This window comes from Ambystoma mexicanum, chromosome 5q (genome assembly GCF_040938575.1).
Source record: "Ambystoma mexicanum isolate Mex_15411 chromosome 5q, UKY_AmexF1_1, whole genome shotgun sequence".
Classification (NCBI taxonomy): Eukaryota; Metazoa; Chordata; class Amphibia; order Caudata; family Ambystomatidae; genus Ambystoma; species Ambystoma mexicanum.
Window position 1 is genome coordinate 1,207,447,071 of NC_090933.1, and position 72,089 is coordinate 1,207,519,159.

Sequence of the window (72,089 nt, forward strand, 5' to 3'; positions counted from 1 at the left end):
ACTGCAAGTCATATAAATGTTAAGGGATTAATGCATTTTCCTGTTTCCAAACATTTGCTCCATTTCATGGGGTGGTACTATGCGGACATGTTTGCAATGAATTGCCGCGACAACCTTTGGAAAGCTGGCTACTTCAAAGAACCCATACTTCACACTGGCCAACTCTGCTGCAGTATGTGGGAAAGCAATTTTTTTTTTTTTTTTTTTTTTATTTGATTTAATTGTATTACAATTTTTACAAAAAAAAGGGGAATCCGACCAATGATGGGTTATTGAATTGTTCGTTCTTAGTTCCAAATGGGGTCTTTTAACAGAAAGGCCAATTTCACAAGTTCAATTTTTCCAGAAACAGAGAGAGACCGATGGTGCATCTTCTGTTATTACCGCTAGCCAATAAGGCCCATAGGTTTTCTAAATCGAGGGTGCGATAATTCTTCAAAGGGTCGGCCAAGAAGCGGAGTCTGTTCCCTATTAGGCCCGGGCATTCGAGGATCAGATGTTTGGTAGTCTCCCCAGTGTCCGATGCTTCACAAAACCGACAGTTGTTTGAGCTGGATTGATTTCGAGTCGCTAGGACTTCGTTAGTTTTCAATTGGTTCAGTCTGAACCTTAAAAAAGTTCTGCTTAGCCGTTTGTCCGGGAATTTGCGTAGATATCCACGTACCCCGTCAAGTTTCATCGGCATGCTGGGTAAGTTGGCTGTCATCGAATAGTTGTTTGCAACTTCCAGGGTGTTTATCCAGTCAGCTTCAAGAAGTTTCTTTGATACCTGGTTGGGGTTTTGTATTAATGTTTCCAGATTGAGGTTTAGTTCTTGGAGAATAGAGAGGTTGTATTGGGCCCATTTGGTCAACGTTGTGTTGATCCCGTTGTGAGTTTCTCTCCTAATAAGGTCCAAAACTCTGTTTTTTGGGGAGTCAAAGACTTTGCGATATAGCATGATGGTCGATCTCATCTTTAAAGCCCGGAGAGAGGATAAACACAATTCTCTTCTTATCAGTGTTATCGGTGTCGAGGTGGCCAGGTTTAGGACACCCCGCCAGAAGAAACCTTCAAGTTTGGGCCAGATTGAGTCGGGGATCAGTGGCATTGCGTCCGTGCCATAAATCAGGACAGGAACGACTTTAGCTTTGTAAAATCTTATAACGGGAATGATGGAAAATCTTCCGTGCTTCCTGTCCACTGCTTTGGCCTGCACCGTAAGCTTCTTCAGTTTTGTCCAAAGGGCCTCCTGCATGACTTGTTCTTCCTTGTCATTGCTGATCATAATGCCCAGGTATTTAAAGGCCTCGACAGTTTCCAGCTTCTTTCCCTCTCCATACCAAGTGTTTTTTTTCCGTCTTGTAGCTGCTGTTCCCAGTATTAAAATTTTTGTTTTTTCTTTGTTCAGTCTTAAGTTGTTTTCCGCCATATAGTGTGTTAAATTGTCTAATTGGCGCTGCAGGCCTATGGGCGTTAAATCCATGAGGATGATGTAATCTGCATAGAGTAGTCTCTCGATTTTTGAGCCTCCTAAGGAAGGGGGGAAACTTCTAATCAGTTCCGACGATTTCTTGTAGTCCGCTATGTATGCGTTGTACAGGGCTGGTGCTAGCGGGCATCCCTGCTTTACGCCCTTTGATGTAAGTATTTCCCTTGACAATCTGCCTTCGGCGCTTAGTCGCACCCGTATTGACGTTCCGTGATGTAAGGCTTTTATGGGTTCCAAGATGCCGCTTGGGCAGTCTAAGCTTTCCAATTTGGCCCATAGTCGTTGTCTGTTGACCTGGTCAAAAGCTTGGACCAGGTCAATAAAAGCCATGTAAATGGGAGGTCCTCCCTGCAATACTCTGGCTTTCAGAGAGCTTAGTAAAAAGATATTGGTTGATGTTCCAGAGTTTTTTACGAAGCCGTTTTGAAAAGGGTCCGCTTGGTCCAAGTCTGTAATCCATTTTTGAAAAACGTCCAGGGCCAGAGATGCAAACACCTTACCCATGACGTCCAAAAGGGCAATCGGTCTATAATTACCCGGGTCGTCTATAGGACCCCTCTTGAAAATAGGTACAATAATGCCTCTTTTCCAAGACGGAGGAATGTCCTGGAGTCGGTTGCAGTTTTTAAAGATCTTACTCATTATCGTAGCCCATAGTTCTGGGTGGGACTTAAGCTCGGCGTTGCAGAGGCCGTCCGGGCCGGGGGCCCTCGAGTTGTTCAATTTAGTTATTTTTAGCAGGATTGATGCTTCGTCAGCAGGGATATTCCAAGATTCGGTGTCGTGGACTGTTGTTCTGGTGCCAAAACCCAACGAAAAGTTGTTGTCAACTATCGGTGCGAACAGGTTTGAGAAGTGGGTTATCCACTTGGCCTCTCCTACATTGTTCTGGATGTCTCCGGATGTTTTATTGAGAGTTCCCTTAATCAGGTTCCAAAATTCTTTGGGTTTGTTTCCGCAGATGGCTGACAGCATTTGTTCTGCATCATGTTGATAGAGTTTGTGACGGTAGTGTCGAAGCCAGCTCTTATACTCACGGACAGCCAGCCTCCACAGGTTGAGATTTTCTGCGGTGGGGTTATTAGAGTATACTTTCTTTAAGCGGCGATGGGACCTTCTTTTTTCCACCAAATTGATGTTATATAGGTGGTTGGGGGCAGTTGCCAGGTTGCGGGTTTTTGATATTGGTATCAAGAAATTGGTCAGCAAAGGGGTGTAATCCAGGGCGACTCTGACAGTAGTTCCCAGAGTCTCACCATTAGCTTGGAGATTGGAGTATTGAAAGTCAATTTCTCTGAGTCCTTTTTCCGATATCTTTACCCGATTACCCGTGGTCGACTTTTCCAGGGGAATTAGGTATGCAAGAGAATGAGGTCTGCAGTTCTTCCCCTCCGAAATGAGAAGGTTATGGTCGCTGAACATCGTCCGCTTGACCGCAAAGGAATGGATCGCCTGAAGTAGGTCCTTGGAGACCGATTGCCCTTTTGGACGTCATGGGTAAGGTGTTTGCATCTCTGGTCAATACGTGATCAATCGAAGCGTGTTGGTTCCCTCTTTCCCACGTCGGGATCTCCAGATTTGCGTTGGTACGCATCAGGTGAAGGTTATGCAAATCCCTTGCTTTCATGAGATGCTCAAGCAGTTTCCCTCTTTTTCTTACCGAAGTGTTTTGATGTTTACCAACTTCCCCTATCCCTTCGCATTCTGCATTGAAATCCCCATTTACTATGATGTTATGGTGTTGAATTTTTTCGTCGGCTTCGTCGAACACCTTTGAGAGGGTGGATTCGAATTCCTCAGTAGATGTTGCATCTGGATTCCAGTATATATTAAGTAAGAGGGTTTTTCCCTCGTTCGAAGTCTGGGAGGGTTCCTGGTTGAATGTTTGGTTTAAGATCATCGCCTGGATCCATTTAGGTGTAACCAGAACTTCGATTACTTTGATTCCCGATCCTGATCTGAGAGCCGTGATTAGCCCTACAGACGGTCGACCCAAGGTTCCCTTTGTTGCTGCTGAAAATGTTATTTCATACCCATCCAGTTGTGGCTTGGTGGTCAGCCATGTCTCCTGCAGACATAGGATATCAAAGATGCCTAAGTTGACATCCGTTATTTTAGTTAGGTGCTCAAATCCACGTGTGTTCCATGTTCCCAGTTTTAGGGGGTTCTTTATGTCTGTTTTAAGTCGATTTTCCTTTTTTCCTGCGTCTGATGAGTTAGTTCCATCTTCTAAAGGTAGTTGCTAATTTTTCTTGTTACATTGTACTTCTTTCTTAGACCATGTCCAAGGTCTTTTAGTTCTCTCCGCTGTTTTTTCCAGTTGTTTCGATGGTACTAGTTTCTGAAGCTGATGTAAACTTCTCTGCGATCTTACTTGGGGTTGCTCGAACGCTGGCTGTCCCCTGTGACGATTAGTTGAAGAATCGAGGTCCGCATCTGAAGCTGTGCATCTTCTTAGTTTCTCACTTATTCGGTTGTTGTCAGATGCTCGTAGGTGATCCATCCTGCTGACAAAATGGATACGAGAGGGAACAGGCTTTGTTGGTGAGATTATCGGTTCTCTCAGGCCCGTCAATGATCGAGCTGATGGTTCAGTTTGATTGTTTGACCGCTTGATTTCTGTAAGTTCGTAACCGAGCATCATCAGTGATTCTGTTTCCTTCATCAGTTGGTTCTTGATGATTTCCGAGTTTAGATGAATGTATGAATAGTCCTTTCTTCCTGATGTACTTGGTTCCACCATCCACAAGTCATAGTTTCTAATCTGTCTTAGGTTTGGAATTTGGGCCATTATTTTCAGAATATTGGTTCTGTTCAATGTAATTTCTCCCCCGTTTGGGTTGATCTTCTTCAACCTGATAATGGAGTCACTTATAATTTGCTTCGTTAGGGCCTTTGGGTCTCTTTCACTCTTCTGCCTTATCGAATTTTTGATAGTTATTGCTGCACGATGGTTCTGAGAGAGTAGTTGAGATCTATTGCTAGATTCGTATTGCATTTCGTGTGAACGAGTTCTGTGCTCGGGTGTTCTCACAGGTTTGCGGGAACGTGGACTCACAGACCGAGGTCTGATTCCTCGGTTGGAGGAATTTGGTGTTCTTATTGCGTGAATATAATTTTTTTTGTTGACTGTTTGGATCTTTGGGATTTCTAGACAGTCATTTTGTTTTTTTGGGTATTTTTTGGCTACACGCAGTTCTGTTGATGGTTGATCATGCAGACGAACTTTGATTGGTGGTTCTCGTTTGTCTGGTGGAATACCTGCTTCTGTAGCTTTCCGTTTTGAAGATTTTTTCTTACTTGATTCAGAGCCAATTTCGTCGATCGATATCAGGCTCCAGTCAGGTCGATCTTCAATGGTCGTTACTGAGTCCGATAACTCCTCTGATCCTGATAAGTTTATTGTAATCGGTTGATGGTTCATCAGGATAGAATTTTCAGCTTGAGACTTGGTTGTGAGGTCTTGGGTTCGTTCCACCCGCTTGGTTTCGTTCTTTGTTGATTGAGAACATTGTAACGTCACGATCTTTTTTGGATTTTTCTTTGCACCAAAGTGAAACGCAGTCTGTTGTTGGTTAAAAATCCCGTAGGAAAAAACCTTCGGGATTTGATCTGAACCTTTGGTGGTTGCCAATCGGTGACCCAAAGGTTTTGTGTAGGAGAAAGGATTTAGCGTTGAGGGCTTGGGTCCAGTGAAGGATTTGGTTCGATAATCCTTGTGGATGGGTTTATTATTTTCGTCTATTATCGCGATTAATGCGTCAAGGGGATCCAACAGGTTTTCTGTTTCACCGACGTTGTTATCGCGTGTTTTGGAGACTTCGGCCTCGTGGTGGTCCTTAACTTCAGGCGGGGGTGGGACCAGAATTGTTTGGGTAGATGTTGACACTCTGTTTACTTGGACTCCCAATGTGCCGGACATGGGCAGTGGGGTTTTGGAGAGAGCCGTTTTGAGCGATTGGTCTATTTTTGAAGCAAGATTGCCGTTGTTCCCGACGATGAAGCCTTCGAGATAGTTCAGCTTTGACTGCATTGATGCTATTAGGGACGTCTGGTCTTGTAAGGTGTCGTTGATGCTCTCATACAGCTTGCTAAATGGAGCAAGCGCAATCGTCACCGTTGACATAATAGACATCAGGTCTGCCTTTTTATGTTGAGGCGTTGATTGGGGTGTCGAATAGCCTCCGTTGTTCGGTCTTCTCAGTTGTGTCGGCGTACAAGGAATGTTAAACGAACTGGTGGATCCTCTAGTTTTTGTTGGAGCAGGACTCTTTCCTCTGAGGTGAGGAGACTTGATGGCTGCTGGGACTGAAACGGGAGGACTTGGAGCATCAAACATACTCCTTTGGTCAGAGCCCTGACAAACCGGGTTTGTGGAAGACTCTGTATGAACTGCAGTTAAGCGTTCTTTCTGGGGTGTTGTGGATGGCTTCTCACCTCCTTTGTTTAGTAAGATTACAGCAGTGTCGAGAGTTGGTTCAGTACTTTGTTTGATTGTTTCCTTTGTTGATATAAGTTTAGGAGTGCAGTGCCATCTTACCACGGAAGGGTCTTTTGCCGCTGGTAGCGGTGTTCTGGGCTGTACGTCTTGAAGTTTTTTGAGATGACCCCCTGGCGCTGAGTTTGAGGGAGAGGCTGGGTGCTCTTGATGGTTTAAACTATCCAAAATTTCGTTGTCAGAAATTTCAGCCTGGGGAATCCACTGGCTATCCATTTTCCTTTTAAAGAAGTTATTCATGGTCGCCTCGGTGACCGGTAGTGCGGGATGTTTCATGGGTCCCATTTTTTTGTTTTGCGGGACCGTTGGTTTCATGGTCTGCCTTTTTCTGCACTTACTGCTTGTATTACGATGTCGTTTAATGTAGATTTTGGTAGTTGAATTCTGATCTTCCTCAGCTAACAAGATTTTGTCTAGTTTTTTAGGCTGTAAGTGGGGGGCTTGTTGAGCAGACATCGCCTGGGCTACATGATGTATTTTCTTCAAAGGTGTATTAGGAAGACAGCTTGCCGATCTTCCAGGCTCAGATGATAGAGCCTCATCTTTATTAAAGGTGCCCGCATCAAGTGGGTGAAGGTCTGAGTTGGGAAAAGGTGTTGGGCTCGTCGTGCACTCAACAGTGTCTGTAACTAACTCTGAGTGGTGAGATGTCTCTTTAGGGCTCGACAAGGCATTCCAATTGGGTATTTGGTGGACCTCGACGTTAAGTAATGATCCTTTTGGAGTGATGGAATAGGTTTCCACCTGGATAGGTGCCGCAGCCGTTTCGTTTCCCTCTAGGAGAATTGCAGTGTCCGTTGTGTCGAGGTTTAGATCTCCTTTATGCCATGGAAACAGGTCCATCTGCCCGCAAGATGTACTAGGAGCCACGTTCCCCGGAGGAGAGGGGCAGATCCTCCTCCCCAACTCCGCCGAGGCTGAAAAGGGCCGCTGGGAATCCTCGTCCACGGGACGGCCCAATGACTCGCACACAGTGTGGGCCGCTCGGTCATCCGAGCCGAGGGAGGCGGGGTGGGAGGAGCCGGAGCCCGCCGCCTCTCCACACTCCGCCGAGACGGCCAACCCCATCGCCGGCTCGTCCGCCGGATCCACGGGCTGCAAGGTCTGAGCGATCGGGCCTAATGAGGCCAAGGTCCGCGCTGCCCACCTAGGGAGCACCAGCCCCTCACAACGCTTCCTCATAGGCATTCAACGCGCAGCATGCACGGCGGGCTCTCTCCTTGCACGAAGGGCCCGGCGAGCGGGCCCCTCCCCCTCCTCCTCAGATCCCACAGAGCCACGGTCCATCGGAACAGAAGGTAAGGATAGTGTGCGGGAGGCGGGTACTGGGATAGGAAGGGTAGGTATGGAGTGGGTTGGGGGAGGGGGGGCAGGTATGGGATGGCAGGGGGAGAAGGGTGAGACAAAGGTTCGGGAGGGGGCGGGGTGGAGGATGAACTTTCAATGGCGGGTGGTTGTGGGGGGCGAGCTGGTTCCAAGCCAGGAGTTGTAGTGTTGTTTGACAAGAGTACCTCGAGTCCTGAGTCGGGTCTTGGCTCGCGGATGTTGATGTCGGGCGGGCGGACCTCCATCGTGGAACGGGACCGGGGGATTGAGTTGAAATGAGTTGATCGAGGGCGTCGGCCGTCAGTGTTGGCGTGTTGGAGTGAGAAACACCGCCCCGGGGGTCCCGCGAGGTCCAGCCAAGGTCTGCCAAAGTCTGCGAGCTCACTCTGCACTCACTCCGCGGCCGCTCCGCGGATAGAATGGCCTTTTCAAGCCACACAGGAAATGTCCACTGTAGAAAGACTCTGTGGATTCTAGAGTCTGCCAAAGTCTGCGAGCTCACTCTGCACTCACTCCGCGGCCGCTCCGCGGATAGAATGGCCTTTTCAAGCCACACAGGAAATGTCCACTGTAGAAAGACTCTGTGGAATCTAGAGTTCACTCTGCACTCACTCCGCAATGAATTTAGACATGTGTTGCAATAGTGCCGGTAGAACCACATTCAAAATGTTACAAAAAGCTGGTTGCGACAGCCCTGCTGCCATGGCTACAGTACACTGGTATGACCCACTTGCACAGAAATGAAGAACTTCTAGTACTTTCACAAAAGGTGGAATGGCTGTAGTGTTATAAGTGGCAGCTTCCAAGTCCCCCTTTATTAGCTCTACCAAGTATAAAATTGCACCAGCGTCCAGCTTGTACAGCCCAATAATGTGTTCTGGTGACACGTTAAACAAATTCACCCGGGTTTGATATATACGTTCTTTATAACGCTGTATTCTTCCTTGTCTCCCCTGTAGCACTGCAGGTCATATGTCGTCCACAGACAGATGTACTGCTCGCTGCCCTTCACTGGTGGCATGCCTATGTGGAACTGAAAAATAGGCAGCCATTGCACCTGCGATCGGTCCTCACCAGCAACTACACTGTGATCACTGCAATAATGAACACTGTAGGGTTTCTTATCTCTTGCAGGCAATGTCGTCTTTGCACCTACATATACAAATTAAGACATTACAATTGTGTGAAGGTGCATTTTGAGTGGGGTCCCACATTTTAACAAACGCAACACTAATGAAACACATGCAGCATAAGTGCCGTCTGCCACCAACGCAGCTTTCCATTTGGTCTATCCCTTTGTGCGATGCCTTGGCAGGTTGCAAAGTGGTGTGACCCACCAGTTGCTACATAGAACTACAAGTCTTCACTGTCGAGCCATGAAAAAGAAACGTGGGGTGTGTTTGCAGCATGTGTAAATGAGGTCATAGAAGACCTCATCCAATTGCCACCCACTGACGAAAATTGCAAAGGCATCCTATGTCATGTCCTTGCCACGTACAACGCGAATTCATCAAGGCTACTGCCGTCCCACCCTTCCCACCCTCATGGGTTGGCAACACTGCAACAACAAAATACACACTGCTGTCACAAGGAGCAGTCTGTTGACATCCGTGCTTCTTGTGGCATTCCTCCACAAGAACAACACCCATTTGGCACAATTGTAGGCAGTTCTGAAAGTGGAGGTGTGCCACAATAATAGGCATGCAAAATGCCATATAACGGAAGTGCAGGTTGATAGGTCGTTATTCAGCCCTTCCTTGCAACTGGTACCCATACTCCGAAAGTGGTGCATTCATTCCGACTTCGGAAGTATGTGCCACTTTCATATAGGTGTTAAGTAGTGTGAAGGTTGCTAACGCTTATACAACCTTTTCGCTACTTAACACCTTGATGAGAATCGAACCCTGAGTAACTTCCATCAAGTCGCAAAGAAATGTAGCCTTGTCAGCAAAATCGACCAGCTAGATCGGATAGTCTGGATGTTGATGTGTACTTACAGCTCCTCTTAGAAACCTGAAGCTATATGGCCATAGTATGGTAAAATAAGCATAGGATCTCAACAATAAGATGGTGTGGATCGAACCATAGGAGCCTTTGTCTGTTGTAGACACCTGATGTATTCTTTACCTGATCACAGGTTCTTTTGACCGCATTTTAGGTCTGCGTGTTTTCCAGGTTGATTAAGGAGATTATACGTTGGTGCTACCTTTTGTGGAGCCAATTTCTTGAATGCCTTTCTAGAGCGGCAATCCCCAATTGCAAGCATTTTCCCATGGTTTAATCTCCTCTGGTGCTTTTCTACAGGATGGCAGTGACCAACAGTTACTGCTATCCTCACCATGCTCTATGTCCTGTCTTCATCCATTGAGCGGCTTTCATTGTGGTTCGACTTGTAATTACTGCCTGGATATGGCTCGTGCCAACTATTTCTGTTCATGTATGTGGATGGACCTCCGCCAATGTATTCTCATAATTGTTATATATTAGGACATGAGATACATTCTCATGGGTAATTATGCATGCTGTAATCCTACAAGCAGACCTGCTGAGTGAGTTTCATCTGGAACCAGACACTGCAAAGTCAGGCTAGAAGAGGTGAGTGAAGTCCTCATTGATCCAAGACAGCCAATTTTGGATTGTGTTGTCTTTGTCCTTGACACATGCATACATTGTTGTGCTGTGACTGCTCTGCCATACTTTTATTCTGTTGACAGGTAATGAATTGCATTTTCTCTCTGAGTGCATTTGGAGAATGGGTAAGTGTGTGGTAGTGTTAGACAGATGTTGTAAGTGATTTCAACCCGGCACTTCACCTAACTCAATGCCTAGCATGGGATGCACAATTGAAACCCTTAATTATTTATTTATGTTCATAAGTTATTTTATTTCTGAATGATATACGACTATATCACGCCCCTCTCTTTGAATCCCCCCGGTCACACTGAAACAGGAAGCAGGTTGTTTTGCAAAATTAAATATTTATTTTATGGATTTTCACAATATATATATATGTATATATATATATATATATATCACTATTTAATGGTTTATACAATGATCACCAATGGGGTGATGTCACAATAAATCTCTTTAATCAGAAGGACTAATGATAGGAAAAATAATGCAACATAGAATAATGCTTTGTGTGGGTTCAATCAAAATGCAATGTGGTCACTCTTTCCCCCTGCACACTACTCAATCCCCCCAATATGCAGTATAAAGGGATGGAAGGAGAGAAAACAGGTTTCAGGAATACACAATTCAACAAAATAGTATCAATCCCAATTTCCCCCCAGCAACACAGAAAAACTCTGGGGTGATTTCAAACGTGTCAAATTGTTATGAATTTGGCTTTGAATGGAATGTTAAAAACACTGAAAATGGATTTAATTCACTAAAATTGTTTTAATACTAGTGGGAACTGCTTTGTATGGGATCAGACAAACACTAGCAATCATTATTGAGTAACTAGCAGGTTGAAAACTTATAGATTTGAGCCAGACAAAATCTTTGTGGCAAACGTTTCCATGTGTGGTAAGCGTGATTGCGGAACAACTATAAGGAGTTGGAATGCTAAGGATGTTAGCTTGAATTAGACACTTAAATTCTGTTTCTAGCATAAACGGTGAAGAAGTGATGAAGGTTTTTGTGGAGGTCGTTTTTTTCAGAAAGAGTCAAAATCTGTAAAACAAGGTTGCGCTTTTTAAAATTACCAACAAGGTTTCTTATACTAGGGAGACTATGAAGCCACACACTACACGACAGCACAGCCACCAGCTCAGCAACGCCTCTGGATGGTTTTTGCCCACCGAGACGCTTGCCTTTCTTCAGCAAATATATTAGCGCCAAGATGATTTTAACACTACTATTACCAAAGGACTATAGGGATGAGAGAAAGATTCAGGTAAGACAAAAGATTTTCTACAATGCAGTTCTGGATATAATAGAATGGGTCTGGATAGGATTACTTATGGATAAGAGATTTGCTAGCAACAATCCTATGCTATGGATACTCACTACCACTGTTTGGAATTGACCCGTCAGGAATCTGGTCAGGGAGACTTTGTGGACAGGAATTCAGCTAGCACACCGGACTGGACTCAAGGCGCTCTGGTTCTGCACTCAGCACAGCACTCTGGACACTGCACGGCGGGATTGTACTGGATCTGACGGGTTGGTTCTGGTTCGCTGCTATCTGCTCACAGCTCTGCTCTACTGGGTTGGATCTCTGGATTCTGGCAAGAATTCTAAGCAAGAAAGCAGCCACAGCTCAGCCAGGCTGTTCTTTTTTTTGTTTCCCTTGGAGGTCTAGGGTAAAATCTGGTTTCAGGATTTATTAAAGGCCGAGCTGAGAAGGGTTCAGCTTTGGAAATGGGCCTTTCTACTTTCAAAGTTCTGGAGTCTGGAATATGGATTTCTCTTGCAAAGTGCTCTGCCAGCAATCGGATGGTGGATAAATGTGTCTGTGTCTAGGTCCTAAGCTATCTCTATTTATGTATTTTCTAAAAGGATGCTTATGCTGACTTCTACTAGGCACACCCACTAGATATTCGATTGGTTAGGGTATTTCCTCTCCCCTGATTTGAAAAGAAAACAGAGTGTCACGATGGCGCTGTATTTTATGATCCGGGGAGAACCTCCCCTCTGTTTCTGCATATGAAATCTATTTTTCATACTAGACATATATACAATTTTACAAACTTGCTGGCAACAGCATATTGATATCACAGATTTGGTGGAGCAAGTATTCATCCAAGCCCCGTCTCGATGAGAGCTATGGTTTAGATTTGGCAATTTTTCACACTTTTGGTCCAGTACCCAATGTCAGATTTGTCCACATTTTTACACATATGTGCGCATGACACCTGGGCATAATCTTGTGAAGTTTCATGTTTCTGGCATCACCCCAATTGCTACAAAACCACAAATTCTGTAGTCATGTCCCTGAACATAGTACAGAGTTCTGAGTTATTTTAAAATGTGGCCAGAATTTTCATATTAACAATACTGTTCTTTTACAAATGTTTACAGTTTTGCACAGTCCTCTGTCAGTCCTTTTCAAAAATATACTTTCTTGTGCTTTAAAAATACACATAACTGTCTGTCCCCGCCTCCAGAGATTTGGTGGGTCAAGAGCAATCCCCGCCTCTGTCCTTTGGCAGGTGTTTCTGTTGACAGTTGCATCTGCATATCTGCAGAGCAAAATCCCTTCCCCTCTTCATTAACACCTGAATAGCAGTTCCTGGGGCAGAGAGCAAGAGGAAGATGACTTTTGTTTGGGGCACGCTTGTGGAATTTGCTTTGCAGTTCTGTGACTGGCATCAGAGGTTGATTTTAAAAATCCACTTTGTTTAAATTTTTCTTTGATGAAAATAAACTTACATTTTCAAAACAGGACAACAAATCTCTAATTTCAGTCTTTTAAAAATAGAGATTAAATGGTTGCAACCTATATTGCTTTTGATGGCAATTCACTTTATTTCAACGATTTGGTTTTCTGAACAAGTTTAAGCTTCCAATGTACTTAATTGCCAGCTGGCACACAGGCAGCCGGCGGTACTGCACCCATATTCTGACCGATTTTTACAGACAAGCACACTTTTTAATGTGGATATTCTTGTGATGGAATCTGCTTTTCCTGACATTGTGTGCTTATGTGGATTCTTTAAATAAGGTGATGAGTAGCACCCAGCAAGGATGTTGGATCTTTTCTGATGTTTGGAATCATTATTCTGTAATTTCAGCAACCAAGGAAAAACGGATTTCAGAGCACTTCTCGGTTTCCTTGCAATGAAGTACTGCCTTTCATGTAGTTTCCCTTTTCACTCTGTGGGCAGCCCAATGACAGGTTTTATCAGTGTGGTCTCCTGTTCCCCCACTGACATAAGCAAAGTAGTTTGGCAGCCAACTTTCTGGTTTCACTGCACAATTCTCAGAGGTTTAGCACGCATAGGGCTTTTGGCAGCCATTTAGTTGGTTCTGGTCCCACCAGCACACAGTGATGTCGCGGGGCAGAGCCTAGTGGGTCAATGCATCCTACAATGTGCAATGAAACAACTAGAAGGGAAACGCTATTTCATCATCATCATCATCATCATCATCATCATATGCCTGATAGGTGCCGAACAGTAGGTTGTAAGGAATTACCAAGCATGGTGGCTGTGGGAAAGTGACGTGTGTGTAGCACCCTGCATGGTGATAGCTACAGGTGTCGATACGATGCATATGACGGCCTGCATTGGGTAAAGGGTTCATATGGGACAGTGAGTCCTGCACGAGCAAGTGATTGAAGGGGGGATGAAACAGTGGAGGCACTGGGGGAAGAGAAACCTTGTGATGCAGTGATAGACAGGAGGGGTGATGCTTTATTCCAAAATGTGGATCACTTATGATGCAGAGCAGTGTTTTTATTGGTTATTGACAGATGTTGGGGAACATGTGATGGGATATCGGTTAACTTCATAGACTTTGTGGGGATGAGTCAAACTTACTCTCAGGCCACAACTTCCACTTCCCTCACAGAGAATGTGTTTAAATTTACTTAGAATTAGTGTGCATGAACAACCACCTTGTCCAAGCGACATTTCCAAAAACATTATAAGACATAAATACTACAGGCATGATTTTAATAGAACCGATCAATAAGGTAATGATTCAGTTGACATGTGGTGTGGGTTTGGCTTTGTCACATGGCAGATCTTGGTGCTTTTCCAGCTGAATTGCATTATGGAGGCACATGTGTCTTTCAAGGACTTCCCCGAGCTGGTGTAGCGGGAGAAGGTGCAGCAGGCAGGCTTTTGATGTAAAAGGCTCCCACGGTGGTGGGCTAAATGCGCCCCTCCACCGTGGGTGTCTTTGACAAAAGGCACCATTAGCCCCCCACCAAGCCACCTCGGGGGAGACTTTCAAGGGCTCCCCCGAGCTGGCATAGCGGGAGAAGGAGCGGCATGCAGGCTTTTGATTTCAAAGGCACCCACGGCGGTGGGCTAAATGCGCCCCTCCACTGCGGGTGCCTTTGACAAAAGGCGCCATTAGCCCCCCACCAAGCCAGCTCGGGGGAGTCTTTCAAGGACTTCCCCGAGCTGGCGTAGCGGGAGAAGGTGCAGCATGCAGGCTTTTGATTTCAAAGGCACCCACAGAGGTGGGCTAAATCCACCCCTCCGCTGCGGGTGCCTTTGACAAAAAGTGCCATTAGCCCCCCACCATGCCAGCTTGGGGGAGTCTTTTAAGGATTTCCCTGAGCTGGCATTGCGGGATAAGGCACAGCATGCAGGCTTTTGATGTAAAAGGCGCCTACGGCGGTGGGCTAAATGCGTGCCTCTGCCGCGGGTGCCTTTGACAAAAGGCGCCATTAGCCCCCCACCACACCAGCTTGGGGGAGTCTTTCAAGGAATTCCCCGAGCTGGTGTAGCGGGAGAAGGTGCAGCATGCAGGCTTTTGATTAAAAAGGTGCCCACGGTGGTGGGCTAAATGCGCCTCACCACCGTGGGTGACTTTGACAAAAGGCGCCATTAGCCCCCCACCAAGCCAGCTCGGGGGAGTCTTTCAAGTACTTCCCCGAGCTGGCGTAGCAGGAGAACACGCAGCATGCAGGCTTTTGATCTAAAAGGCGCCCACGGTGGTGGGCTAAATGCGCCCCTCCACCATGGGTGCCTTTGACAAAAGGTGCCATGAGTCCCCCACCAAGCCAGCTCGGGGGAGTCTTTCAAGGACTTCCCCGAGCTGGTGTAGCGGGAGAAGGCGCAGCATGCAGGCTTTTGATGTAAAAGGCACCCACTGCGGTGGGCTAAATGCGCTCCTCCTCCGCGAGTGCCTTTGACAAAAGGCGCCATTAGCCCCCACCACACCAGCTCGGGGGAGTCTTTCAAGGACTTCCCTGAGCTGGTGTAGCGGGAGAAGGTGCAGCATGCAGGCTTTTGATGTAAAAGGCGCCCACGGTAGTGGGCTAAATGCTCCCCTGCACCGTGGGTGCCTTTGACAAAAGGCGCCATTAGCCCCCCACCAAGCCAGCTCGGGGGAGTCTTCAAGGACTTCCTCAAGCTGGCGTAGCAGGAGAAGGTGCAGCATGCAGGCTTTTGATGTAAAAGGTGCCCATGGCGGTGGGCTAAATGCGCCCCTCTGCCGCGGGTGCCTTTGACAAAAGGTGCCATTAGCCCCCCACCAAGCAAGCTCGGGGGAGTCTTTCAAGGATTTCCCCGAGCTGGCATAGCGGGAGAAGGCACAGCATGCAGGCTTTTGATGTAAAAGGTGCCCACTGCGGTGGGCTAAATGCGCTCCTCCGCCGCGAGTGCCTTTGACAAAAGGCACCATTAGCCCCCCACCACACCAGCTTGGGGGAGTCTTTCAAGGACTTACCCGAGCTGTTGTAGCGGGAGAAGGTGCAGCATGCAGGCTTTTGATGTAAAAGGCGCCCACGGTGGTGGGCTAATTGCTTCCCTCCACCGTGGGTGCCTTTGACAAAAGGCGCCATTAGCCCCCCACCAAGCCAGCTCGGGGGAGTCTTCAAGGACTTCCTCGAGCTGTCGTAGCAGGAGAAGGCTCAGCATGCAGGCTTTTGATGTAAAAGGTGCCCACGGCGGTGGGCTAAATGCGCCCCTCCGCCGCGAGTGCCTTGGACAAAAGGTGCCATTAGCCCCCCACCAAGCCAGTTCGGGGGCGTCTTTCAAGGATTTCCCCGAGCTGGCATAGCGGAAGAAGGCGCAGCATGCAGGCTTTTGATGTAAAAGGCACTCACAGCAGTGGGTTAAATGCGCTCCTCCGCCGCGAGTGCCTTTGACAAAAGGCACCATTAGACCCCACCACACCAGCTCGGGGGTGTCTTTCAAGGACTTCCCCGAGCTGGTGTAGCGGGAGAAGGTGCAGCATGCAGGCTTTTGATGTAAAAGGCGCCCACAGTGGTGGGTTAAATGCACCTCTCCACCATGGGTGCCTTTGACAAAAGATGCCATTAGCTCCCCACCACGCCAGCTCAAGGGAGTCTTTCAAGGGTTCTCCCAAGCTGACATAGCGGGAGAAGGCGCGGCATGCAGGCTTTTGATGTAAAAGGCGCCCACAGTGGTGGGCTAAATGCGCCTCTCCACCGTGGGTGCCTTTGACAAAAGATGCCATAAGCCCCCCACCACGCCAGCTCTGGGGAGTCTTTTAAGGATTTCCCTGAGCTGGCATTGCGGGATAAGGCACAGCATGCAGGCTTTTGATGTAAAAGGCGCCTACGGCGGTGGGCTAAATGCGTGCCTCTGCCGCGGGTGCCTTTGACAAAAGGCGCCATTAGCCCCCCACCACACCAGCTTGGGGGAGTCTTTCAAGGAATTCCCCGAGCTGGTGGAGCGGGAGAAGGTGCAGCATGCAGGCTTTTGATTTAAAAGGTGCCCACGGTGGTGGGCTAAATGCGCCTCACCACCGTGGGTGACTTTGACAAAAGGCGCCATTAGCCCCCCACCAAGCCAGCTCGGGGGAGTCTTTCAAGTACTTCCCCGAGCTGGCGTAGCAGGAGAACACGCAGAATGCAGGCTTTTGATCTAAAAGGCGCCCACGGTGTGGGCTAAATGCGCCCCTCCACCATGGGTGCCTTTGACAAAAGGTGCCATGAGTCCCCCACCAAGCCAGCTCGGGGGAGTCTTTCAAGGACTTCCCTGAGCTGGCATAGTGGGAGAAGGCACAGCATGCAGGCTTTTGATGTAAAAGGCACCCACTGCGGTGGGCTAAATGCGCTCCTCCGCCGCGAGTGCCTTTGACAAAAGGCGCCATTAGCCCCCACCACACCAGCTCGGGGGAATCTTTCAAGGACTTCCCCGAGCTGGTGTAGCGGGAGAAGGTGCAGCATGCAGGCTTTTGATGTAAAAGGCGCCCACGGTGGTGGGCTAAATGCTCCAATCCACTGTGGGTGCCTTTGACAAAAGGCGCCATTAGCCCCCCACCACACCAGCTCGGGGGAGTCTTTCAAGGACTTCCCCGAGCTGGTGTAGCGGGATAAGGCACAGCATGCAGGCTTTTGATGTAAAAGGCGCCTACGGCGGTGGGCTAAATGCGTGCCTCTGCCGCGGGTGCCTTTGACAAAAGGCGCCATTAGCCCCCCACCACACCAGCTTGGGGGAGTCTTTCAAGGAATTCCCCGAGCTGGTGTAGCGGGAGAAGGTGCAGCATGCAGGCTTTTGATTAAAAAGGTGCCCACGGTGGTGGGCTAAATGCGCCTCACCACCGTGGGTGACTTTGACAAAAGGCGCCATTAGCCCCCCACCAAGCCAGCTCGGGGGAGTCTTTCAAGTACTTCCCCGAGCTGGCGTAGCAGGAGAACACGCAGCATGCAGGCTTTTGATCTAAAAGGCGCCCACGGTGGTGGGCTAAATGCGCCCCTCCACCATGGGTGCCTTTGACAAAAGGTGCCATGAGTCCCCCACCAAGCCAGCTCGGGGGAGTCTTTCAAGGACTTCCCCGAGCTGGTGTAGCGGGAGAAGGCGCAGCATGCAGGCTTTTGATGTAAAAGGCACCCACTGCGGTGGGCTAAATGCGCTCCTCCTCCGCGAGTGCCTTTGACAAAAGGCGCCATTAGCCCCCACCACACCAGCTCGGGGGAGTCTTTCAAGGACTTCCCTGAGCTGGTGTAGCGGGAGAAGGTGCAGCATGCAGGCTTTTGATGTAAAAGGCGCCCACGGTAGTGGGCTAAATGCTCCCCTGCACCGTGGGTGCCTTTGACAAAAGGCGCCATTAGCCCCCCACCAAGCCAGCTCGGGGGAGTCTTCAAGGACTTCCTCAAGCTGGCGTAGCAGGAGAAGGTGCAGCATGCAGGCTTTTGATGTAAAAGGTGCCCATGGCGGTGGGCTAAATGCGCCCCTCTGCCGCGGGTGCCTTTGACAAAAGGTGCCATTAGCCCCCCACCAAGCAAGCTCGGGGGAGTCTTTCAAGGATTTCCCCGAGCTGGCATAGCGGGAGAAGGCACAGCATGCAGGCTTTTGATGTAAAAGGTGCCCACTGCGGTGGGCTAAATGCGCTCCTCCGCCGCGAGTGCCTTTGACAAAAGGCACCATTAGCCCCCCACCACACCAGCTTGGGGGAGTCTTTCAAGGACTTACCCGAGCTGTTGTAGCGGGAGAAGGTGCAGCATGCAGGCTTTTGATGTAAAAGGCGCCCACGGTGGTGGGCTAATTGCTTCCCTCCACCGTGGGTGCCTTTGACAAAAGGCGCCATTAGCCCCCCACCAAGCCAGCTCGGGGGAGTCTTCAAGGACTTCCTCGAGCTGTCGTAGCAGGAGAAGGCTCAGCATGCAGGCTTTTGATGTAAAAGGTGCCCACGGCGGTGGGCTAAATGCGCCCCTCCGCCGCGAGTGCCTTGGACAAAAGGTGCCATTAGCCCCCCACCAAGCCAGTTCGGGGGCGTCTTTCAAGGATTTCCCCGAGCTGGCATAGCGGAAGAAGGCGCAGCATGCAGGCTTTTGATGTAAAAGGCACTCACAGCAGTGGGTTAAATGCGCTCCTCCGCCGCGAGTGCCTTTGACAAAAGGCACCATTAGACCCCACCACACCAGCTCGGGGGTGTCTTTCAAGGACTTCCCCGAGCTGGTGTAGCGGGAGAAGGTGCAGCATGCAGGCTTTTGATGTAAAAGGCGCCCACAGTGGTGGGTTAAATGCACCTCTCCACCATGGGTGCCTTTGACAAAAGATGCCATTAGCTCCCCACCACGCCAGCTCAAGGGAGTCTTTCAAGGGTTCTCCCAAGCTGACATAGCGGGAGAAGGCGCGGCATGCAGGCTTTTGATGTAAAAGGCGCCCACAGTGGTGGGCTAAATGCGCCTCTCCACCGTGGGTGCCTTTGACAAAAGATGCCATAAGCCCCCCACCACGCCAGCTCTGGGGAGTCTTTTAAGGATTTCCCTGAGCTGGCATTGCGGGATAAGGCACAGCATGCAGGCTTTTGATGTAAAAGGCGCCTACGGCGGTGGGCTAAATGCGTGCCTCTGCCGCGGGTGCCTTTGACAAAAGGCGCCATTAGCCCCCCACCACACCAGCTTGGGGGAGTCTTTCAAGGAATTCCCCGAGCTGGTGGAGCGGGAGAAGGTGCAGCATGCAGGCTTTTGATTTAAAAGGTGCCCACGGTGGTGGGCTAAATGCGCCTCACCACCGTGGGTGACTTTGACAAAAGGCGCCATTAGCCCCCCACCAAGCCAGCTCGGGGGAGTCTTTCAAGTACTTCCCCGAGCTGGCGTAGCAGGAGAACACGCAGCATGCAGGCTTTTGATCTAAAAGGCGCCCACGGTGTGGGCTAAATGCGCCCCTCCACCATGGGTGCCTTTGACAAAAGGTGCCATGAGTCCCCCACCAAGCCAGCTCGGGGGAGTCTTTCAAGGACTTCCCTGAGCTGGCATAGTGGGAGAAGGCACAGCATGCAGGCTTTTGATGTAAAAGGCACCCACTGCGGTGGGCTAAATGCGCTCCTCCGCCGCGAGTGCCTTTGACAAAAGGCGCCATTAGCCCCCACCACACCAGCTCGGGGGAATCTTTCAAGGACTTCCCCGAGCTGGTGTAGCGGGAGAAGGTGCAGCATGCAGGCTTTTGATGTAAAAGGCGCCCACGGTGGTGGGCTAAATGCTCCAATCCACTGTGGGTGCCTTTGACAAAAGGCGCCATTAGCCCCCCACCACACCAGCTCGGGGGAGTCTTTCAAGGACTTCCCCGAGCTGGTGTAGCGGGAGAAGGCGCAGCATGCAGGCTTTTGATGTAAAAGGCACCCACTGCGGTGGGCTAAATGCGCTCCTCCTCCGCGAGTGCCTTTGACAAAAGGCGCCATTAGCCCCCCACCACACCAGCTTGGGGGAGTCTTTCAAGGACTTACCCGAGCTGGTGTAGCGGGAGAAGGTGCAGCATGCAGGCTTTTGATGTAAAAGGCGCCCACGGTGGTGGGCTAATTGCTTCCCTCCACCGTGGGTGCCTTTGACAAAAGGCGCCATTAGCCCCCCACCAAGCCAGCTCGGGGGAGTCTTCAAGGACTTCCTCGAGCTGTCGTAGCAGGAGAAGGCTCAGCATGCAGGCTTTTGATGTAAAAGGTGCCCACGGCGGTGGGCTAAATGCGCCCCTCCGCCGCGAGTGCCTTGGACAAAAGGTGCATTAGCCCCCCACCAAGCCAGTTCGGGGGCGTCTTTCAAGGATTTCCCCGAGCTGGCATAGCGGAAGAAGGCGCAGCATGCAGGCTTTTGATGTAAAAGGCACTCACAGCAGTGGGTTAAATGCGCTCCTCCGCCGCGAGTGCCTTTGACAAAAGGCACCATTAGACCCCACCACACCAGCTCGGGGGTGTCTTTCAAGGACTTCCCCGAGCTGGTGTAGCGGGAGAAGGTGCAGCATGCAGGCTTTTGATGTAAAAGGCGCCCACAGTGGTGGGTTAAATGCACCTCTCCACCGTGGGTGCCTTTGACAAAAGATGCCATTAGCTCCCCACCACGCCAGCTCAAGGGAGTCTTTCAAGGGTTCTCCCAAGCTGACATAGCGGGAGAAGGCGCGGCATGCAGGCTTTTGATGTAAAAGGCGCCCACAGTGGTGGGCTAAATGCGCCTCTCCACCGTGGGTGCCTTTGACAAAAGATGCCATAAGCCCCCCACCACGCCAGCTCTGGGGAGTCTTTTAAGGATTTCCCTGAGCTGGCATTGCGGGATAAGGCACAGCATGCAGGCTTTTGATGTAAAAGGCGCCTACGGCGGTGGGCTAAATGCGTGCCTCTGCCGCGGGTGCCTTTGACAAAAGGCGCCATTAGCCCCCCACCACACCAGCTTGGGGGAGTCTTTCAAGGAATTCCCCGAGCTGGTGTAGCGGGAGAAGGTGCAGCATGCAGGCTTTTGATTTAAAAGGTGCCCACGGTGGTGGGCTAAATGCGCCTCACCACCGTGGGTGACTTTGACAAAAGGCGCCATTAGCCCCCCACCAAGCCAGCTCGGGGGAGTCTTTCAAGTACTTCCCCGAGCTGGCGTAGCAGGAGAACACGCAGCATGCAGGCTTTTGATCTAAAAGGCACCCACGGTGGTGGGCTAAATGCGCCCCTCCACCATGGGTGCCTTTGACAAAAGGTGCCATGAGTCCCCCACCAAGCCAGCTCGGGGGAGTCTTTCAAGGACTTCCCTGAGCTGGCATAGTGGGAGAAGGCACAGCATGCAGGCTTTTGATGTAAAAGGCACCCACTGCGGTGGGCTAAATGCGCTCCTCCGCCGCGAGTGCCTTTGACAAAAGGCGCCATTAGCCCCCACCACACCAGCTCGGGGGAGTCTTTCAAGGACTTCCCCGAGCTGGTGTAGCGGGAGAAGGTGCAGCATGCAGGCTTTTGATGTAAAAGGCGCCCACAGTGGTGGGCTAAATGCTCCAATCCACCGTGGGTGCCTTTGACAAAAGGCGCCATTAGCCCCCCACCACACCAGCTCGGGGGAGTCTTTCAAGGACTTCCCCGAGCTGGTGTAGCGGGAGAAGGCGCAGCATGCAGGCTTTTGATGTAAAAGGCACCCACTGCGGTGGGCTAAATGCGCTCCTCCTCCGCGAGTGCCTTTGACAAAAGGCGCCATTAGCCCCCCACCACACCAGCTCGGGGGCGTCTTTCAAGGACTTCCCCGAGCTGGTGTAGCGGGAGAAGGTGCAGCATGCAGGCTTTTGATGTAAAAGGCGCCCACGGTGGTGGGCTAAATGCTCCCCTCCACCGTGGGTGCCTTTGACAAAAGGCGCCATTAGCCCCCCACCAAGCCAGCTCGGGGGAGTCTTCAAGGACTTCCTCAAGCTGGCGTAGCAGGAGAAGGTGCAGCATGCAGGCTTTTGATGTAAAAGGTGCCCATGGCGGTGGGCTAAATGCGCCCCTCTGCCGCGGGTGCCTTTGACAAAAGGTGCCATTAGCCCCCCACCAAGCAAGCTCGGGGGAGTCTTTCAAGGATTTCCCCGAGCTGGCATAGCGGGAGAAGGCACAGCATGCAGGCTTTTGATGTAAAAGGTGCCCACTGCGGTGGGCTAAATGCGCTCCTCCGCCGCGAGTGCCTTTGACAAAAGGCACCATTAGCCCCCCACCACACCAGCTTGGGGGAGTCTTTCAAGGACTTACCCGAGCTGGTGTAGCGGGAGAAGGTGCAGCATGCAGGCTTTTGATGTAAAAGGCGCCCACGGTGGTGGGCTAATTGCTTCCCTCCACCGTGGGTGCCTTTGACAAAAGGCGCCATTAGCCCCCCACCAAGCCAGTTCGGGGGCGTCTTTCAATGATTTCCCCGAGCTGGCATAGCGGAAGAAGGCGCAGCATGTAGGCTTTTGATGTAAAAGGCACTCACAGCAGTGGGTTAAATGCGCTCCTCCGCCGCGAGTGCCTTTGACAAAAGGCACCATTAGACCCCACCACACCAGCTGGGGGTGTCTTTCAAGGACTTCCCCGAGCTGGTGTAGCGGGAGAAGGTGCAGCATGCAGGCTTTTGATGTAAAAGGCGCCCACAGTGGTGGGTTAAATGCACCTCTCCACCGTGGGTGCCTTTGACAAAAGATGCCATTAGCTCCCCACCACGCCAGCTCAAGGGAGTCTTTCAAGGGTTCTCCCAAGCTGACATAGCGGGAGAAGGCGCGGCATGCAGGCTTTTGATGTAAAAGGCGCCCACAGTGGTGGGCTAAATGCGCCTCTCCACCGTGGGTGCCTTTGACAAAAGATGCCATAAGCCCCCCACCACGCCAGCTCTGGGGAGTCTTTCAAGGGCTTCCCCGAGCTGGTGTAGCGGGAGAAGGTGCAGCATGCAGGCTTTTGATGTAAAAGGCGCCCACGGTGGTGGGCTAAATGCGCCTCTCCACCGTGGGTGCCTTTGACAAAAGATGCCATTAGCCCCCCACCACGCCAGCTCTGGGGAGTCTTTCAAGGGCTTCCCCAAGCTGGTGTAGTGGGAGAAGGTGCAGCATGCAGGCTTTTGATGTAAAAGGCACCCACAGTGGTGGGCTAAATGCTCCTCTCAACCGTGGGTGCCTTTGACAAAAGATGCCATTAGCTCCCCACCACGCCAGCTCAGGGGAGTCTTTCAAGGGCTCCCCCAAGCTGGCATAGCGGGAGAAGGTGCAGCATGCAGGCTTTTGATGTAAAAGGCGCCCACGGTGGTGGGCTAAATGCGCCTCTCCACCCTGGGTAACTTTGAAAAAAGGCGCCATTAGCCCCCCACCAAGCCAGCTCGGGGGAGTCTTTCAAGTACTTCCCCGAGCTGGCGTAACAGGAGAAGGCGCAGCATGCAGGCTTTTGATCTAAAAGGCGCCCACGGTGGTGGGCTAAACGCGCCCCTCCACCGTGGGTGCGTTTGACAAAAGGTGCCATTAGCCCCCCACCAAGCCAGCTCGGGGGAGTTTTTCAAGGACTTCCCTGAGCTGGCATAGCGGGAGAAGGCACAGCATGCAGGCTTTTGATGTAAAAGGCGCCCACTGCAGTGGGCTAAATGCGCTCCTCCACCGCGAGTGCCTTTGACAAAAGGCGCCATTAGCCCCCACCAAGCCAGCTCGGGGGACTCTTTTAAGGACTTCCCCATGCTGGCATAGCGGGAGAAGGCGCAGCATGCAGGCTTTTGATGTAAAAGGCCCCCACGGCGGTGGGCTAAATGTGCGCCTCCGTCGCGGGTGCCTTTGACAAAAGGCGCCATTAGCCCCCCACCACACCAGCTCGGGGGAGTCTTTCAAGGACTTCCCCGAGCTGGCGTAGCAGGAGAAGGTGCAGCATGCAGGCTTTTGATCTAAAAGGCGCCCACAGAGGTGGGCTAAATGCGCCCCTCCACCGTGGGTGCCTTGGACAAAAGGTGCCATTAGCCCCCCACCAAGCCAGCTCGGGGGAGTCTTTCAAGGACTTCCCCGAGCTGGCGTAACAGGAGAAGGCGCAGCATGCAGGCTTTTGATCTAAAAGGCGCCCACGGTGGTGGGCTAAACGCGCCCCTCCACCGTGGGTGCGTTTGACAAAAGGTGCCATTAGCCCCCCACCAAGCCAGCTCGGGGGAGTTTTTCAAGGACTTCCCTGAGCTGGCATAGCGGGAGAAGGCACAGCATGCAGGCTTTTGATGTAAAAGGCGCCCACTGCAGTGGGCTAAATGCGCTCCTCCACCGCGAGTGCCTTTGACAAAAGGCGCCATTAGCCCCCACCAAGCCAGCTCGGGGGAGTCTTTTAAGGACTTCCCCATGCTGGCATAGCAGGAGAAGGCGCAGCATGCAGGCTTTTGATGTAAAAGGCCCCCACGGCGGTGAGCTAAATGTGCGCCTCCGTCGCGGGTGCCTTTGACAAAAGGCGCCATTAGCCCCCCACCACACCAGCTCGGGGGAGTCTTTCAAGGACTTCCCCGAGCTGGCGTAGCAGGAGAAGGTGCAGCATGCAGGCTTTTGATCTAAAAGGCGCCCACAGAGGTGGGCTGAATGCGCCCCTCCACCGTGGGTGCCTTGGACAAAAGGTGCCATTAGCCCCCCACCAAGCCAGCTCGGGGGAGTCTTTCAAGGACTTCCCCGAGCTGGCATAGTGGGAGAAGGCACAGCATGCAGGCTTTTGATGTAAAAGGTGCCCACTGCGGTGGGCTAAATGCTCCCCTCCACCGTGGGTGCCTTTGACAAAAGGTGCCATTAGCCCCCCACCACGCCAGCTCTGGGGAGTCTTTCAAGGGCTTCCCCGAGCTGGTGTAGCAAGAGAAGGTGCAGCATGCAGGCTTTTGATGTAAAAGGCACCCACAGTGGTGGGATAAATGCGCCTCTCCACCGTGGGTGCCTTAGACAAAAGATGCGATTAGCTACCCACCACGCCAGCTCAGGGGAGTCTTTCAAGGGCTCCCCCAAGCTGGCATAGCGGGAGAAGGTGCAGCATGCAGGCTTTCGATGTAAAAGGCGCCCACGGTGGTGGGCTAAATGCGCCTCTCCACCATGGGTGACTTTGACAAAAGGTGCCATTAGCCCCCCACCACACCAGCTCGGGGGAGTCTTTCAAGAACTTCCCTGAGCTGGCATAGCGGAAGAAGGCACAGCATACAGGCTTTTGATGTAAAAGGCTCCCGCTGTGGTGGGCTAAAAGCTCCCCTCTACCGTGGGTGCCTTTGACAAAAGGCGCCATTAGCCCCCCACCACGCCAGCTCGGGGGAGTCTTCAAGGACTTCCTCGAGCTGGCGTAGCAGGAGAAGGCACAGCATGCAGGCTTTTGATGTAAAAGGTGCCCACGGCGGTGGGCTAAATGCGCTCCTCCGCCGTGAGTGCCTTTGACAAAAGGCACCATTAGCCCCCCACCATACTAGCTCGGGGGAGTCTTTCAAGGACTTCCCCGAGCTGGTGTAGCGGGAGAAGGTGCAGCATGCAGGCTTTTGATGTAAAAGGCGCCAACTGCTGTGGGCTAAATGCGCTCCTCCGCCGCAAGTGCCTTTGACAAAAGGCGCCATTAGCCCCCCACCACACCAGCTTGGGGGAGTCTTCAAGGACTTCCTCGAGCTGGCGTAGCAGGAGATGGCGCAGCATGCAGGCTTTTGATGTAAAAGGTGCCAACGGCGGTGGGCGAAATGCGCCCCTCCTCCGCGAGTGCCTTTGATAAAAGGTGCCATTAGCCCCCCACCAAGCCAGCTCGGGGGACTCTTTCAAGGATTTCCCCGAGCTGGCATAGCGGAAGAAGGCGCAGCATGCAGCCTTTTGATGTAAAAGGCGCCCACGGCGGTGGGTTAAATGCGCTCCTCCGCCACGAGTGCCTTTGACAAAAGGCACCATTAGCCCCCCACCACTCCAGCTCGGGGGACTCTTTCAAGGACTTCCCCGAGCTGGTGTAGCGGGAGAAGGTGCAGCATGCAGGCTTTTGATGTAAAAGGCGCCCACAGTGGTGGGCTAAATGTGCCTCTCCACCGTGGGTGCCTTTGACAAAAGATGCCATTAGCTCCCCACCACGCCAGCTCAAGGGAGTCTTTCAAGGGCTCCCCCAAGCTGACATAGCGGGAGAAGGCGCGGCATGCAGTCTTTTGATGTAAAAGGCGCCCACAGTGGTGGGCTAAATGCGCCTCTTCACCGTGGGTGCCTTTGACAAAAGATGCCATTAGCCCCCCGCCATGCCAGCTCTGGGGAGTCTTTCAAGGTCTTCCCCGAGCTGGTGTAGCGGGAGAAGGTGCAGCAGGCAGGCTTTTGATGTAAAAGGCACCCACAGTGGTGGGCTAAATGCGCCTCTCCACCGTGGGTGCCTTTGACAAAAGATGCCATTAGCTCCCCACCACGCCAGCTCAGGGGAGTCTTTCAAGGGCTTCCCCGAGCTGGTGTAGCGGGAGAAGGTGCAGCATGCAGGCTTTTGATGTAAAAGGCACCCACAGTGGTGGGCTAAATGCGCCTCTCCACCGTGGGTGCCTTTGACAAAAGATGCCATTAGCTCCCCACCACGCCAGCTCAGGGTAGTCTTTCAAGGGCTCCCCTAAGCTGGCATAGCGGTAGAAGGTGCAGCATGCAGGCTTTTGATGTAAAAGGCGCCCACGGTGGTGGGCTAAATGTGCGCCTCCGTCGCGGGTGCCTTTGACAAAAGGCGCCATTAGCCCCCCACCACACCAGCTCGGGGGAGTCTTTCAAGGACTTCCCCGAGCTGGTGTAGTGGGGGAAGGTGCAGCATGCAGGCTTTTGATGTAAAAGGCGCCCACGGTGGTGGGCTAAATGCGCGTCTCCACCGTGGGTGACTTTGATAAAAGGCGCCATTAGCCACCCACCAAGTCAGCTCGGGGGAGTCTTTCAAGTACTTCCCCGAGCTGGCGTAGCAGGAGAAGGTGCAGCATGCAGGCTTTTGATCTAAAAGGCGCCCACGGTGGTGGGCTAAATGCGCCCCTCCACCGTGGGTGCCTTGGACAAAAGGTGCCATTAGCCCTCCACCAAGCCAGCTCAGGGGAGTCTTTCAAGGACTTCCCCGAGCTGGCATAGCGGGAGAAGGCACAGCATGCAGGCTTTTGATGTAAAAGCTGCCCACTGCGGTGGGCTAAATGCGCTCCTCCGCCGTGAGTGCCTTTGACAAAAGGCGCCATTAGCCCCCCACCACACCAGCTTGGGGGAGTCTTTCAAGGACTTCCCCGAGCTGGTGTAGCGGGAGAAGGTGCAGCATGCAGGTTTTTGATGTAAAAGGCGCCCACGGTGGTGGGCTAAATGCGCCTCTCCACCATGGGTGACTTTGACAAAAGGTGCAATTAGCCCCCCACCACACCAGCTCGGGGGAGTCTTTCAAGAACCGTGGGTGCCTTTGACAAAAGGCGCCATTAGCCCCCCACCACGCCAGCTCGGGGGAGTCTTCAAGGACTTCCTCGAGCTGGCGTAGCAGGAGAAGGCACAGCATGCAGGCTTTTGATGTAAAAGGCCCCCACGGTGGTGGGCTAAATGCGCCTCTCCACCGTGGGTGCCTTTGACAAAAGATGCGATTAGCTACCCACCACGCCAGCTCAGGGGAATCTTTCAAGGGCTCCCCCAAGCTGGCATAGCGGGAGAAGGTGCAGCATGCAGGCTTTTGATGTAAAAGGCGCCCACGGTGGTGGGCTAAATGCGCCTCTCCACCATGGGTGACTTTGACAAAAGGTGCCATTAGCCCCCCACCACACCAGCTCGGGGGAGTCTTTCAAGAACTTCCCTGAGCTGGCATAGCGGAAGAAGGCACAGCATACAGGCTTTTGATGTAAAAGGCTCCCGCTGTGGTGGGCTAAAAGCTCCCCTCTACCGTGGGTGCCTTTGACAAAAGGCGCCATTAGCCCCCCACCACGCCAGCTCGGGGGAGTCTTCAAGGACTTCCTCGAGCTGGCGTAGCAGGAGAAGGCACAGCATGCAGGCTTTTGATGTAAAAGGTGCCCACGGCGGTGGGCTAAATGCGCTCCTCCGCCGTGAGTGCCTTTGACAAAAGGCACCATTAGCCCCCCACCATACTAGCTCGGGGGAGTCTTTCAAGGACTTCCCCGAGCTGGTGTAGCGGGAGAAGGTGCAGCATGCAGGCTTTTGATGTAAAAGGCGCCAACTGCTGTGGGCTAAATGCGCTCCTCCGCCGCGAGTGCCTTTGACAAAAGGCGCCATTAGCCCCCCACAACACCAGCTTGGGGGAGTCTTCAAGGACTTCCTCGAGCTGGCGTAGCAGGAGATGGCGCAGCATGCAGGCTTTTGATGTAAAAGGTGCCAACGGCGGTGGGCGAAATGCGCCCCTCCGCCGCGAGTGCCTTTGATAAAAGGTGCCATTAGCCCCCCACCAAGCCAGCTCGGGGGAGTCTTTCAAGGATTTCCCCAAGCTGGCATAGCGGAAGAAGGCGCAGCATGCAGCCTTTTGATGTAAAAGGCGCCCACGGCGGTGGGTTAAATGCGCTCCTCCGCCACGAGTGCCTTTGACAAAAGGCACCATTAGCCCCCCACCACTCCAGCTCGGGGGACTCTTTCAAGGACTTCCCCGAGCTGGTGTAGCGGGAGAAGGTGCAGCATGCAGGCTTTTGATGTAAAAGGCGCCCACAGTGGTGGGCTAAATGTGCCTCTCCACCGTGGGTGCCTTTGACAAAAGATGCCATTAGCTCCCCACCACGCCAGCTCAAGGGAGACTTTCAAGGGCTACCCCAAGCTGACATAGCGGGAGTAGGCGCGGCATGCAGTCTTTTGATGTAAAAGGCGCCCACAGTGGTGGGCTAAATGCGCCTCTTCACCGTGGGTGCCTTTGACAAAAGATGCCATTAGCCCCCCACCATGCCAGCTCTGGGGAGTCTTTCAAGGTCTTCCCCGAGCTGGTGTAGCGGGAGAAGGTGCAGCATGCAGGCTTTTGATGTAAAAGGCACCCACAGTGGTGGGCTAAATGCGCCTCTCCACCGTGGGTGCCTTTGACAAAAGATGCCATTAGCTCCCCACCACGCCAGCTCAGGGGAGTCTTTCAAGGGCTTCCCCGAGCTGGTGTAGCGGGAGAAGGTGCAGCATGCAGGCTTTTGATGTAAAAGGCACCCACAGTGGTGGGCTAAATGCGCCTCTCCACCGTGGGTGCCTTTGACAAAAGATGCCATTAGCTCCCCACCACGCCAGCTCAGGGTAGTCTTTCAAGGGCTCCCCTAAGCTGGCATAGCGGTAGAAGGTGCAGCATTCAGGCTTTTGATGTAAAAGGCGCCCACGGTGGTGGGCTAAATGTGCGCCTCCGTCGCGGGTGCCTTTGACAAAAGGCGCCATTAGCCCCCCACCACACCAGCTCGGGGGAGTCTTTCAAGGACTTCCCCGAGCTGGTGTAGCGGGGGAAGGTGCAGCATGCAGGCTTTTGATGTAAAAGGCGCCCACGGTGGTGGGCTAAATGCGCGCCTCCACCGTGGGTGACTTTGACAAAAGGCGCCATTAGCCCCCCACCACACCAGCTCGGGGGAGTCTTTCAAGGACTTCCCCGAGCTGGTGTAGCGGGGGAAGGTGCAGCATGCAGGCTTTTGATGTAAAAGGCGCCCACGGTGGTGGGCTAAATGCGCGTCTCCACCGTGGGTGACTTTGATAAAAGGCGCCATTAGCCCTCCACCAAGCCAGCTCAGGGGAGTCTTTCAAGGACTTCCCCGAGCTGGCATAGCGGGAGAAGGCACAGCATGCAGGCTTTTGATGTAAAAGCTGCCCACTGCGGTGGGCTAAATGCGCTCCTCCGCCGTGAGTGCCTTTGACAAAAGGCGCCATTAGCCCCCCACCACACCAGCTTGGGGGAGTCTTTCAAGGACTTCCCCGAGCTGGTGTAGCGGGAGAAGGTGCAGCATGCAGGTTTTTGATGTAAAAGGCGCCCACGGTGGTGGGCTAAATGCGCCTCTCCACCATGGGTGACTTTGACAAAAGGTGCAATTAGCCCCCCACCACACCAGCTCGGGGGTGTCTTTCAAGAACCGTGGGTGCCTTTGACAAAAGGTGCCATTAGCCCCCCACCACGCCAGCTCGGGGGAGTCTTCAAGGACTTCCTCGAGCTGGCGTAGCAGGAGAAGGCACAGCATGCAGGCTTTTGATGTAAAAGGTGCCCACGGCGGTGGGCTAAATGCGCTCCTCCGCCGTGAGTGCCTTTGACAAAAGGCACCATTAGCCCCCCACCATACTAGCTCGGGGGAGTCTTTCAAGGACTTCCCCAAGCTGGTGTAGCGGGAGAAGGTGCAGCATGCAGGCTTTTGATGTAAAAGGCGCCAACTGCTGTGGGCTAAATGCGCTCCTCCGCCGCGAGTGCCTTTGACAAAAGGCGCCATTAGCCCCCCACCACACCAGCTTGGGGGAGTCTTCAAGGACTTCCTCGAGCTGGCGTAGCAGGAGATGGCGCAGCATGCAGGCTTTTGATGTAAAAGGTGCCAACGGCGGTGGGCGAAATGCGCCCCTCCGCCGCGAGTGCCTTTGACAAAAGGTGCCATTAGCCCCCCACCAAGCCAGCTCGGGGGAGTCTTTCAAGGATTTCCCCGAGCTGGCATAGCGGAAGAAGGCGCAGCATGCAGCCTTTTGATGTAAAAGGCGCCCACGGCGGTGGGTTAAATGCGCTCCTCCGCCACGAGTGCCTTTGACAATAGGCACCATTAGCCCCCCACCACACCAGCTCGGGGGACTCTTTCAAGGACTTCCCCGAGCTGGTGTAGCGGGAGAAGGTGCAGCATGCAGGCTTTTGATGTAAAAGGCGCCCACAGTGGTGGGCTAAATGTGCCTCTCCACCGTGGGTGCCTTTGACAAAAGATGCCATTAGCTCCCCACCACGCCAGCTCAAGGGAGTCTTTCAAGGGCTCCCCCAAGCTGACATAGCGGGAGAAGGCGCGGCATGCAGTCTTTTGATGTAAAAGGCGCCCACAGTGGTGGGCTAAATGTGCCTCTTCACCGTGGGTGCCTTTGACAAAAGATGCCATTAGCCCCCCACCATGCCAGCTCTGGGGAGTCTTTCAAGGTCTTCCCCGAGCTGGTATAGCGGGAGAAGGTGCAGCATGCAGGCTTTTGATGTAAAAGGCACCCACAGTGGTGGGCTAAATGCGCCTCTCCACCGTGGGTGCCTTTGACAAAAGATAACATTAGCTCCCCACCACGCCAGCTCAGGGGAGTCTTTCAAGGGCTTCCCCGAGCTGGTGTAGCGGGAGAAGGTGAAGCATGCAGGCTTTTGATGTAAAAGGCACCCGCAGTGGTGGGCTAAATGCGCCTCTCCACCGTGGGTGCCTTTGACAAAAGATGCCATTAGCTCCCCACCACGCCAGCTCAGGGTAGTCTTTCAAGGGCTCCCCTAAGCTGGCATAGCGGGAGAAGGTGCAGCATGCAGGCTTTTGATGTAAAAGGCGCCCACGGTGGTGGGCTAAATGTGCGCCTCCGTCGCGGGTGCCTTTGACAAAAGGCGCCATTAGCCCCCCACCACACCAGCTCGGGGGAGTCTTTCAAGGACTTCCCCGAGCTGGTGTAGCGGGGGAAGGTGCAGCATGCAGGCTTTTGATGTAAAAGGTGCCCACGGTGGTGGGCTAAATGCGCGTCTCCACAGTGGGTGACTTTGATAAAAGGCGCCATTAGCCACCCACCAAGCCAGCTCGCGGGAGTCTTTCAAGTACTTCCCCGAGCTGGCGTAGCAGGAGAAGGTGCAGCATGCAGGCTTTTGATCTAAAAGGCGCCCACGGTGGTGGGCTAAATGCGCCCCTCCACCGTGGGTGCCTTGGACAAAAGGTGCCATTAGCCCTCCACCAAGCCAGCTCAGGGGAGTCTTTCAAGGACTTCCCCGAGCTGGCATAGCGGGAGAAGGCACAGCATGCAGGCTTTTGATGTAAAAGCTGCCCACTGCGTTGGGCTAAATGCGCTCCTCCGCCGTGAGTGCCTTTGACAAAAGGCGCCATTAGCCCCCCACCACACCAGCTTGGGGGAGTCTTTCAAGGACTTCCCCGAGCTGGTGTAGCGGGAGAAGGTGCAGCATGCAGGTTTTTGATGTAAAAGGCGCCCACGGTGGTGGGCTAAATGCTCCCCTCTACCGTGGGTGACTTTGACAAAAGGCGCCATTAGCCCCCCACCAAGCCAGCTCGGGGGAGTCTTCAAGGACTTCCTCAAGCTGGCGTAGCAAGAAAAGGCGCAGCATGCATACTTTTGATGTAAAAGTTGCCCACGGTGGTGGGCTAAATGCGCCCCTCCGCCGCGAGTGCCTTTGACAAAAGGCACCATTAGCCCCCCACCACACCAGCTGGGGGGAGACTTTCGAGGACTTCCCCGAACTGGTGTAGCGGGAGAAGGTGCAGCATGCAGGCTTTTGATGTAAAAGGCGGCCACAGTGGTGGGCTAAATGCGCCTCTCCACCGTTGGTGCCTTTGACAAAAGATGCCATTAGCTCCCCACCACGCCAGCTCAGGATAGTCTTTCAAGGGCTCCCCCAAGCTGGCATAGCGGGAGAAGGTGCAGCATGCAGGCTTTTGATGTAAAAGGCGCCCACGGCGGTGGGTTAAATGCGCTCCTCCGCCACGAGTGCCTTTGACAAAAGGCACCATTAGCCCCCCACCAAGCCAGCTCGGGGGAGTCTTCAAGGACTTCCTCAAGCTGGCGTAGCAAGAAAAGGCGCAGCATGCATGCTTTTGATGTAAAAGTTGCCCACGGTGGTGGGCTAAATGCGCCCCTCCGCCGCGAGTGCCTTTGACAAAAGGCACCATTAGCCCCCCACCACGCCAGCTCTGGGGAGTCTTTCAAGGGCTTCCCCGAGCTGGTGTAGCGGGAGAAGGTGCAGCATGCAATGTAAAAGGCGGCCACAGTGGTGGGCTAAATGCGCCTCTCCACCGTGGGTGCCTTTGACAAAAGATGCCATTAGCTCCCCACCATGCCAACTCAGGGGAGTCTTTCAAGGGCTCTCCCAAGCTGGCATAGCGGGAGAAGGTGCAGCATGCAGGCTTTTGATGTAAAAGGCGCCCACGGTGGTGGGCTAAAAGCTTCCCTCCACCGTGGGTGCCTTTGACAAAAGGCGCCATTAGCCCCCCACCAAGCCAGCTCGGGGGAGTCTTCAAGGACTTCCTCGAGCTGGTGTAGCAGGAGAAGGCGCAGCATGCAGGCTTTTGATGTAAAAGGTGCCCACGGCGGTGGGCTAAATGTGCCCCTCTGCCGCGGGTGCCTTTGACAAAAGGTGCCATTAGCCCCCCACCACGCCAGCTCGGGGGAGTCTTTCAAGGGCTTCCCCGAGCTGGTGTAGCGGGAGAAGGTCCAGCATGCAGGCTTTTGATGTAAAAGGCACCCACAGTGGTGGGATAAATGCGCCTCTCCACCGTGGGTGCCTTTGACAAAAGATGCCATTAGCTCCCCACCACGCCAGCTCAGGGAAGTCTTTCAAGGGCTCCCCCAAGCTGGCATAGCGGGAGAAGGTGCAGCATGCAGGCTTTTGATGTAAAAGGCGCCCACGGTGGTGGGCTAAATGCGCCTCTCCACCGTGGGTGACTTTGACAAAAGGCGCCATTAGCCCCCCACCAAGCCAGCTCGGGGGAGTCTTCAAGGACTTCCTCAAGCTGGCGTAGCAAGAAAAGGCGCAGCATGCATGCTTTTGATGTAAAAGTTGCCCACGGTGGTGGGCTAAATGCGCCCCTCCGCCGCGAGTGCCTTTGACAAAAGGCACCATTAGCCCCCACCACACCAGCTCGGGGGAGACTTTCGAGGACTTCCCCGAGCTGGTGTAGCAGGAGAAGGTGCAGCATGCAGGCTTTTGATGTAAAAGGCGGCCACAGTGGTGGGCTAAATGCGCCTCTCCACCGTGGGTGCCTTTGACAAAAGATGCCATTAGCTCCCCACCACGCCAGCTCAGGATAGTCTTTCAAGGGCTCCCCCAAGCTGGCATAGTGGGAGAAGGCGCGGCATGCAGGCTTTTGATGTAAAAGGCGGCCACGGCGGTGGGCTAAATGCGCCCCTCCGCAGCGGGTGCCTTTGACAAAAGGTGCCATTAGCCCCCCACCACGCCAGCTCTGGGGAGTCTTTCAAGGGCTTCCCCGAGCTGATGTAGCGGGAGAAGGTGCAGCATGCAGGCTTTTGATGTAAAAGGCACCCACAGCGGTGGGATAAATGCGCCTCTCCACCGTGGGTGCCTTTGACAAAATATGCCATTAGCTCCCCACCATGCCAACTCAGGGGAGTCTTTCAAGGGCTCCCCCAAGCTGGCATAGCGGGAGAAGGTGCAGCATGCAGGCTTTTGATGTAAAAGGCGCCCACGGTGGTGGGCTAAAAGCTTCCCTCCACCGTGGGTGCCTTTGACAAAAGGCGCCATTAGCCCCCCACCAAGCCAGCTCGGGGGAGTCTTCAAGGACTTCCTCGAGCTGGTGTAGCAGGAGAAGGTGCAGCATGCAGGCTTTTGATGTAAAAGGTGCCCACGGCGGTGGGCTAAATGTGCCCCTCTGCCGCGGGTGCCTTTGACAAAAGGTGCCATTAGCCCCCCACCACGCCAGCTCGGGGGAGTCTTTCAAGGGCTTCCCCGAGCTGGTGTAGCGGGAGAAGGTCCAGCATGCAGGCTTTTGATGTAAAAGGCACCCACAGTGGTGGGATAAATGCGCCTCTCCACCGTGGGTGCCTTTGACAAAAGATGCCATTAGCTCCCCACCACGCCAGCTCAGGGGAGTCTTTCAAGGGCTCCCCCAAGCTGGCATAGCGGGAGAAGGTGCAGCATGCAGGCTTTTGATGTAAAAGGCGCCCACGGTGGTGGGCTAAATGCGCCTCTCCACCGTGGGTGACTTTGACAAAAGGCGCCATTAGCCCCCACCAAGCCAGCTCGGGGGAGTCTTTCAAGTACTTCCCTGAGCTGGCGTAGCAGGAGAAGGCGCAGCATGCAAGCTTTTGATCTAAAAGGCACCCACGCTGGTGGGCTAAATGCGCCCCTCCACTGGGGGTGTCTTTGACAAAAGGTGCCATTAGCCCCCCACCAAGCCAGCTCGGGGGAGTCTTTCAAGAACTTCCCTGAGCTGGCATAGCGGAAGAAGGCACAGCATGCAGGCTTTTGATCTAAAAGGCACCCACGGTGGTGGGCTAAATGCGCCCCTCCCCTGTGGGTGCCTTTGACAAAAGGCGCAATTAGCCCCCCACCAAGCCAGCTCGGGGGAGTCTTCAAGGACTTCCTCGAGCTGGCGTAGCAGGAGAAGGCACACCATGAAGGCTTTTGATGTAAAAGGTGCCCACGGCGTTGGGCTAAATGCGCTCCTCCGCCGCGAGTGCCTTTGACAAAAGGCACCATTACCCCCCACCACACCACCTCGGGGGAGTCTTTCAAGGACTTCCCTGAGCTGGTGTAGCGGGAGAAGGTGCAGCATGCAGGCTTTTGATGTTAAAGGCGCCCACAGTGGTGGGCTAAATGCGCCTCTCCATCGTGGATGCCTTTGACAAAAGATGCCATTAGCTCCCCACCATGCCAGCTCAGGGGAGTCTTTCAAGGGCTCCCCCAAGCTGGCATAGCGGGAGAAGGCGCGGCATGCAGGATTTTGATGTAAAAGGCGGCCACGGCAGTGGGCTAAATGCGCCCCTCCGCAGCGGGTGCCTTTGACAAAAGGTGCCTTTAGCCCCCCACCACTCCAGCTCTGGGGAGTCTTTCAAGGGCTTCCCTGAGGTGGCGTGGTGGCAGAAGGTGTGGCGGGTGCCTCATTGTCATTGAATGCACCCGCAGCGGCGGGCTCATTCAATGACAATGGGCTGCTGATGCGCCCCATTCCTATCATTACCTCCTCGCCTTACTATTTTTGAAACTTTAAGATTCCTACAGATTTTTGGTGACAGAATGTTGGCATGTATGCACCCCCACATCCCCAGCTCCCTTTGACCCCATATATATGATCACCATATATAATGTCGCCACCACCTTTTCCTGGCGACATTATGTATGGCGACCATATATATGCGGAAATTATTACCTGAAACCCTCTGGAGGCCTGTGATCCACCAGAAGTAAGATCCTTCGCATAATTGAACTCCACCAGTGCATGTTGGAAAGAACCAGAAGACAGGGCTTGTCTGTCTCCATCCCAGACTATTGAACCTCCTGTCCGTTAACACCAGACTCACCCCCTTGCTTTTACATTTCACAAGGGAGCTTAAGACCCTCTTCTTCAAGTCGCTTTTGCCACTATCTACTGGCCCACTGGACCTACCCCCCTCTTCCTCTTGAAAGAGGTGGACCTTTCTTCCTCTATCCTGGCCTCCTCCCCCAATCTTCAATATCCATCACGACTCCCCCAACTTGGTCACTGTACTCTGTTGTGACCTCTGTGGCTCTCTTTCACTCAAAAATCGTCCCACTGGCCCAACCCACTCTCCCGACCACACCTTGTATGCCCTCATCTCATCAGACATCCCTCTCTCCAACCCTCTCTCCAACCCTCTAAGTACTTCTCTCTTCTGGTCTGACTTGGTCTTCTAGTCTGACCCACCTTGATCTCCATGGCCCCCTGTCAGTGTCTCCGCCAACACTGCCAGTCTGCTTCTCCATCATTCGATCGATGAAGTGCATGTCAGTCACTGCATTTGCTGCCACCTTCATCCCTCCTCCCTCCCCTACCACTGACTCGCCATTTGACTCTGCATTGGATAACCTCCTTCTCTCCATCTCCAAAAAATGTGGACATCCTTGGCCCCTATCATGAGAAACCAAATGAAACCTGCCTCCAAATGCAACTCTTGATATTACTCCAACTTGGCAACTTTAAAACGCAAGTGCAAAGCTGCTGAATGGAAGTGGCGGGCCTCAAGCTCGTCCTCTGAACAACTGGCCTGAAGCCTGCTCCATAGACAATATTGCCTCGCCATCCTCTGCAAGAAGAGGGCCTATGTCCAAGCCTACATCACTGGGGCAACCAACAACACGGCTGAACTCTTCAAAATCTTCAAGGAACTGGCCAATCCCACTGCAGTCTCCTCCACTTGTCATCCTTCCCAGGCCCTCTACACTGCTCTGGCCACCCACTTCTCCATGAAAACTCAGGACAGCTTGTCTTCACTGTCATCATCTCCCCTCATTTCCCCTCTCCTCTCTTGCCTCTCTTGGGCCCTCTCTCCCGTACTCCACTACTGTCCTCCTTCTATCCCATTGCACCAAAATAGGTCTCTAGAGTAGTCCGCTCTATAATCTGATAGGTTATTTATAACACACTTAATACCCTGAGGTTTCTAAGCGTGGACTCAGGGATTGAACCTGTGGTGCTCCATGTCGTCTTGCTTCCAAGGCGAGTGTGTTGCCCCTGAGCTATCCTCCCGAGACAAAAAAGTCTCCTCCAAACAGGTGCCACCCTTCTCTTCAAGAAATGTCACGGACATCTCCACTCTTGCCCTCGCCCTGGCAGACCTTTGTAACTACTCCTTCACCACTGGCTCTTTCCATCAATCACTAAAGCATTCTCCTCTGCACCCTCTCCTAAAACTAAAAAAGTCCCTAAAAAAGTCGTCTGCAGACCCATCATGCCTGGCTAACTATTGTCCTATATCTATCACCCCTTTCTTGGGAAAACTCATGGAGAACATGGTCATCCCCAACTGACCCGCCATACTGAGTCGGCTGGCTGCCTCCACAGCCACCAGTATGGCTTCAGAGCATCCAGGGGCACAGAAACTGCTCTCCTGAACACCTGCTCTATAGCCTGGACTCTGAACCCCCCTGTTCTGATCCTCCTTGATCTTTTTTCTGACTTTGACACAGTCAACCACTCCATCCTCATAAATCATCTCCATGATACTCTATGCATCACGGGCCAGGCACTGGCGGCAGACCTCTTTCCTTAAGACCATCCCTCCCAAGTGCAATAGGGCCCTTTCTTCTCTACCACCTCACACTCTACCTCTGGCATCCCTCAGGGCTATATCTTATTATCATGGCTCTCCTCACTTCCAGTGTTATGCTGATGACACACAACTGTCCTTTAAGCTTCCATCTGCTAGCTCCCATCCTGCCTCCCTCTCATGACCGAATTCCAAACTGCGATCCAGGTACGGTGCTCTGCCAGTGATCTCCGCCTTAATGCCAGCAAGGCAGTAATCCCTCTCATTGGGATGCCTGATCCCAGTTTCCCCCTACTCGCGGGCCACCTTCTTTGGTCCTCCTACCCCCACCATCCTCATCACCCTCCTGTGAGGCAAAAAAACTTGAGGTCATCTTTGATTCCTCTCTCCACACATCACAGACCTTGCCAAGAAGTCCAACTTTCAGCTTTACCTCCTCATTCTCCCTTGCCCCACCTTCCCCCAGAAGTTCCACATCTCCAGATCTCTGGTTCTCTCTAGGCTGGACTACTGCAACAACCCCTTTCTCAATCTGCCTCGTTCCTCTCTTTTCCCCCTTTAAAGAATCCAGAATAGGGCTGCAAGAGTTATCCTTGGCATCAAGCCCAGGGACTGAATCTTATCAGCCCTAAAATCTCTCCACTGGCTCCCGGTGATTGCAAGGATCAAATTCAAAAACCTCTGCAAGGCAGTCTGGGGCATGTGACATCTCTACATCAATCTTTCTCTCCCCAAATACCTACCTGCTAGAGTTATTCAGTCCTCTAGCTCCAACTGTCTGCAGGTCAGATGTTTCTCCAAGCAGAGAGTGGGAGGGAGATTCCTTTCCTCAGCAGGCGCCTCTCTCTGGAATGGCCTCCCTGCCCCCCTCAGACTTTAGCCGGGTCTTCTTAAATTCTGAATACTGCTCAAGACCTTCTTCTTCTACTCTCCACACCCACTTGCTAAATGTCCATCTGTTGCTGCAACTGGTGATTGGCCCCTCCTGAGTCATACCAGTCTCCCCCCACCCCCACCATCCCACATCAGCACTTGCCCTTGGGCACCCTTCTCCGGACTAATCTGGTCCACCTTGTCCATTGCCCTTTTCTTCCCTTCCTATCCCCTTGTTACCCCTGGCAAAAGCCAACATGGCCCCTGCTTAGCGCTTGCTCTTCCGCTCTGGGCCCCCAAAACCCGCACTCTCCCCCTACCCCACCCCATGCACTTGTTTACCTTTGTTCTTTTGCACTTGCACAGTAGGATTGCCACGCGACCACTATAACCGTCACTGTTTTTGTTGTACTACAATTGTTTCTTTCCTATGACCCCTTCACCACTCTCCTCCCCATTCTTGTCTTGTGATGCCTGGAAACACTTGAGTATAGGCGCAATACAAAGGTCCAATAAAATTAATGTTTCTAAAAATGGCTCCACCCTAACACTTAGGGTCTCACACCCCGGACTCCCTGCCTAACCTGAGACTGGGTGGTCTGCTGCTCCCTGTTTCCTCCCCTGGTTGCTTGTAGATCTCTGGCTGCCAAATGGGCTCCCCTGCCCCGCTGTTAGATCCCCACTCCCGTCTATCTCTTACTGTGTCCTTCTCCCATGATTTGTAAAGCACTTTGTTGCTTCCCGAAGCTAGGTCAATGTTCAGTAAGTATAATGATAACAATAATAATACTACTTATAATAATAATACGGCTAATAATAATAAGAATAATAATAATAATAAGTATAATAATAAGAAGAAGAATAATAATAAGAATAAGAATAAGAATAAGAATAAGAATAAAAATAAGAATATATTAATAGGATCAGCCAATTTTGTTTGTGCAAGGGGAAAAGCCAAAGAAAGGTGTAGAGGAAGAATACTGGGAATACTGGGATGAACACCTAAGGACTAGGGCAATTAATCGGAGGGGAAGAGGACACTGCCTTTCATTGCTGCAGATGATTCAAAATGATTAAGACAAAGGCAACAAACATGCCAGAATAGTGAGCAGAGTGAAAAGGGATGTGGGTGGGAAATGCAGAATACAGTGCATTGCTATGCAAGGAGTTGTGAAGACCTGCTGCAGTAGCAGCTGGTGTGGGTAAGAAGGACTCCTTAGCGGGTAGTACTCACACTGTTTTCAGGCAGCAAACTGATGGAAGGGGAAATCCGTCTGCAAATTGTGTTAACATCTGTTTGCTGACCCATCTGTTCCTATAGCAGAGGGTGATGCTGGTCTCCTACCAGAGCTTTGAGCCAAATGGGATAACCTATGAGGGTGATGGGGAATGGAGATCCAGCCAGGTCTAGTCTGTCAATCAACTTTAGTCGGACACTGGTGACTGTAGCCCAACACTTTGTGCTCCTCTTCTGCCATAATGCAGCAGCTCCGGAGCCAGGCAGAGAGTTGACAGAAGAATTCATTTTCTGGCTCACCATAGTGAAAGGATTGGTTGAAGGGTTTGGAGGGGTAGCTCAACGGTAGAAGGCATGATGTTGGGAAGCAGGCAGGGCCTGCAGAAATGGATAATCAAGAATGGGGTACTCAAGTATATTAAATGTACTAATATATACTGTTTATTTCACTGTCATTGGTCAATTGGTCTCATACATTATATGAAAACGAGCTGATTTTTGGAAGATGGTCAACACAGCACAGTAGAAAGCTTTCAGCCTGCTGTGCCTTTTTTCAGGGTTGGTCCCTGGATCTGTGCCACAAAAGACAATGAGGTCTCTTCTGGAAATTATAATTTTGTACAAATTGCTGGGATCTAGAGAAATGCTAGAGAAATGTATTAGAAGAAGTATAATCATAGTAAAGGACATTGGTCAAATGGCTTAAAGGAACTTACAAGACAACAATGACTTTCAAGATTAAATTGTGTTGAGTTGGCAAACAATGTTTAACAACTAAATGTATGCATCATATCCTTTACCTGCTCTGTACAGCACGCGGATGCAGTAAATTGAGTTTGAGCAGATGCATGGTCTCCGAGCCATTCAAAGTCATTTGATTTTTAATTCGAAAGTGATTTCATGTATTTTAGCACAAAGGTTGAGGATAATTTAATTTGTACTAAAAACATTTGTGCACATGAAAATTGGACTGATCAACCCATCTCTGCGTGTAAGCCGGAGCGTACTGTTTCTTGAGCGGTCGCTTTTGTCTTCATATGATCTTTGTTTCGTGTATGGCGCTCCTTTCTTTTCTTTGTTTTTGTGTGTGACTTTGGGGGAGATGTCGTGCTACCTCTCATTTGGTACTACCCCCCAGTTTCCATCTGTGGTGGGTGGCATCAGTTGTTTAGGTGCTTAAAGATGGTTCCATTTTGGATACCTGATCTATTGGGTTCCATGTGTTAATATCCCCGCAAATATATCGCCATACAAGAATGGAGCCATATTTCTGCTGCAATGTTAACCCATTAAACCTTTGGGGGGACACCCACGCAACTCCCATATTATTTTAAAGGGAGCAGGGGACAGGCCCGCAGCCCCGCTCCCATTTACACCAAAAATGATCCCCCCTAATAATATCGCCTATGGCCGTTCCCGACTACCTTATATATGGCGATATTATTGGTGGGGCTAATATTACCTGATACCGTCTATTGTTCATGACAGGTTCCCAGTCTGCGAGTGTAAGGTTTTCAAATCGATATGGATTCAGGCGTAGTAACGCTTCTTGTTGGTTGGTTGCAAATGGGTTCAGGTCACGAGTGCAGTAAAGTTTCTCATTGGGTGGATGCGAATTGGCACGGGCGTGGCAGACCTGTGTCCTCGGTGTGGCAGGACCGGGACAGAGGTGAACACACTGCGACGGTTTTGGTTGTAGTAATGAGTGGATGTAGTATAGAGTATCCTCATTATGGAACCTGTCTCAAGGTTTATATTTATTTTTTATTTATTTAGTTTTTAAAGTTTCTTTTTTAATTTTATTAATAAATCGCACAACAGCCCTTAGGCATCGCGGCGCTGTTATAGAAGTTATACAGGTTACTTGGTTACAGATGAGTACAATATAGTGACAGAAGACAGTGATATGGGAGAAATGGAAAGTGTTAGACAAATAGCCAAGATTTTAGAGCTTTGCAGAAGGCAAGGAGAGCGGGTTCGTCCCTTAGCGAACCCTCTCCCCTGAAGCAGTAAGTAGCCGTCAGGTACTTTGAAATTCCTTGGTAGTCCATGGAAACCAGGTAAGTGGAGTACAAATTAGGTACATGTACAGCTATTCGAAACAAAGCCTGCAGCACATGTGAGTGGATTGAGTGCCTCACAGGCTCCGACGTGGTGCTTTGTTGGTTATCAGAATGCCAAACGGAATGGACCTAATTTGTGCGGATTACCTGCTTCCTTAGACAAAATTAAAAAGGACATGTTGGCCTACATCAGAAATAATAGCACCATGTGGAACCCGGATTAAACGAGGGTACTGTGGTCATGTATTAGTTTCTGGTTGATACGTTGCTACATTCCACTACTAAACTCTTCTTTTCACTTTTCAGGGCTTCTGGTGGCTTAAATGTTGTTGCTCGTTTAGTATGACTCTTTGATATTGGTAACGGCAGTTTTAAACCTGGTGGTGACCTTTGTTACTTTTATGTAACCATGTGTCCAGAATTTTCTATGGCACCACTCATCAAGCGACCTGCGTCTGACATCTTCAGCTTCTGCTAATTTACTAACCTCTGACTCCATAACTAAGAATTGAGAGAGAATCTCAGCAAAAGCAGACTCCAATAGGCACCGCTGAGTGGCCACACTCTCCCACTCCCCACCCAGCAGACACTGGCTCAGACGGGTCTATAGGGCAATGCTCGAAGTACCAGTCCATGATTCTAGGATGAGCCACTTTACTGGCTAGAATGGCCCACTTTTATGGCCAGAGTGGCTCACTTTCATGGCCAGAGTGGCTCACTTGAATGGCCAGAGTGGGCCAGTTTCAAAGGTAACTACACTTGTTTTAAAAAAAAATTACTAAGCAAATACGTTTTCAAATACATCATTTGCAACATATTTGAGCAAACACACATCCTTGGCTACTACTCAAAGAGTCTGTTCTAGACAGTGGTGAATGTAATGTTTGATTGTGGCCCACTTTGCTTTGGTGTCTGGACCGATTGTATGCAGGTAGTCCCCGTTTTGCACAAAAATAACGTGGGTTAGGAGTCCTGGTATGTTAAATTATGAATAGGCCTGTCTCAAGGCGGCCTACTACGCAACATTATCTCCCTCACTGTGGAGAAGATGGCTGTTCTAAGAAAAATAGGCCATATAAGTCTGGGGCCCAATTGTTGTAACTCCCTTAGTTAACATCATTATTTCATAAAGCATGCTGCCTACACACGTTTTACCAATGATAGACCAATATTTGCAAAGCTGGAATTAGGTCGAGTAGTTTAAGAATATTATTTTTTAAATCTTAAATACTTGAACTATGATGATATGTTTTTTATAACGCTTAACACCCAGAGGTTTCCAAGCGCAGACCCGAGGATCGAACCTGTGGTGCTACGTGTTGTCTTGGTTGCAAGCCGAGTACTTTGTCCCTGAGCTATCCTCCCAAGACAAACCAGCGTGTTATCATTATATTTAGGGGAAGTAAATCATTATGGACATGTTGTTGTCATATATTGATCCCAACAATCCATCTGCTTTGCCTTGTCTATTTCCGCAGTGGGGCTGCAATTATACATGATTCTCTGGGCCTCTCAGTGACATAAATAGCCCGGCTCTATTAATCCAAGTAACTGAATGCTATATCCACGCCAGCGGTTTAAATTAAAAAAATAACTGTCATGCCCGCTTGGTGGCAGTGTTACCAAAGTAAAACACGTACGTGCATTTTGTGCGTGTTGTGAATTTCCGTGCAGATACAGACAACAAAAAAAAAATCATTGGGAGGCATCAAACATGGCCTTGTATTTGAGTGGTTAGTAAATATATACAAACAAACACTATAGCTGGAGGGAACATATGCTTAAATATATTCAAGCCTGCAGCCTGTAGTTATTAAAGGCATTAACCTACTCTGAGCTCTGCTTCCGTTGATGAAGATGTCGGAGACGCATATCCCGTAGAACACCCCTGGAGACGTTGCGGATTTAATAGCAAGAACGAAAACTACTATGAGCTGTCTGAAATATGTTAAAGCAATGATCTGTTAATCGCATCCCCACACACTGCACGTCCTGGACGTGAAATTCCTGGCAACTCATCAGTCGGCGCTAATACAGCGAAGCGGCCAGTTGCGGCCCGTTTGAGGCTAGTAAACAGGCTTGCTGAGGCCTCAAAATTCAATCATTCTTCACTGGACACACTCTTGAATCCTTTTTCGAGATAAACTAACGAGCTTGCAGATCACGCCCTCTACAGACGGCATAAACAGGGATCTATGTGATAAAGAATTTCGAATCCCAAAATACCGATTTGTTTTAAACAAATTGACCGCATATTTATGTGATGGGATACCCCCGCTACACCCTCAGTACCTCTCCACCTAACCTGCATGTACATATAGAATTAGTAAATCGAGCCCAATAAGTTCCGTTTGGAGCTCTTTTTGGAACCGCTAGTAACATACATACCGTGTTTGCCTTTAGAAGACTTACGGAATCCTACGCTCATTTTAACTTTTGTGGCACTGTGCCCCAGATGCAGTGGTTTGGGATATTATATTGAACATGCATTTGCACTGGCTTCAACTGTGAATGCAAACTCCTGGGGCGCTATTATAGAAACTTTCCACCAGAGCACGTGTGATTAGCACTGGGGCAAAAACTGCCTCAGTGCAAACAAAAAAATAGCATTTCAAAGCAATGGTGCACCAGTCAAAATTCTATAACTAAGGCAAACATTTCACTGATACGGAGATTCAGTTACAGGCCATTGACAATAAAACCTGCGGCTTACGAGAAGATTTGGTCTATGCCTCCCATGACCCTTCAACCTTGACTATGCTGGCTAGGACTGATGGGAGTTGTAGTCAAAAACATCTGGAGAGACAAAGCTTGCAGATCCCTGTGATAGGCAGTGGGTGCATAGTACATTTAAGGTGAAAGCGATATACGAGCAACCTGAATATCTGATAAGGCCCCAGTGACTCTCAGCACGCGTGGGAAACTCCTCCATGTTAGGTTCAGCTTCATCCTTAAGAAGGGAACACGACTGCTAAGCCATGAATATGGTGGGCCTCATTGCAAGTGGGGTCCATCATGGGTGTCCACTCAACATCACTGCAACATCTGTGATGTGACTCTAACTTTGGAGCCATTGGTTAAACGTGGCAACTAGCTTCATAAACTTTCTATAACATCTGTCTGCTATTTCACCAACAACTTCATAAACAATTGAGACATATATAATGCTTCTGTTTAATTGATCTAGAAAGACATCTGGCCCGAACAAATTTTCTCATATGGCCTCTCGTCAACGATAACTATTATCATAACGGAAGCAAGTGTTATGGGACCGTTTTGAAAATGAACTCAGTTCTTGTCCAACTGATTATCCTGAGCTGTTGAGATAGTATCCTGAGCTTGTGATCATTCCTCAACTGATTAGAAGCATATGTTTAAAGTCGGATCCCGATTCAAGACTAGATGCTTTAAACCGTGCAGAGGGTTGACGCGCAACTCTTTGAATCATGCAGCTGGGTTTAAAGTTTTCAAGAAAGTAATCCACATTTTTTATTACTTGGATAGCTCAGCATCTATTCTCAAATTTTGAGATCTGTATGTCTGGTCTTGTTTTAATCATGTTCCTATCATGTTGTATTGTATTGTCGCAGAGGAAAAGGACCAGAGAGAAATGGGATAATACTGCAGATTTGGCAAAAGAATAAATGGAGACTACAAAGGCAAATCAAGTGAAAATAGAGGAGTCTTATTCTATTCTGGGGTACCTCCAGGTAAACCTTTAGGTTGGCAGAAGTTCGGGTTTAAAGAGGTTCCTGCACCATGTGTGCCCTTCTTCTCGTACTACCGCAATGAACTCTCAAATGTGGGCCTGAAGGGTTTCCTACACCCTTCTTCTCTTGACTTCCCGGAGTCTTTTCTCCTTGCTTCTCAGTTCTGGGCTCGAGGTGTTCCACCTTTGTTCTTTTCTGCTCTTCTAAGGCTCATTCTCAGTCCTATGTGTAGTGTGTCCTTCACCCTTCTTCTCAGATCTTCTCAGGGTCTCTTCTCCTTGCTTCTCAGTTGTGGGTTCAATGTGTTCCACCTCTGTTCTTTTCTGGTCTTCTCAGGCTCATTCTCAGTCCTATGTGTAGTGTGTCCTCACCCTTCTTCTCAGATCTTCTCAGGGTCTCTTCTCCTTGCTTCTTAGTTCTGGGTTCAATGTGTTCCACCTCTGTTCTTTTCTGGTCTTCTCAGGCTCATTCTCAGTCCTATGTGTAGTGTGTCCTCACGCTTCTTCTCAGATCTTTTCAGGGTCTCTTCTCCTTTCTTCTCAGTTCTGGGTTCAATGTGTTCCACCTCTGTTCTTTTCTGGTCTTCTCAGGCTCATTCTCAGTCCTATATGTAGTGTGTCCTTCACCCTTATTCTCAGATCTTCTCACGGTCTATTCTCCTTGCTTCTCAGTTCTGGGTTCAATATGTTCCACCTCTGTTCTTTTCGGGTCTTCTCAGGCTCATTCTCAGTCCTATGTGTAGTGTGTCCCTTCACCCTTCTCCTCAACTCTTCTCCTTGCTTCTCAGTTCTTGGTTCAATGTGTTCCACCTCTGTTCTTTTCTAGTCTTCTCAGGCTCATTCTCAGTCCTATGTGTAGTGTGTCCCTTCACCCTTCTTCACAGATCTTCTCACGGTCTCTTCTCCTTGCTTCTCAGTTCTAGGTTCAATATGTTCCACCTCTGTTCTTTTCGAGTCTTCTCAGGCTCATTCTCAGTCCTATGTGTAGTGTGTCCCTTCACCCTTCTTCTCAGATCTTCTCAGGGTCTCTTCTCCTTGCTTCTCAGTTCTGGGTTCAATGTGTTCCACCGCTGTTCTTTTCTAGTCTTCTCAGGCTCATTCTCAGTCCTATGTGTAGTGTGTCCCTTCACCCTTCTTCTCAGATCTTCTCACGGTCTCTTCTTCTCAGTTCTGGGTTCAATATGTTCCACCTCTGTTCTTTTCTGGTCTTCTCAGGCTCATTCTCAGTCCTATGTGCAGTGTGTCCCTTCACCCTTCTTCTCAGATCTTCTCACGGTCTCTTCTCCTTGCTTCTCAGTTCTAGGTTCAATATGTTCCACCTCTGTTCTTTTCGAGTCTTCTCAGGCTCATTCTCAGTCCTATGTCTAGTGTGTCCCTTCACCCTTCTTCTCAGATCTTCTCACGGTCTCTTCTCCTTGCTTCTCAGTTCTAGGTTCAATATGTTCCACCTCTGTTCTTTCCGAGTCTTCTCAGGCTCATTCTCAGTCCTATGTGTAGTGTGTCCCTACACCCTTCTTCTCAGATCTTCTCAGGGTCTCTTTTCCTGGTTTCTCTTTCAAATCGCTATTGAGACATTAAGGTTTGACCTCTTTTAGTTTCACAAAGGCAAGTATGATGAGTGCACCTGTCACCTCCCTAACTTTGGGTCCTGAGTATTAGCCTCTTCAATACTCTCTACTCTGGCTCAGGTCCACCACCTCCTTGCTGCTATTATTATTATTATTATTATTAGTTTTTATGGCTATAAAAAAACAAGCCTTTTGCATATACATACAAAGAGAAGTAAATTAACAGTGCATTCATATTTAACATAACATACAATTATTTAACATTTCATTAACTTTTCATCATCGCTATCACAATAATAACCACTTCACTACAATGTACTAACAAAACATAGAATACATTATTAATACATTTAAAAAAACAGTAAATATTTCCTCATCCGCCAAATGTTCTTCACCTAAAATTCATCAGCACCCAGGTATTCTTATTAGTGATACTGGCACCCAAAGGTACTCTGACCCCCCATTTCAAATACATTTGGGTGTTCAGCCGTCTTGTACTGTGTTCAAACATAATAGAAGAGGCTGAATCTTCTCCCAAACATGAAAAGATGTTGCAGTAATGACCAAAGATTTAGCAGATGTAATTGTAGACCAAAACTTGTCAGATTCAATCAACTCAGAGAATGAACAAAAACGTCTGTACCCCTTTGTATATAGCTCTGTAACTTCCTTAAAACAGTTAGGACATTTCTGCTGGTCTCGACACAATTTACACACAGCCAACATGTTCTCCTTTCTCTCTGACCCTATGCCATGCACCCAGATATTCCATCACAGGAAGGATGTTAAGCCTCACATACAATATAAACCGCCCGCTTACAGTGTGTACAGACCTTAATTAAATAACTGGACTGTTTTTCGTATTCAAAGCTTTGTGCAGCAAATTGCATGAAAACCTCTTTGGGTTTGGAGAGTGGCAATGGATCTGATTCTGTCCCACTGATGAGACCTCGCGTTTAGTTTGTAGCCATGATTCCCAATATCAGCAAGGTCAAAGGCAACCAATCCAATGTTTTCCAAGTGTTTTTGCATGGATGCAGCTAAGTCTCCAGCAACTGAATTTGCTTTACGAAATTGCGTGTGCGCGTCAAAAACAGTTAAAATTCCTGGAGCGTCCACAGACTCAGCTGCAGCCTTTGTACTTAAATAGAGTTTACTATACTTCCTTTTTATCAGTGTGTAAAGTGACGTGAGACCTAACGACATTCTTATTGTGGCCTCAGGGATCACCGTAGGCAATCCCAGAATGGACCTGAGAATCTTACCCTCCAGACTATTAAGCTATCCTGTATGGTTATCTGGAATGGTCTCTAATCTGTAAAGTATGCATGGGACAATGGCTCTCCTGTATATTTCTCAGAGTCCCTCTATCGAGTCACCACCTACTCTTTTAGCCAGTGACTTAAAGCATTTGTTTTGATGTAAGAATAGCAGACCAGTGCTCAGGAAGTACGGCAGAAAGTGGGGCCTAAGTAAATGTAAGAGTTAACTACTTGTAATTTAACACTCCTATGCCATCTATATGTAGGACAGTGTCGTACTTTACCCATTATCCACAATCTGCAGCACCCTAGTTTTAGTCTAATTATCCTTTAGGTGATTGATCTCAGCGAAAGAGGTCAGATTATCGATAGTCCACTACAATCCCAAGGGGATGTGGTCTAAAAGGACAGAAGGACAGTGTTGCCTGCATAAGAACACAATAAATCCACGAGATGGCCTTCCCTCCAATACGAGGAGGGGCCACCCCCTGCTACCAATTTCTCCCCCATGCCAACCACATAGAGCTTAAAAAGCAGGGGTACGAGAATTCACCCCTGCTTCAGACCCCTATTGACAGACACGAGGAAGGGCACAGCACCCTCATGTGATAATCGAACTATAACATGTGTGTCTGTGTATAAGGCTCTAATGGAATATGATAGCTGTCTGTCAATGATCCATCTCTATTATTTTTATTATTATTATTTATTATTATTTAGGTATTTATTGATCTCCTTGCTGCCATACCATGTGCTCAATCCTGATCCTCCTGTGAGCTTGACCCATTGGGATCACATGTGTAACATTGACTTGGGCAAAATGTGTCCTTTCACAAATTCCTTTTCTTACTGTCGTCTTACTAGTGTCCTGTGGTTTTCTGTTGACCCGTCTCTTGCACTTTCAGACCCATTCCCTCTAGATAAATATCGCTGACAGATACCCTATTTGTGTTTCCTTAACCCAACTTCGTTGTCCAGATGTCTCCTTAAGGTTGACTTGTCAACTGTAGGGTATTTTGTGGAGATTTGGGGCCTGACGGTATTTTATTACCGCCGAAAAATAACTTAGCAATAATCACTCTTTGTATTCAGATTTGGCCATGTGCAACAATAATACAATGGACATGCATTATTTCAGCACCCAGACCTGCATATTTGGTATACGTGGTTGGTGGTATTTTGGTGAGCATAATTCCCTTGTTTTATTTGTGGCCCCAATGTCCAGAATCCCTTATCTTTGCTTAGATTTTTCGTGTGATCACTAGAGAGACCTCAGACCTGCATTCTAGGAATACCACATTTTCCAGTGATAGTGTTGGTGTGCCACCATGGGCGAACTCACTGACTTATTTACGACAGAGAGCTATATGTGGTAGTCTTGTGGTAATTTCCACTACCTTATATACGGTAGGGAGCTATGTTCAGAGAGTCTCTCTTCCCGTTGGCTCATGTACCTCCAACAAGCTATGCTACAGTCACTCACAATTATTCATACTGATTTTGACATGCACACATCTGTCTTAAAATGACCATTGCACTGTTTAAAAATCTCCCCACATCATCAGCATTGTAATGGTAAACAATAAACATCACCCGTCTGTTTTCAAATATTTTTCTGTATTATAAAAGTTGTATTTAAAAACGATCTCATTCTTTACAGAAATAAAATGGTACAGTCAAAGCATTGTCTGTGACACTCTGCAAAGAGAGTGGCGGAGAACAGAACTCAAATTGCAACATTAGCACTTGATTAAGACACGCACAGGAATCCTACACTGACTGCATATTACCGTACACACTCAGCTCCCACACTTCTCATTACCTTATCTTTTTAGTTGTTCTCTTTGTGAATGTGGCTCTCTTGGATTAACTCCAGCAAAAAGGAACGCTTGCCTTCTCAAACCGGGGTCATTGCCTGGAATTCTCAGCTTTTGCAGATAGGAATGCCTCAGCCAGTGGAAAGGTCCTTCTTTCAGCTCTCCCCAATCTCGACTGCAGCAGGACACAGGAATCTGCATTCAGTCAGGAGCCCCACAGCCAGGTCTTCTCCCCAATAGTGCAGAAAGATGTCTGCCTGTCTTTTTCCCTGATACTGCCCACTAAAACTTTCCTCTCAGCCCTCTGTATGACGTGTCCCAATGAAATCCATCATCTCTCATCCTCCTACTCTTCAACAATAGCTTCGCTTATACATTTGCAATTGTTGCAAATCTGACTTCCTTCTTCCTGCAGTTACTGTGCACAAAAACACGGAGAATCAGGCAGAGAAGAGAAGAAAAAATCTCTGCACACGCATTTAAATGGTTTTCAGAGTATGCCTAATTCTGCAGTGGAGAACACATTTTATTAGTGGGTTATGTTAAATAAGGTTTTATTAGTCAGGTTAATTGTTAATAGGTTAGCTGTTAATTTTCAAATGTGTCTCTAGCAATATAGGCATTTCAGGTGAAAAATAGTGTGCATTTTTAAATGAGCACGTGTGCTTTTAACTGTAAAAATAGATTTGCATCTTATGTGTTAAAATCGTTTTTGACTGAATAGCCTGTCTTTCCTTGTTAATCTGGCAACCCATATAGCAATGCACCGCACCCTTGTGGTGGTGCTGCAAAAAAATGTGCTACTTGTGCAGTAGTGCTGTACTCTGTACTGTAACACGCCAAATATCCTTACATATACCCTCCTTTTGTTTTTAGAATCTGGCCACGATTCAAGCCAATTCCTAAAAACAACTTGTTCTTTCTTTTTCTTTTAAAATGCATGTGTATTGGGATATCTTTCTCTTCCTGACGTAGTCAGTAAAATCAGTAACATTTTCATTTTTACTGATAGCACAATCAACCATCCACCCATGATTAGCACCAGGATAGCCAAACCCACTATTGAGCGTTCCCCCCAGGTTCCCCAATTAAATCTTTCCACTTCTATTATGCCCAGATTACTAATTGTAATATTGTTTTTTCGCAAATTCATTTTCATAACATGTCTTTCTTTGTGATTCAATAAATATTCCACATCTGGATCTATTGGAAAAGTATCCCTTTGAAAAAAATCGATATTTTCCACTTGGCTTTCCCAAACATCATTTGTTACATGAAACAATGTTAATCCCCCAATTGACACAATTGCATCCTTTGGAACCTGTAAATAAAAAACATTATATTTTACCTGTTTAACCACGTATGTTCCATGGTTTAAATGTACTACCGTCATGTTCTTTAAACAGGTGCTGACCAGCCATTTACCTCTGACCATCTTAGCCTGTGCCATTTCTTCACTCCCCATATTACTAATAATCACTTCACATCCCTCTGATATATTTGGGTCAGATTTCAATCCACAAATAGCATCTGTGGCATCAGGAACAAACGGTTTACCTGGACACATATAATTTTGTTCTTTAAATGCTACACATGTTTCCAGGTTTGGTATTAAATAAACTTCAGGTTCCCATGACTGAAATGCCACCACTTTTGGAGTCTTAATCTTAATGAATTTGTCCTCTTGCCAAAATCCCACGTTGTGTACCCACTTCGTTTGATAAATAAGTTCAGGGGCTACAAATGGGATGCATAGCAAAAATCCGATCTCTAGTCTTTCCAAGTCCACATATAACGGCATTGCATTCCCCATTTCGAATGCAATTTTTACCTGTATAAGGTCAATTTCCCTCCTGGTCAATCTTTCTATCATTTGACGAATGATATCCTGCGAAACAAAATACAAGGGAATATGTCCTTGAATCAATTGTGAAACTGCAGTTTGAACTTCTCTCATATAATTCGTTAATAGTCTATCAACAGGACTCATTATGTTCAATATTTCATTTAAAGTTCTGTCATGCTTAAGTATTATTTTAGTCGCCCGTTGCATCACATCCGCTTGTTCATTTAGAATGATTGCAGTTTCATTTATGAATCTTACTTGTTCATCCAGTCCCCCTCTAATTCCATCTAATGTCTTTTGTATTATTTCTAGGTCAATACTTAGTTGTTGTGCTTTAGTACTCAGTGTTCCTACCGAAATAGAATTGGCTGTTGATATTGTGGTACCTATTATTGCTCCAATTATAGACATTACCATTGATATCGCGAGCATCACCGCACCTCTCTTTCCTCTCTTCTTCTTAATGTCTGCTGAATTCACGAATGTTTTTTCCAATTGCATTAATATATCTCTTATTGACTGCTTAGTGTCCTCTTTTCTTATTTCCAGCCACTCTTTAGTCTGTTCAATCTTAATTCCGGTATTGTTCAAGTGTTTTTCAATCAAAATCTCAGGATTTAACGGAATGTATATATTTTGGAAAATCATCCTTCTATCACTCATGATGAATCCTGGTGCCTCTTCCACCGCGATACCAGATGCTGGTCCAGGTTCAATGACAACCTGTGCTTCTGAATTCTTGAAGATCCCTCCAAATATCATCATCATTAAACAGATCATTGGTATCATCTTCAATGCTGATCGCTTTGTAGCCTTGTCTTCACCCCTCTTTGGGGCTTTCCCGGAATCCGTCCTCGTGGGCTCCAGGACTCCATCGTCTCCCGTGGGCTCTGATCCCAGAACCTCCGACCAAATAATGTTAATTGTCTAAATCAAAATAGAAAATAAACAGATTAAGTACATAGCACAATACTAACTTCATCCTTTTGCCAAAAATAAAACATGCTTGGTAAAAATATTTCGTTTTTTTTTTTTCTTTCTTCTGAAATTAAACACAAGTTAAAAGAAAACAAACACATATAAAACAGCATTCAATATTTAATACACTTTCTCTCTGCACACCAACCATGAGCTTCCATTATATGTGCATTTATTTATTTATTTATTTATTTATTTATTTATATTTATTTTATATTATATTTTACATATACTACAGTGTTTATGTGCCATCATAACAATCAACTTTTTAACTTCTTTGTCACTGCCTCCTGATTGTACCCATTTATTTTCTCTTTTTGTGTTCAAGTGATTTTATCTGTTTCTACATGATCAAGCCGCCTGATCTCATGTCTGGGATGGCATGGTTTGATTTGATTTACATGGACAAACTGCTCTATTGCTGTTTCACCTTCATTTTTCAAAATTTTATACACTACAGGAGAAACCTTATCTATAATTCGAAATGGCCCCTGCCAGGCTGCTAGAAATTTAGAATTTTTCTGTTTACTTTTTCCAAAATGAAACTTGTACACCTGATCCCCTACATTGTATTCCTTTACTGATGTCTTTTTGTCATAATATGACTTAGCACTGTCAGCAGCCCTTTCCAGATTTCTCTGCACAAAAGCAAATGCATGTTGCAAATGCCTCCTCAGTTCATCAATATATTCATGAACCGTGGATGCACTCACTAGAGTTTGCTCATGTGTTCTGTATAGTAGGTGTTGTGGTAACACCATTTTCCTACCTGTCAAGACCACATGGGGGCTAACACCTGTTGCTTTGGCAGGAGTCGACCTGATTGCCATCAGAACCAACGGTAAACGTAAATCCCAGCTGGAACCTGCTTCTGCCACAAATTTCTTTAAAATATCCACAACAGACCTATTGCTTCTTTCAACTGTACCTGAAGACGCCGCCCGATATGCGATATGTAGTTTCCTTTTCACACCTAGTATTTGCCATACCTTACTCTTTAGAGTACTTGTGAAATGACTTCCTCTGTCTGACTCAATTCTTTGTGGCAACCCAAACCTTGAGAACACATGGTTCACCAGCAATGTGGCTGCTGTTTGCGCACTACAATCTGGTGCAGGAACGCATTCAATCCACTTTGACATCAAACATACCACACTCAAAATAGAACGGTGTCCCCTGCTCGACCTTTTTAAAGGACCTACATAGTCTATTTGCAAATCTGACCATGGGAGAGTTAGGCCTCTTTTCATCAATGGTGCTCTATGCATTGGTGAAGCAGGTTTAAATTGGGCGCATACTAGACATCCTCTAGTATATAATTCCACATCTTGGGACATATGTGGCCAGTAAGCATAATCTTTTAGTATTTCTAATGTTTTTTGTGAACCTCTATGGCCTGCAGTTATGGCATCGTGTGCATGGTGTAGCATTAGTCCTCTGAATGAAAGGGGTACTATCCACTGTATTTGCCCTGTTATGGACTCTCTAATCATGAGTCCATCCTGTAATCTAATTCGTGTTTTGTTCTTTAATAACACCCTCAACTCTTCTTTTCCCATACAATCATTTTCTGTTAAAGGATTTTGTTCAGGATCTATCAAATGATTATAATAGATTCCCAAAATTTGATCATTCTTTTGTGCCTCAATCAAATCTTGGTCTGGCGTGTCATGACTCCACTGCACCACCGGTTGATCTACCTCCTTTGGTGCTTTAGAACGTGTGACTGCATCGATTTGTATTTCACCCATTAAATAATCAATAGGTAGCAATTCTCCCATCACAGCCCCAATCTTAGCCAGATGGTCTGCCTTATCATTTCCCTCCTTATCCTCTCCTGGTGTTTTTAAATGCCCACGAATTTTTCTCCAGTATATTGTTAAATTATTTTCTGACACCAATTTGTCTATGGCTTGTATCATTTTTCCATGTTTAAGTGGTTTTTTGTTGTATGTAACCATGCCTCTTGCTTTCCAACCAGGCAAATACTCCACAAAGCTATTCCGTGCATAGTCAGAATCAGTCACCAGGACAATTTCACTGAACTTTTTATCAACTGCAGTAGCAATTGCTTTATAGATGGCTGCCAATTCCGCCACCTGACTGCTCCTATCTCCAATCCTCATCCCTATACTAGGAACGCCTTCACATTTCAACCAGACATTTCCTATTCCTGCCACTAATTGTTTATTACTGTCATTTTCAATGTGAAAAGCACAACCATCCACATATACAGTTGGCAAATCCTTGCATGTTTTTTCATCAAAAGCTTTGTGTGGTGATTGTTCAAATTCCTGTAAACTAGCTTCCACTTCCATTTCATTTGGTATTTGTTCAGCTGCACAGTCATGTAAGTCAGCTAACCCTTGAGCAATTGGGCTCTTTTTATTTTGTCCATATCTTACTTCTACGGGAAAACCTTGTAATGCCAGCGTCCATGAAGTGATTCTGGATTGCGCTAGATTGCCTGATCTAATTCTTTTACTCTCTAAAAATTGCAAAGGTTGATGATTTGTTTCAATAATCACCTTTTCTCCCTGAACAATGGGGCGAAAATGTTGTAGCGCCCACACAGTGGTTAATAGGGCCTTCTCACATTCATTAAATTTCATTTCAACTTGGGAAAATGCCTTACTTGCATATGCAATGGTTTTGTGATTCAAATCGTGTTTTTGTGATAACACTGCTGACATACAATGTTCAGAAAAGCCTATTTCTATAAAGAAATCCCTGTCCTTTATGGGGTATGCTAAACATGGTGCCTTTACAAGACATTCCTTCAATCTAGCCACTGCATCAGACTGCTCTCTTTCCCATCTCCAGGGAGTATTTAGTTTAAGCAGTTTAGTCAATGGTTGAGTGATTTCTGCATAATTCTCAATGAACTTTCTGTTATAGCCTGTCATCCCTAATAAACTTTTTACTCCTTTCACATTTTTAGGATCTTTTAATCTTTGTATGGCCTCTATTTTCTTCCTTTGTGGATTTAGCCCATGTTCAGTCACTTCATGCCCTAGAAAGTTCACTTTTTTCTTGCACCATTGTGCTTTTTGCAAAGATACTTTGGCGCCTGCTTTCTGCAATTGGCCAAGCACATGTCTTATTTCATCAAAATGGCTTTTAAGGTTTTCATTTTTTATCAGGACATCATCCACATAAACTATTGTTCCTCTTTCCGCTGCATCCGGCATGGCCTTTCTCAAAAATATGCCAAATTCACTCCCACTATTGATGTACCCGAACGGAGCTCTAAGCCAGGCATATTGAGTCCTGTCAAATGTAAAGGAAAATAAGTGTTGTATCTCCTCTGCCAATGGCACACACCAATATCCAGAGGTGAGATCTAACGTGGTAAATACATTTGAACCATGTATCTGAGCTAGGCCCTGATCAATGAATGGTAGTGGCCATCTAGATACTGGTACTCTTTTATTTAACTCTCTTAAGTCTGCACACAGCCGCCATTGACCATTTGGCTTTAACACACCTAAAATAGGCGTATTGGATGTGCTATGAATGGGCCTAATTATTCCCCGTGATTCCAAACTTTTAATAATCTCTGCCAATGATTCTAAACATGCCAGCGGTAGTCTATACTGGTGTACAAACACTGGATTTCTGCTACAACCTTCTGGTAGTGTGGCCACATGTAAATCAGTTAAACCACAATCATAAGCATCTTTTGCAAATACATCCTTAAACTCCATAAATATTTTCCTCAGGTCGTTTCGATCCCCATCGCTGTCACATGCATCCGCTAAGGAGATCTGCTCTTCTACCATTCTGGAAAATTCTGGAAACTCTTCTGGTAAAGGAATCTCAGCGCTTTCCTCTAACTGTGTGGCTGTGTCTTTTTGTAGAGCTGCCACTTTTAAATATTTTGGCATATCAGCTTCCACTTCGATGGGCTGATTTCTTGTCTCATTTTCATTTAAATTAAATATTATGCAATCCTCTTGATGGCAGCACACTGTCTCATTTGAATCATAAGGATACACAGAATGAATTTTAAATATTCCTTTGGGCTGAGAGTCCAGGTGTTCTGGCAACTTGCCCTTGGCATCTACATATTTTTCAGGAATATTCCCAATCACCATGTTATTTAAATCTGCCGTATAATGTGATTTTTGTATGGCCATTCCTAATGGGGAGTTTTCCTCTAAATGAATATCCTGACAACCTTTATTATTTACCATGATTTTTACAGATCCCTCACCAATGTCTACCAATGGAATGTATTCATAATCCAGGCCTTGCTGTTTTATGGATTCATTCAGGCATACAAATGCATCAGAGCCTTTCATCTGCTGCCCATTTTTGCATTTCAGTGTTATTGCAAACTGTTTTGTAAATGCAGGAATAATAGTATCTTTCCTTATTTGTAATTCGATGGCATAAGGAACCAGTTGTGCACAATGATAAGCCCTTCTTTTGTCTTCAAATTCAGGTGCCGGCCCACCTAGGCGTGACCATATTTTTTGATTAAGGAAATCTAACACCATACACATTCTGTGCATGATGTCATTGCCCATGTAAAATTCATTTTGTGCTCCATTCACTATCCATACATTATGGTAAATTGTTTTCTGCCCAATGCTAATTTTAAGCATGCATCTGCCTGCAATTCGGTTTTCAAAGTCTGGACTGTCCAACCCAGAAACATATTGGTTTTTAATCCTAAATTTCGGGATTTCTTCCCTCTCCATAATTTTTTGCAACAATTTCTCATTAATGAAACTCCTTTCATGTTCAAGCGCTAAAGTGGCTTTTATTGTTTTAAGATAATCATTTATACCAACGTGAACCCATGGTTGCTCATCTTCCATGTGTATTTCTGCCAGAGTGGTAATGTGTTTTTCTGAATCTGTTTTAGGAATAATATTCTGTTTGCATGTTTTCTCTTTTAAATAGAAACGTAATGTGTGCTCATCTATGGCAGTCTGCCAATCTTTCCTTGGGTCCAAGTATATTTGTACAGGTATTTTTTCATTGTCGCTCTGATCTTTGTCTTGACACATTAATATAACAGTGACACTAGGTATGCAGCTATTCTGGAGATATACCTCCACAGCATCATTTGTTTTGGCAACGGTGTGACATTCTTTTATATTGCTGTTTTGTGATTTTAGTTTCTTAGGCCTCAATGGTTTTTTGGTTAAGGACCACAGCACTCCATTCACCCCATCTATGAGAGGAGACAATCTTTTCAGGCAATCTGTCCCCATCAGAAATGGAATTTCACAAATAGATGTGATCAATACCTCTTGTTTCATTCTGTGCTTTCCTATTTTTATGTCAACCTCAGTTACACCTATGATGGGCACCTCCTCCCCATTAAAGTTATGCACTGGGCCTTGATTTGCCTTCACTGTGATCTGACTCTGTGGAGGCCTCCCTTCATTGATACTCTTTACCAGCTCCTTGGACATAATTGTGGCCTGTGCGCCAGTGTCAATCATAGCGAAGGTGTGGCATTTTTCTTCTACAGTGATGGGTGCATAATATCTGTCCTCAACTTCCTCTAATACACATAAGAAATGTGAATTCTTACTGATTTCAGGGCTCACCTTTCTCAGGTCTTTTTCACTTTTGGCTAAGCACATTGGTAAATGAAAAGTCATTTTTCCCTCCTTTTTACCCATTTCTGTGCGAGATATTTTATTCATTTCTCCATGATCAGAAGTTTTTTGGAGTGTGGCCACTGTTCGCCCATCCATCTGGGTAACATCAGAGACCACATTACAACCTTCCAACTGAACATGTGTAACAACATCATTCAGCAATTTGTCATTTTTTAATTCTGTGCATTTGTGATCATTTAGTGTAATACCAGCCCTTTCAGCCTCTTCAAAAATATGTGGCTCAAAGAATTCTTCAGGTGATTGACTTGTACCCTCCTTGTGAGTATTTCCTTTTTCTGTCTGTGTTTGGTCATTGTTTTGATTGCCCAGGGAAGGAGCTATGGCATCCCCACTTACTCCCTGTTCACTGGTATTCCCCATGCATGAGTCATTTTTCTTAAATCTGTTCCTTTGTTCTTTTGGAATTCCTAATGTTTCTTTTTCATTTGTGCAAATCTTTACTGTTTTATTTAGCTCTAAGTTAAACCGTACCTCTTTTTTAGAAGTATTTGCACTTTCTGTCACAATTTCATTTACTGGTACTTTCATTTTTAATCCATTAGGCATCTCAGAGTCGTTATGCAAAATTATATCAGAGCAATCTGTCATTTTGGCACTGCAGTTATCATGAGTACTTAGTCACTTTTCGGAAGCCCACCGGTCATTGCTATGGCCATCAGCCCCCTCTTTGGAAGGTTGTTTTTGCGCTGTATAGAGCTTTCCTATTTGCTCAGCTAACATTTTCACTTGGGCCTCAAGGCACTGGAACCTTTCCATCTCTCTAGGATCCTCTTTCTGTGGCCTAGGTCGATATTGGTTGTTTTCCCCCTGATTGGATCTATTCTGATACCTCTCAGGTGATTGATACCGGTTGGGATGGTTTCTGAACTCTTGATTCATTTGTGGAGGGGAGCGGGTTGCACCCATCCTTTGATTATAGTCCCTTGGTGGGGAATCATCGTACTGGCGTGGACTGTAGTTCACGTTTTGCCTCATGTCCTGTCTCTCAGATTGTGGGTACTGGCCCCTATGTTGATTTCCATTATCAGTAAATCGATCCACATATCGGGGCCTATCCTGATTACCATATATCATGGTGTTGGGATCAAACCTACTCTGTGTCCCCAATGACTGGTAGGGACCATCATTTCTTTGATCTTGATTTTGTCTCTGGTTATTGTTCATACCTGCCATATCAGACCGGTATCTTACCCGGGGTCTATCCCCTAAGTACCTAGGGCTGATGTAGCTCTCTCTATTACTAGGATCATGTGTTTGGAACATTGGTACAGGCAATGGCGATCTTTGTTGATTAACCCTTTGTTCAGGTGTCACATTATTTTTACCTTGACTTTGAGCAGACTCAAGGGACATTTTGGCTGACCTGATTTCCATTACTGTGGCTGAGGGTTCTTTAGATTTATGCCTGGTATCTTTCATTTTATCACTTTCTCTACCCTGACAATAGAGTACCTCATATAGCTTTGTGCTTTGATGTACAATCCATTCAAGGGACTTGTCACGGTCAAATTCACGGACCAATTGGGATATGATGTCTTTCTGTAGCCCATAGAAGTATGCAGTTTTAAACTCATTGGAATTTGAGTCAAAAGATACACCAAAGCGAGAGAATGCTCTTTTTAAGTCTTGTAAAAATTGGCGAGGGGATGTATTAGGTCCAGCAGTAATTGTGTACGCGACTTTCTTTGCCGCCTGCAATGACTGAAAAGGAGAAAAATGACGCCTAATTTCTTTTTCAAACTCCAGCCATGTCATATTCTGCTGTTCATTTAATCCCCTTATGATGCTGGCCGTCGGGGCATCTAAAGTTAAATGAAAATATTGTCTGTACTGTTCCTTAGGTATCTGGAGTGCTTTAAAAATGTCATGCACCGCTTCTAAGTGATCCTCAATGCAGCATTCACCTCCCTTTTTAAATGGTTTGATCAGGGCTTTAATGGATTTCATTATTTTTATGGGGCTACTTGTTGCAATACATGGAATTGCACTATTTTGTGAGTCAATCCTGTTTTCAGGTGTATGAGATTGGTGACTGCCCCCAATGGGAGTATCAAATCCCCCAAGGGCACTGCAACCAAGTTCAGTCACCGGCCCAGTCACTGGGGCACTAGCTCTTTGGGCAGAGCTAGAATTCACCTCCACTCCATTGAATGTGGTACCCTGCCGCCTCTCTTGGGACCTGGGAATGCACATTTGCTGTTCTAAGTCCTTACACTTTTTAAGGAGTCTGGTTGCTTCATTCTGCAAATAATTATTTTCATCGCTCATTTTATTAATCGCCTCCTGCATGTCGCACATTTGCATTTGGCATTCATTGAACTCTTTATTTCTTTTGTCTCTTTCTTGAATCATTTTAATCATTTCTTGTTCTGCACTCTGGAGATCACCTTCTTTTTCACAATGTTCTTTTTGTAAAATCTGCATTTCTGAAACAACCTCATCTTTATCCTGCCTAATGTGATCCACTAAGGCTTTTAAGTGTGTCAATTCTTGCTCACTATCTTCAAATTGTTTCTTGCTTTTGGATAACTGAGTATCAAAGTCTCTGCATTTTAATTGCATGTCTTTTTGGCATACATCCAATTCTGCTCTCAACATTTCCTGATTTTTACTTGCCCCCTCTAATTCAGTCTTTAACCTGTTAATTAGCTGAGTATCATTCTCTTGCATTCGCAGGGATTTGTTTAAAATAAACCATATTTTGCCGCATAGCCGTATTAAACAGTCTTTCTCTGCACTTTTATCGGCTGCATTCAATAATCTTGTAAGGCAGACCTGGATTATGCTGCCTTCTGCAAAAATATTGTCTAGTTTTTCTTTCTGCACCTCACCCTGAATGCGGTTACTCCATTCTAACGTGCTATTCGAAGACCAATTCCCATGTGCAAATAACTTTGCCTCTAAATATTGCACTAGATCTGAGAATGTGGTTTCCCTTTGTGACATTCTGAAATTCGTTTTTAGTGGCACACTGCTATTATAAAATGGGTTCCCTTTAATGTGCAAATGGCAGTGTGAGACACACTTGCCACGCCCAGTAGGTACTCTATGATCACTTTCCCGGCCTGCAACGCACCATAAATATGTAGGGTATTTTGTGGAGATTTGGGGCCTGACGGTATTTTATTACCGCCGAAAAATAACTTAGCAATAATCACTCTTTGTATTCAGATTTGGCCATGTGCAACAATAATACAATGGACATGCATTATTTCAGCACCCAGACCTGCATATTTGGTATACGTGGTTGGTGGTATTTTGGTGAGCATAATTCCCTTGTTTTATTTGTGGCCCCAATGTCCAGAATCCCTTATCTTTGCTTAGATTTTTCGTGTGATCACTAGAGAGACCTCAGACCTGCATTCTAGGAATACCACATTTTCCAGTGATAGTGTTGGTGTGCCACCATGGGCGAACTCACTGACTTATTTACGACAGAGAGCTATATGTGGTAGTCTTGTGGTAATTTCCACTACCTTATATACGGTAGGGAGCTATGTTCAGAGAGTCTCTCTTCCCGTTGGCTCATGTACCTCCAACAAGCTATGCTACAGTCACTCACAATTATTCATACTGATTTTGACATGCACACATCTGTCTTAAAATGACCATTGCACTGTTTAAAAATCTCCCCACATCATCAGCATTGTAATGGTAAACAATAAACATCACCCGTCTGTTTTCAAATATTTTTCTGTATTATAAAAGTTGTATTTAAAAACGATCTCATTCTTTACAGAAATAAAATGGTACAGTCAAAGCATTGTCTGTGACACTCTGCAAAGAGAGTGGCGGAGAACAGAACTCAAATTGCAACATTAGCACTTGATTAAGACACGCACAGGAATCCTACACTGACTGCATATTACCGTACACACTCAGCTCCCACACTTCTCATTACCTTATCTTTTTAGTTGTTCTCTTTGTGAATGTGGCTCTCTTGGATTAACTCCAGCAAAAAGGAACGCTTGCCTTCTCAAACCGGGGTCATTGCCTGGAATTCTCAGCTTTTGCAGATAGGAATGCCTCAGCCAGTGGAAAGGTCCTTCTTTCAGCTCTCCCCAATCTCGACTGCAGCAGGACACAGGAATCTGCATTCAGTCAGGAGCCCCACAGCCAGGTCTACTCCCCAATAGTGCAGAAAGATGTCTGCCTGTCTTTTTCCCTGATACTGCCCACTAAAACTTTCCTCTCAGCCCTCTGTATGACGTGTCCCAATGAAATCCATCATCTCTCATCCTCCTACTCTTCAACAATAGCTTCGCTTATACATTTGCAATTGTTGCAAATCTGACTTCCTTCTTCCTGCAGTTACTGTGCACAAAAACACGGAGAATCAGGCAGAGAAGAGAAGAAAAAATCTCTGCACACGCATTTAAATGGTTTTCAGAGTATGCCTAATTCTGCAGTGGAGAACACATTTTATTAGTGGGTTATGTTAAATAATGTTTTATTAGTCAGGTTAATTGTTAATAGGTTAGCTGTTCATTTTCAAATGTGTCTCTAGCAATATAGGCATTTCAGATGAAAAATAGTGTGCATTTTTAAATGAGCACGTGTGCTTTTAACTGTAAAAATAGATTTGCATCTTATATGTTAAAATCGTTTTTGACTGAATAGCCTGTCTTTCCTTGTTAATCTGGCAACCCATATAGCAATGCACCGCACCCTTGTGGTGGTGCTGCAAAAAAATGTGCTACTTGTGCAGTAGTGCTGTACTCTGTACTGTAACACGCCAAATATCCTTACACAACCCAGTCTGCTTCTAAGCTTTCTTTAACCCAACCTCATCCCTTTTGATGTTTCCTTAAACAAACCTCCTCTTTTCAAATGTCTTTAACAAACCTCCCCCCGTGTTGTATTCTTAAATAAGTGTCCTACTCTTCATATCACCAATTGTAACTGTCCCTTTCATCTCCAACCTCCCCAAGCTGCCGCCTTCCTCTCCAGATCTTGCTCCACTTATCCTCCAAACTCCTTACTGTTAGGGAGAATTCTCCAAAATGGCAAATTGTCCTTACCTACTGAGTCCATCAGCAGCTTTGCTGGATTTCTAGGATGTATTTTTTCCACCTAGTAAGAGTGTGGAGTGTGAGGCTTTCTTCCCACTCTTACATGTGTTTTGCTGTGTGTGTTTAACATGTTTGTGTTCATACACTGTGGAGCCTCACCTACTTCATAGGCATCATCTTTTCACTGTGTGTTACACAGCACCTTTAGTGCAGTGACACAGGGTTGTCTTTTTCAGACTTCCCACTTCAAACTCCATTTTCTGGGACTGACTACTGTCAACCAGAACATGTAAAGTTGCCATTGAATTTATTAATCTTTTTAAATCCACAGACCCAGTACAAACTATCTTACATAGAGTTCTGGAAAGGGTTACTAGTCCCTTTTTGTCTGTTTTTCATGGAACATTGTTTCGTTCCCTTTTCATTAAGATTTGGCTGGTGGTAGTGGTATCTACACTATTTTTCCTACCACGGTTATTTTATATAGCTTTGGCATTATTTTAGGCTATTTTAGTAGCCTCAAAATGAAACCCGCTGGACCATATTTACTTTTATTTGGTTCCGCTGGGTTTATTTGCCATTTCTTTTTGTAAATGTCTTTCTCGTGTTTTACTCTGCACGCCAAACCATGTTTGGTTCCTTTGTTCGTCGACCTTTGGCGGGCCTCTGCACAGAAGCCCTCCTTAGGTGCCTGAATGTCTGAGGCGGACAGGATGTGAGGGATGGGTTTGAGTCTCCCTGCATAGGGTCTCCATGGAGACCCATGTCACACTCTGTGTGATTGGCTGTGGTGACTGTCCAGCCAGGACAGCCACCCTGCTGTGTAATTGACAGCCAGGCTGTGTAAATGGGGGGAAAACTGCATAAAAAGCAGGTCCCTGGGACTGAGAAGGCAGAGTCACCACTGGATTGAGAGAACCGAAGAGAAGCTTTCAGACGAGGACGTCTACCACGACTGAACCTCCTGGTGAAGCCCTGCTGCAGGTCAGAATCTCCAAACTTCGACTACAGGGAAGACCTGCAAGGAATCTTCTCCCCTTGAGCTGGTGGGAACAACTAGTTTGGCAAATCGCAAGCCAGGCCTCCCTCCTCTGGTCGAATTTACTGTGCACGGCTACAGTGAACCAGATAGCAGGGAGGATCGGACCCTGCTTGGGTTTTAAGGAGCGTACCTTTTATTTGTTGCTTTGCTCTGCTGCTGGTTTCTTCACTGGGCAGTGCAGGACCCTCTAGTCTTCCTACTTCGTGTCAGTCCGACAGTCGCTTCAGGAACCGTGAGCCTGCAGGACCTGCCAGGAACATCTGCCTCAGCTCCAGCCTTCTTCTCCATTTAAGGTACTGTTCAAATCCAGTCATTTGGTCCGTCCGACCGCGGTAAAAGTGTTTGAAGTCTTTTGACAATCCACGGGCTTGTCCTTCTCTATTCTTTAAAGTAACTTTTCGTCCCACCAACTTCGTTCTGAACTCTTGACAAAGACTTAACCACAAACTACTCTGAACTGTGTGATACTCTGCAAAGACTTTGGTCCATTGACTTTGGCCCTGGCCTTTTGATTTGATTTCCTCACTGTAGTTAATTTGTCTAGATTGCCCTGCTTACTTACTTGGTGCTGCTCAACTCTTATCTAACTTTGTCTTTCCCTCCCTTTTAAATTACTGGAATGCCATTTTGCTCACCCTTCATTTTGAGCTTAACTTGTCCAGAATCTATTGGGTGTGGTGTGGTGTATTAAGATTGTGATTTTTCAACTGGTTGATAACAGTGAAATGTTTTATAACTGATGTGTAAATACATGGATATTCTTTTACTCAGAAACCTTGAGTCAATGTTTGTTTAAATCATAGTAATTGCTGTCCTTTGTGTAACTATTGATACTGCTCAGTTTACTCTTAAAATAAGTCTGGCTGCTCAGCCATCGCTACCACTTTACTGTTTAGTACAGGCCTGTACCAAAGGTGAATTTGTACTGTCACTTGTAGTCTTAATTGTGTGTGGTGTTCACAAAGGGTACTGCATATGATTCTGCCTAACACTTGCTTCCTCTGCAAGCCGCTACCTTTCCCCCTCCTACTCCGAACCTCCTCCATGCTCTCTATCTCTTTCCAACCTTGACTTCCCAGATCCTACTCAAAGCACACACATAATGCCTAACTGGTGTTTTGGGCATATACAGCCCTAAGAGCCTTCGTCTCTGGTTGGTCTAACTGTGAACGTGTTCCCCTGTGACTGTGATTTCGTGAGTGGCTGGGAATTTCTGTATTTTAATTACTGCAGGTCTGAATGCTATGGCACTTTAGGCCGGGACCAGGATTGTATACGGTTAATCCACTAACTTGCTTTTCTATTGTACTAGTTGTATGGAGTTGGCCTTTTGGGGCTTCCCTGAGTGCTCCTCTTCCTTATCAGTGACCCAGATCCTGTGTTAATGTAATGTTCCAGGAAATACCCGACTTTCAGTAAGAAATGAGAAAGATTCCTTACATGTAATGCTGAGTCCCTGTATGACCTCTCTGTGACTTATTGCAGGTAGACATGTGTGGCATGTGTTAATACACAAGGCTCTGCATGTCATATGAATGTTAGTATGCCTCTTATGTCTGGCCTAGATTGCAGAGTAAAGTTATAAGAAAACGAAGGGCCTGATTCACAGAATGTTTTCCTATGGGATTGTGCCATTATAAAACACTTCCATGAATCAGGCCCTAAGTGTCTCAACAAATGTCTTATACAAATGTAAAACACAACATATCTTCATCTTTTATGACCAGAAAGAAAGAAAAGGGGAAACAAACTAAACCTAAAGAGAAATATGCTAAAAGTGAAAAAAGAAAGCATTTTCAATATGTCTAATACATTACCGAATAACAATCTAAAAGAAGTGAACAGAAACCAAAGCAGAATATCAACATGCCAAACAATTGCTGAGACAAATGAGACAAAAACCGACTCATGCATAGTACAGCAGTGGATTATGATAGAGCATTCCCAAGTGGCACCCTCCACAATTCTTCCTCCCTTGCTAACATGCCATCTTCAGCCTCCACTATCTCACAGGGTACCAGTTTTCCCATGGGCAACCATACCCTTCCAGAATCACCACACCACTCCTTAAAGTAGCAATACATTTGGGGACGTAAAACTTGCTATCTTGACATTTATGACCAAACCCGGGGTTGCAGATCAACACCATATCCCCAACCTACCAGGTGTGAGGTTTAACCTTTTTCTCATCATCAAACACACTTTTGTAGTGTTCTTACCCTTTGCTAATCACCCTAACCACTTCCTCATGATCCACAGAGATGGGGTTGGCCAACCCCAACACGCTTGGGTATAGCCTGGTACCTGGCTTCCACCCCTTCAATGAAACCAAGGGAGACCCTTCGCTCCTGAGTGAGGTGTAGTGAAATACCCCTACATCATATGCTTGAACACCCCCTGTCAAGGCAAGTTTGACACCATGGCAAGTTGAAAACTGTTCTTAATGAACCTGTTGACACGTTGAACTAAATCATTGGCTCTTGGGTGATAAGGAGCTCTATTGGTATGTTAATGGAATACCCCAATAAGAACCTTCTCCTCAACGATCAACAGAATTGCTCTCTGTTATCTGTCACAATTTCCATCTGGAAGACCTCTCTGTAAAACACTCCCTCTTGGAACCTCACCAACTCCATGGCAGTTGCCTCCTTAACTTACCGCCCTTCTACCCACTTAGTGTGATAATCCACCATCACAAAAATAAACTTGAGACCCCCTCCCTACTCTTGAATAGGACCCATGATGTCCACCACGACTTTACTCTAAGGCTGGGGAGAAACAAACCTTAGAATAAGGGGAATCTGACACACCACTTTACTGTAATAACGCTGAGAGAACAAGGTATACAATCTGTCACCTTTATCTCCACAAGACCGTCCATACCCGGCCACCAGAAAATATGTTCCAATCTTCTTTTTGTGCCACTAATACCCAAGTGCCCCTGATGGGCCAACTTAATTAACCTTGTCTTGAACCTCTCCGTAGGAACAATATTGACTCCCTTCCTGAACCTACCTCCAATCAAGAATAGATCATCCTTCGCCTCCCACCACACTTTGATCTGTTTGTCCAACACCCCCTTGCTCGGCCACCGTCCATTCTCTGACACACCTCAGCACCCCATCCTCACTCTCAGCCACTTCCCACTCAGATTGCCCCACAAACTCCTCACCCACACTAAGCACTATAACCTCCTAATCTACACCTTCCCTCCCAAATTCCATTGTGTCCACAGGGAGTCATAACAGACAATCTGAAACTGTATTCTTCATCCGAGGGAGATAGCAAATATGATAGTTATAACTCTGCAATCCCAATAACAACCCACAAATTCCCTGTGAGCCACTGCTCCAACCACAACTCGATAGCATCTGTACAAGAGGTTTATGATCTGACCTTAAAAAAAATGATATCCACACAGATAAAAATACAATACAAGATCACCCAGTAAACAGCAAAAGCTTCACAATCCACAACAGAGTAATTCCTTTCAGCCCCCTTCAGGGGTCTTGAGGTAAAACGCCACAATGCATTCTTTATTACCAACACACTGGGTTAATGACACCCACAAATCAAGCATACTTGCATCAACTGTGAGAAATGTTATGTCCTTGATGAAAAATGTCCCTAATGAGAGTGCTTTGACTATGACTTTTTTTAATTCGCCTTAACGCTTCTCAACATTCCTCCGACCAATAACATTTCACTCCCTTCTTCAAAGTGATCTGAGTGGTGTAGTAATCATGGCAAACATTCATACAAACTTGTGATAATTCTCTGCAAGGCCTAAACATGTTCTGAGCTGATCCTTGTCCTTGGGTTTTAGAGCCGTGCTAATTGCCTCAACCAAACCCACTTTTGGTCTAATACCTTTTGCAGATACACAGTGTCCTGTGGGATGTATTGACCCACTTTTGCACTGCTATGCCGCATCACTCTGCTATGATGGGGCCAGAAACAGCAAAATGGCCTCAAAACCCTTGTGCGTGCCAAAACCCCTGAAAAGCATGCTTTTCAATGGATAAAAAGATGGCTGTCCAATCTGCCACACATGGTGTCCGTGGTGGAACAGAGCTCTCACTACTGGAATGTGTCACTGGGCTCCACAACAATTGAAAGTGGAGTGTAGAAGGAAAAAGCAGTGCTTTGCGAAATGAAACTCAAATATTGCTTTAAATTACCTTTTCTTTGTTGCAGAAACTTCAGAATGCCGGTACAAAACACCTTCAAATATTCAAAATTCTCTCTGGGTGCTACAATTCATGTAGTTTAAGAAATCATTGCGAACTTACAAAGTTCTGAAAAGCTAAGAGCATAAAGAGATTTTCACAGCAAAAGTGGCCTGTCTGTGGATCTGTCAAGAAATATCTGTGCAGCAGAAGGCTGCTGGGATGACAGCTGTCAGGGGCCTGCCTGATTAAACATTATCATGTATAAACTAAAAATCAAATGTTTGCAATCTAAGAGGCCTGTTACTGATAGTAACCCATATTGTAATGGTTTTGATCCCATGGTTTAAAATCTTGAATGAGAATTCTAGATGTTGTTTGATGACAAGTTTGTTTTGTGCTAAGGAAAAGGCCACAGAATTTAACAATTAAATTAAACCTGGCTGAAGCTGCCAAACTTAAATAACAGGTCTTTCTCAAAGAAGGAAGGTCTGTCCACCAGCAGGAAATCATGGAGAGGTGTTAATTACAGGGTAGGAAAGAACCTGGTCTACAGTGGGAAAAGGAACAATGAAAACCTGTAGCTCGGGAAATTCGAAGTGTGAAGACAGTCGTAAATGGCCTCTGCAACGAACAAACAGGGGGGATGGCTCCTGGGCTTCCAGGGAGAGACCTAGGGGTGGAGCCAAGCAACCGTTTGTTGCTTAAGAAGGACAAAGAACACATTTTAAAAAGACTGATAACTTGTTATTTAAAATTGTGAAAAATATAAAAATAACAGAGTTGTTAATTTAATTTCTACTTGCGCGTTTTAAGAGGCGGCAAAACCATGTGACATGTTCTGGAAAGCAATTGCAAGAAATGTGATTTTATGCAAAATGTATTTCCGCTAGAATTGTGAAACTTTATGCACTTATTCCCAGGTTAAACATGCACACTTGTAGAAATTTGCTTAAAAATTGGACATTGTGTTCATAATGAAAAGGGAAACATTCTGTGAAAAGCGGAGACTAGATCCCACAGCTATGGAGGAATGAAGGTTGCACATGTGGAAATATGTATTTTGCAAAAAGTAGATTTTGTGTTTCAGGGGCTAAGGGTGGCTTCTCAGCCTCATATAATTGCGCCATAAAGATGACACTCTGTTTCTCTCCTGCTATCAAGGCAGAGAGTAGACTCGGACCCATCACCTTTCAAAGGGGCAGGCTTAGCTAATCCGGCCCATGCACCCCCATTGTGATGTCATTTTTGGGGCATAAATAGAGACAGCAGAGAGCAGATCGAGACAGACAGATTCACTCACTATCCTGATGCTGGCGGAGCACCCTGCTGCTGAACTTTACATCTTCCTTGCTCCAGACTCCAGAAACTTGGCAAAGCAAAAGGCCTATTGCATAGCTGAACCATTCTCAGCTAGGCCTCAAATTCCTGAACAGAACCCCACAAGCCTAAGGGGAAGCATCATAATACAGCGGGGCTGTGCTGATACTGCTGGCTTGCTAAATTGAAATATCCTCAGAACGAAGAAGGGCAGATCCAGTCCAGTCCTGGGCCGTGCTGTGACCCGAGGCACCTTGCTGATCCAATCCAGTCCTGTGCCGTGCTGTGACCAGAACGCCTTGCTGACCCTGCCCAGTCCCATGTGTCCAGCGTCTTTCCTAAACCAGATCCAATCCTCTGACCAGAATCCTGACGGTCCCATTTAAAAACTTATCCAGTGAGTATAAATAGGAAGAATTGTGTCACTAGCATATGCACTTTGCATAGTCTTATCCCTATCTTAGACCCATCCTGTCTTGCATTTAGAACCTGTCGTGTTGGGATTATATTTGCATTGTCTGAAACCTCTCTCCAAACATCCTATCTTTCCTCCAGAACTAGTACTGTTAAAACTATCTCTGCTCTGATCCTTTCTCACCTGAAGAAGGTGAATATCCTTAGCAGGCAGTCACCCTGATCAAGTGACTGTGTTCCTGTGTGGTATTTGTTTTGTTCATAGTCATCCTCTAGTGTCAGAAACCTATGTGTCATTTTAAAAGCGCATTCCTGTTTTCCATTCTTGTGCCTATCTCGAAAAACGACCTCTACTAAAACGTCTGTAACTCCCTCCGTTTTTGGATAGAAATGAAATTTCAACTTCTGCTTGTAGCTAACATCCATACCTATCCATTGCAAATATCGCGCAGTGAAAAGTTTGCCGTGAATTTTCATTTTGGGAAATTTGTACACGTGTAAAACAGCTTTTTAATGCTTCCGACTTGAATTTTGAGATTTCAAATGTTTTCTTGGGATTAAATCATTGCTTGTGGTTGTTTGCAACTATCCAAAGCGGCTCCCATAAGAATTGATAACAATTTCAGCAATTTTGACCATATTTGGTGTTTTTGCCCAGTCCATTCTAAACATAACTGTAAAAGCCATTTTGACAGCTTGACAGTCAATTCCGTTTTCTCTTGTGTTTGAAAGGGGGAAAGTGGGATTGATATTCTATTTGATTTCTGCAATTCCTGAATACCTGCTCTCTCCTCCTATCTCTTTACATTACCTAACGGGGGTTGAGGAGGGTGCAGGGAGAACCTCTAACCACAGTGCTATCTGATCTGAAACCACACAAAAGTATTTCTATACTGAATTGTTTTGCTCACTACTTACTCCTTGTGTATTAAAGATATTATTCAGTGTTACCTCACCCCATTGGTTATTGTTGTGTATCTCTTAAGACATATTGTGATTACATTTTAAATACATAAATAAATATTTACCTTTGCCAATCAGCCTGATTCCTGGTTCAGTGTGACCGGGGGGTTGCAGGAGAAGGGCACCATATGAGTGGTATATCGTTCAGAATAAAGAACTTTTGGACAAAAATAAATAAGGATTTCAGTTGTGCACTACATGCTAGGCGTTGACTTGGTTGTGTGCCGGATTGAAATCACTTACCGTCCCAAATACTTTACACTTT